The 72,089-nt window shown below is 42.1% G+C and overlaps 1 protein-coding gene and 1 long non-coding RNA gene across 3 annotated transcripts; both read left to right on the top strand.

Annotated features, from left to right (window-relative positions):
• The first annotated feature begins 31,800 nt into the window (after positions 1-31,800).
• Positions 31,801-33,627, top strand: LOC137464431 (inositol 1,4,5-trisphosphate receptor-interacting protein-like 1). 2 transcript variants are annotated; one of them, XM_068175779.1, is made up of 2 exons: positions 31,801-32,790; positions 33,012-33,627. In XM_068175779.1, exons 1-2 carry the CDS (start codon positions 32,461-32,463, stop codon positions 33,594-33,596), a joined length of 915 nt encoding a protein of 304 aa, XP_068031880.1. In that variant the 5' UTR covers positions 31,801-32,460; the 3' UTR covers positions 33,597-33,627. The 2 variants fall into 2 exon arrangements, with proteins under 2 accessions (XP_068031880.1, XP_068031879.1); XM_068175778.1 differs by having other exon boundaries at positions 33,009-33,627.
• A 2,362-nt stretch (positions 33,628-35,989) lies between these two features.
• On the top strand, positions 35,990-44,424 carry LOC137464960 (uncharacterized). Its single transcript, XR_010994504.1, has 2 exons — positions 35,990-36,115; positions 44,260-44,424. It is a non-coding gene; the product is annotated as an uncharacterized lncRNA (long non-coding RNA).
• Positions 44,425-72,089: the final 27,665 nt, after the last annotated feature.

Below are 72,089 nucleotides of genomic sequence, written 5' to 3'. Positions count from 1 at the left end.
AATGACATTGCCTGATTTCAATGACATTGTCTGATTTCAATGACATTGTTTATCTTTACGCCTTTCTCTTCCAAGGTTTTTGGCACTCATAAGCAAGGAAGCTAAGGGTTTATTGATAAAGCAAATTCAGGCAATATGATAGCCTGTATTTAACCAAGACAGTGATGAAGAGTCCACTGTGGATGAAATTTTTTTCCTTCATTCTGGTGTGAGCAGAATCTTTTTCATAGCCTCTAACTGGATGACAAAAAGAAAATAGTCACATGTCCTGTGAGGAGTAAGAAGAACAGACCAACTTACCAATAAATGTTTTAACTCACAGGAGAAAGTTAAATGCATTTTGTTTGGGCCATAAAAGATTACCTAAAATACATATACTGACAAAGAGGGAAAGCAAGTCTCAATTTGTTCTGACTATATAGTTCCAGATCCCTGAGAAGAACTGACAAATTTAACAGAGAGCAGGCACTGGAAATTCACTGGGATTTTAAATTTTGTTTGAAATAAAGAAAGTTCCCCTCTTCTGGGATGTCTCCAGAGGATTTTGTGTGCATGTTTGTCATAAATAAATATGGAACAATCCTTAACAAAGCGCAGTAGAAATTGCTGCATTTTCCATGGTCCTCTAAAGGGCATTTCTAAAGATCACTCAAACTGCAGCAGCAATTATCTCTGCTGAGATGAGACACCCATTCCTCCAGGGCTGGAACTGCCCAAGACAATGGAGCAGGTCCTTCTCTAGCTGTGATCATTTATGATATTTGTTGTAATGATGTTTAGGAGCCACAGAGAACAACTGATCTTCCTCCAGTCATGCTTGCTTCTCTGTTTATTTCCCTACGTGTTACTTGTCATGCTCCTTCTTGACTTTTTTCACAGTTTGTCAGCTGCTTAGCTGATCTAGACCTTCCTATAGCATTCTTGCTCTACAATACCTAGTTTAATGATTTGTTTTGCACAAGTGCTCCTCTCTCTTTACACTTGAGCTGACCAGGTTTTCCACGCATCAGGAAGAAGTCTTTGTCAGATGAGACTCAGAGCATGCAACTTTAGGGCATTTTAAAAAAGGCATTAAACAATGTGTCTGTGAGCTCTTCCGCACGTTATTAACAATATCCTTGTGTTGGCTCAGTCTCCAGGCAGCCCTGAGTCCAGTGGTGAGGTACTGCAGATATACATTGCAGGAATGCTGCCTGGAGAGGAGGTCTGACAGCTTGGACACACTGAACACTGATAATGGTTGGATGGGGGGCAGAGACAGAGAATTCAACCAGTTCCATCTACATCAGGAATTAGTTGCTGTGAGACCAAGATTTCATTTTCATCTCTTTCCCCTATTCACAATTTCATTTCTGCACTTGTTAGGACTACAAGGGGGAAAAAAAGTCTCTTTCCCAATTCTTCAATGGGACATTTAACACCTTGCCACTGTCACAGCTGAATAAGAACATGTATCCTGGTTTCAGAATTAAGTGAAAGGCATTTAATTCTTCAGTTTTGCAAGATATTCATCCTCTTCTGGGCCTGTTTTAGAGACAGTCTTTGGGATCATGGGGTTCTGGCTGGTGTGAACACTTGTTTTTCCCTAGGCTTAAACCTAAGATGTAAAACTGGCTGGAAATTCTGAACATAATGCTCTTCTGTTCTGTCTGTTTATTGTTTCTTATGAGACTTTTATGAAGGACGGGTAATTGAGAGGGATCCACATTTTCTTTTGAAGCTCTCTGTCAGTGGAAGCGTCCCATATATATAAAAAATGGTTCACTTTTAATTGTTCTTTTGAGTTTCACCAAGGACTTGCCTGTTGCCATGGAAACTTCTGAGCATGCAGAGATTAAGCAGCCCCTGTCCAGAAGCCATTTGTCAAAGAGTAGCCATATTTTTTTTAAACAAATGAAAAATAATTCAAAGGTGACAAACACAGCCTGCAGCTAGTGATCCATGTAAGGTTAATTGAGGACGTAGGAGAATGGAGTTTCTTCATCTTCCTGTTGTAATTCCCCAGTTTTTCTCCTTCCTTCTTCAGGCTACTCTGATTTAATGAACAGAACATGTAGATACCATAACTGACCCCCCTTCAGTGATATATACTAATTTCAGCTTTCATTCAGAAACAAGATAATTTCTGCTTAGCTCTGTCTAGTGTTTTCTGGCTACCAGGACATAAAACATCACAGAACGAGACAAAGTTTCAGGTAGCTGTGCTCTGGTAATATGTCTCTGCTTCCAAAATGTTAATTTAGGTGAAAAATCCTGCATGCTTTCCTGAAATTGGGCCTTCATCAATCATAAGCTACATCTGGGACCTTGCCAGACGGGCTAGAAGCTGCTGAGCACAGAGCAATTGGGAGAATGCAGCCATGGTGCCAGAACATGTCTTTGATTCACAAGCCAAAAAGTCTCTTCCCTGAGGAGCTCCACAGGTTCTTGGACAGTCCAGGCAGCAGGAGGGATGGAGAGGCAGGTCATTTCATCAGGAGTCAGTCCTTACTAGTTTATCCAAGATACTTAGGACATTGATGCCTCTGTTTGAAAACAAAACCCCTGTAATGCAGTACTGAAAGTCTCAGCTTTGATTTGGGCTATATGGAAAATTTTGATCTTTAAAAAGTGCTGACTTGACTAGTTGTCACATAGCTCTTAGTGGCCGTCAGACACGGATTGTTTGGTGAATTGTTTGGAAAGATACAAAGAAGACCTGCAGGTTGTCAACTCAATATTAATAATGTGTAATATACTAATAATACAAAAATATAATTATCCTTTTCTTCTTAACTAAAAGAAAGGGTTAGCACAGAGCTCATAGAGCCATAGAGAAAAGACGCTCTTTCAAAGAGCAATAAACCAGATTTTTATAAGCCCTACAATTAAGAAAATAAAAAATGGAGAACATCCAATTCCTCTTTTTAAAAACTGTTAGTAACTAGTAGTGATAATACAAAAGTAAAGAGCATGGAAAACACTAAAGAAAATTCTGAAGTACACATTGCATTTGTCTGCAGAATGGAAGTAAATCCAAGTGTGCAATGTATCAAACATAAAGGCTCAACAGGGAGAATGTAAATCCTGTCCTTAAGTTATTGAAATTTAATCAGCTCTATCCATAAAAGACAAACTGATCTAGCAGAGCAAGGGGAAAAAGTCTATTTTGTAATAAACTGAAACAGTATAGCCTTAAGAAAACAAAGTGTATGCTTGCAACGTATAATTTACTCTTATTTAAAATAAATGTTTCAGTTGAACCTGTTCAGAACACTCAGAATTGAGTGAATAAGTCCATTAAAACTGAAGTCATAAATTCAAGATTTGAAGGAGAATTAGAGTTAACCCATTTAGAAATGCTTAGCAGATTAAGGAATTCTATAAAGGTAGCTCATTTATGGGTGCAACAAAACCTTTTGGTATCATACTTTTTCCTGATGCAGTTACCCATTGGCAGTTGAGAGAAGGAAAAAACATATTCCCTTTGTAAAGGGCTCTGCTTTGCTCTGCCTCCAGAAAGGGGCAGAGCCCACACTGAAAATATGCAGATTGTACATACAGCTTCTGTCTCACGTGGAAAGGAAAGCTGAAGTGTTTTGGAAGCCAAAAAGCTACTGCCTAGGAAAACTTCAGAGCAGAGTTGAAGCAGACATAGTAGGCCCAGGGGCAGAAAGATCTTCCCCTTCTTAGCTGTATATTATCTGTCTGTCAAATACCTGAAAGAACTTAATCATATACTTTCACAAAAAATATTTTTGAAGTATTAAATTTGGCAGAATATACCCCACCTACCCCATACTCCAGCTGAGCTGCAGAGATCAGAGGTGCTAGTTGTGGCTGGGCTACATTTCTGACTAGAACCAATTCAGTGCTGTAAGTCTGGTCATGTTGAATATGGTGTTTCATGAGCAGTGTGATTTATTGATTGCTGTGACAGAATATAGGTCAGAAATTGCCATGGTACTGGTATCAGAAAGGTAAGTCACTGCTATCACCAGAGAATGAAGCTTATTCCATAGGTCTCTTTATGTCGGAGGAGATGGGCTCAGCACCTTACACAGCACCAGAATAGAAAGGTGAAGTCTCCTCTGACCTCCTTTCCTTCTTAAGTCCTATGTCTATTTTGAGAGTGAGAAAAAGGTAAAGTTCTAACTGATGTAATTTTATGACCTGGTGAAATTTGAGGGACTTTATTCACACTTGTCATGCATATGCAGGTTTTATTTTGTTGGCATATGAGGGAGTGTGAAAAGCAATATGTATTTTTTAGTTAATGAAGTAAAGTTCAACTTCTGGTCACTGTTTGGACCCTTCCTTGGCTTAGCTCCCATTGACTGCATTGTTCCAAGCAGAGCATGACCACAACACCTCTGTGCCACTCCATCCTTTGTTTCCTGCCTCCCTCAGATCAGCACACCAAGCTCCCTCAGTGCCCCTGCTCCTAGGGCTGCAGACTTCTTGTTTCTGGTGAATTACTGCCCACACAGACGCTTCTCCTTGCAGCACTTTGTCTTTCAGTATTCTCTCAACAACACTCCTGTTGTGAATTTCAGCACAAAGGACCAGAGTCCTTAGGTTTGGCACGAACCCCCTGCATTACTTGCTGAAGGATTGTTTTTCTAGAATTCCCCTGTTCGTTTCTGAGCTCATAAGATTCACTTGCCTGTTGCCTTTAGAAACCACTGGGATCTCTTTGTGTCTCCTTTTTTTTTTTTTTCCCTCAAAGGAAAGCTCTGAATAACTGAAGTAAAAAGCTTCTTTCTAGAAGTGTTCTTTCTAGAAGTGGAGGAACTGCAGAATTTTGGAAGTTTTCAAACTTAATGACAGATCATATGCCCTAGAACGTTTCGTTTTCCAGACAGTGTGAGTTTTTTGTGACAAGCATGAGAGAATTGTGAGAAAAAGCACTGCTATGCTTGTAAAGCATTTTTGGATGCAGATATGTGTCTTTTGCTACAGTGTTATACTAGTTACTTTAAAAGTGAAGTTGAAACTGGTCATGCTGCACCTGATAACACTTTTGCTTCACATTCTGTTGAGGTTTGACAAAATTCCCGTTAATCTATAATAACAGTTCTGTTGTTATGTCTGAGTAAAGTTGCATACAAATAGATTGATTAAAGACATAATGAAAAAAACCAATCACACAACAAATTTGTCTAGAATTCACAGGCTGGGAACTTTTATGCTTCGTCCAAATCTCTAATTTAAGTTTTTTAATGACCTATACCAATACTTGCAGCAGCACATTGTAGGTCAAGATGTGCTGAGCAGCAGCTGTGAGAATATAAAGATCTTTGCTTTTATCAGGGATAGAGAGAGTGGGAGAGGAAAGTGCTGAGGAAAAAGACAGCAATTTGCTAAAACTTGATTGCTGAGGTTTTTTTCCCTCCCATTATTCTTCTGAGTGAGACAATCAATGTGGATGCAGATGCCCAGGTATGGTAAACTAGAACCAAGATAGAGCAAATAATTCTTGCAAATCTTTTTTAACAGAGACAATAAGATCAAGTTCTTAATGAAATATCATCCAAATGTTTTTCCTCTCAAGATGTTCTGAAAATACCTATTGGCTTTGATTGGGAAATTTAGAATTACTAAGCAACATTCTTTCCTCACTTAATAACTGTCATCTAATAATTTCCACATAAATTCTCCTACTAGGCGATTCTAAGCAGTACCACCCTTTCCCCTCACAGTAGTTACCTCTGTGCTTGATGTCTGAAAATGCCATTTTTGCCCCAGAGCAGTTTTCTGTGTTTTAACATACATGTGCAGCAGCAGAACACTTGCACTTTTCTTTTATGATCCACTCTGCAAGACTCTCAGCTGCTGCCTGTTCCAAGGAGTAGCAGCAAGAGTGGGACAGGACTATTCTGAAATGGTCCTAATTATTCCAAAATGGCTCCGAAAGGTAAGTTAGAGCTGGCAAAGTGCCCTGTCAAAGGAATTAACTTTCTCTAATGGCTGATCAGGCAGTGAGTAGGTCTGCTCGCTGTTCACTTCTCTGAGCCTCCTTGTCAGAAACTCTGCATTATTCCAATTTTTAAAACTTACTTTTAGCAAAGAACTTCCCTTTTGTGATTGTGAGCTCTTACGAGTTATCCAGAAACAACTAGCACATTGGTACAGAGTTGACCAAGTTGGTTGGTAGCAGAAGTTATAGCACATTGATTTTTAATGTCTTTGTGCTCCTTACTCAACTCTTGGGGAGTTGCTTTTTCTTCCTCTTAAGCTACTGGTGCTTAATAGTATCTCTGGAGTTTGTCCTAAGTGTGTGCTGGACTATTTCAGATCATCTCTTCAGTGACCCTCTGCTTCCTCCTAGCTACCCAGTGCACTATGAAGTCTATTAATTTTCAAAGTAAGGAAAGAAATATAGGAAAAGAACACTAATTAGGTGTGAGCCACAGGGCATAAAAGATGACATTCTTCAAGACAGAGGCACTGTTCCTTTTATAGCTAAAATTGTTATATTTCCATAGAAGCATAATGTCCTTTAACGCACCTGAAGCTCGTAACTCTTGTAAGAAAAAAGGTAGCACAAAAGCCAAGAAATCAAAACAAATGTGATGGTGCACAGGTACCATTTAGTAAGAAACAAGGAGAGGCAGAAATGGAAGATAACAAGGAGATATCATCTCTAAGACCGCTTAACTTCTGGCTGGCTGAATTTGAACCTTTTGGAAGGCAACCATTAGCGTACCTCATCAGTGCTATTTTGCCACCTTTTCTGAAGGAATGCCCATTCTATAAAGGAAAAATCAGATGTGGATGACAAAAGGGCCAAGGAATACTGCACGTGGAGTGGATGTTGCATTCAGTGTGCTCAGATATGAGGAGTTGGTGGGGATTACCCCAACCATGAGTGTCCTCACAGACTGATTCATAAAAGGTTTAGCAGCAAAGACACTTCCTAAGTAAAGATCTAGGAGTTACTTACTAAAAGAAGAAATTTTAATTTGTTAGGTGTGAGAGTTAATTAACCAAACACAGAAAATGACACTTGGGTTAAAAAAAACTGGATTCCCTGAAGGAAGTGAAACTATTTCAGCAGAAAGGAAAAGACAGATAATTTCATTAACATGACGGAATGGCCAAGATTTGTAAAGCAAGATTTAGTCTGTCTCAGCCCTAGGTCTTTAGAAGGTCAGGTTGTACAAAATGTGCCATGAAAAACAGACTTTTTCTCATTAAAATGAGTAAGCAGAGATTCTCTAACATAGTGTTAGGAAAAGTGATGAGACAATCTGCCAGTGAGGGAGCAATACCACTTCTGATTGAATTTAGCCATAAGTAGTTTAAAAATGCTTTTTCCTTCATTCTTCATTTGAGTCTCTGTAGCTACTTCTATACAGAATGCAATGAATGATTTTATTTATATTTTACTTTGACGTGGCTTGAGCTAAGAATGATTTCACAGTAAACTCTCTAGCACAAGATTCTTCATACAGCAGCACAGTGAACTTAATCAACCAGGATGGTGGGACTCTGCCTGTCTCCCTCCATATTGCACAGAGCAGCCCAGGGTACCAAGATATGTCCCAAAAGGAGTGATTTAGCAACTACAGCAGTGACCTGAATGCTATGAGAGTAAACAACATCTTCTAATGACTGAGGGTAGCGAGGAAAGCTTACTGGTACTTAGAAAATCACCTGGTAGCATTAATTCCTGTGAAGATTTTTCCACAGTGACATCAAAATCTTACATAACAAGAACCAGAGAAGGGGGATCTTATGTTGCCTATTGTGGCTTTGGCTCTTTTTTCTTACAGGAACTCAGATGCTGTATAGTGCAGTCCTGCCTTGAGGAGATAGAGAGTTGGTGTTGTACAAAGGAGAGGCTGGTAGAATTGACACAGTCCTCTGGTAAGGTCAGGGGGCTGATGTGCTTCCAGGGCCTGCGTTTCCTTTGGAGCTTCATTTTTTCCTGTGTTGAAATATTTAGAGAGATTGGATAAATGATGCTTAGACTTATAACTTTTCTAGTAATAAACAGAGTTTATAGTCGGTGATCTACAGTCAATTGACGGCTGCCGTTACAGCAGGATATAAAAATTACCTCCACAGCAGTTCAATAGGTGTCTGCCTTGCAAACATTCTGGGTGGAGGGGAGAGCCTCAAGCATTGACATACGTGCTCTCACACAGTTGTGAGGGCAAATTTAAGGGCAGATGCCATGCTAGTGGAGAGAAATCTGATGGAAAATCCAAATGTAAATAGAACTCTGAAACCAAATTATGATTCAGCAAATATTCATATTTGGTTACAGTAGGATAAAAGTCTTTAAATTTAATCAGCAGACCTTAATTCAAAGCCTATTTCTTCTGTAACTTGGAAGGCATCAACAGCAGAGCAAGGGCAGTCCCTTTTTTGATTACAGAACTCCAGTCAAAATGATATCAAGATTTTTGTGAGAGATGAGTATAAATTACTTTGGAGCACGAATGAATGAAGTATTATGAAGTGCTAGCAATGTAGTAAAGTACTGATGAAGTATTTAAAGAAACTGCATTTTTTACCATGTCTGATGGATGCTTACACTGCAATCTTGGAGGACAGCAGTACCAGAAAGAGCTGAGTGATCAAGGAGTGGTATATGAGATAGGGAGCCTGACCAACTGACACATGTTCCTGCTCACTTCTCCCCCTACCTATAGAAACTGAGAACATCTCACTTCTGGATTACCACTAAATCATTCATTTGACTATGCGTATTAGCCTAAGAATAGCCAGCTTTCAATTCCTCTGCACAAGGAGACTTGAAATGGAATCCTTATTGTTCTTTCTTTATCATAGACATACTGTGTGTATCAGGTCGATAATCTGCAGCACAAATCTTCTAAACAGGTTAAAACATTCTAATATTTTGTTCAAGTTGTATAAGACTTTGGGTTTGTTTTCTGCAGAAAGAAAATTATCCATGTCATGTTGACATCATGCCTATCATGAAAATATTGTTACAGTTGGATTATATGTGGTTCCCCTGCAGGTATTTTTTAGGTTCACTAAAGCTTGATTTGATTAAAGGTTTGATTTTCTTAAGACTTCCACCAAAAGAGTTCTCAACTCTCTTATTACTGGTGTCTGTTTGGAGTCCAAAGTTTACCTTAACCAGAGAATGCTGTTTTCTTAAATCAAAATGAAGGCTTAGATTTAGATCCCCTGTCTCAGTGATACACTTTGTCCTTTCTTTAAGCCTCATATTCCTCCTGCATCACTGAGTTTTTAAAACACAGATGTGAATTATAAGCATCGCAGACTAACGTAACAGAACAAAATTCTATTACAATAATAGAATCTCTTTAAAGCACTGTTTTATTCAGTGAAAAGTATCTGTGACATTGTACCATCTAATGATACCTAAAGGGGAACACTTCAAAGGAGTCTTCAGTGCATTAATACTCTTTCAGTGCTAGTATGCAGTGGAGGAAGAAAAAGAAAAAGGAAAAATATTTCATCCTTTTAGGAAAAAACCCAAACAAACCTCCCCCCTAAACTCAACCAAATATTTTCCCTTCCTGACACCTTTACTGTTAACAAAAGGTGTACACTTCTTGGTGAAAGAGAATTGTTTCACCCTCAGTTATGATCACTGTTTCTCGTAGATCTGATTTATTTGCATCACAGATAAAAAATGTTTTAAATTCAAATGCTCGTGATTCATGATTTAAAAGACAGACTTTGATTTTCAGGGTTTTATATTTTCAGATTTTTGAACACCTGAGAAATACAACTTTGTAATCCTTTAACACTGTGGAAAACAATGAATTTTAGCATAAAGACTGACTTTACATTCAAACAGCCAGCATACTAATGAGAGAAAAATTTAGCCTGAAGTTGTCCTGATTTTGTACATAGAATAAGTGTTAGAGGTGTTGCTTATAAACCTACTTACTGTTTTAATGGTCATGTTTTCATTTTAAAAGGACCTATATGTTTCAAATGTATTCAAATGCTATGCTGCAGGTTTATACTGCTATTAAATAATCCCGTGAATAGAGTACAAACAAAATATTAGACTTCATTGAACAGTTCTCTTTCACCAAAGAAAAGATTGGCAGTATTCAAGCATCTGGTCCTCAGCCTTAAGGCAGCGACTGGTTTTTTTTTTTGTTTTTTTTTTCCTTTGATTGGGTTTTGGTTTGGTGGGGTTTTTTTTGGTTTTTTTTTTGCGCTGGTTTTTGGTTTTTTGGTGGTTTTTTTTTTTTGTGATAGAAGAAAGCAAAGGAATATCTCTATCTATTGTAGCAGTAACAAAAGCAGACAAGTGATGTGATTCGATCATGTGGCTCAGGGCGATTGCTGGGCAAATAGATAAACTCTGGTGTGGAGGACAGATTCCCTGTGACTTCCATGGACTCTCACTGGGCCTGTACAAACAAAACTCTCACTATCCTTCCTCCTGGTCATTCCTGGTATTTTAATTTTGAAATGCCAACAGAAACTTGCAATTAGCCACTGACTTCCTTCAGCCGCAAAAACTGAAAGACTGTGTTTCATTTCTTGTTCTGAGTTTTTAGTTGGAAGACTTTATTTGATGTGTACCATTAAGTCTTTTAGCCACACCTTAGGTAAACTTATTTAACAGGCTTTCTAATGTATTTCTCAGTCTGGTTTCTATGCCTACAATACGGGCATTAAATTAGCAAACTCTGAAAATAAGCACAACTAATTTCACGACATAATTAGTTATACCATGACTAGCCTTTGTGAAAGTATCTGCAATGCAGTTGCAGCAGAAAAGGTGGAGGGAGGCAACATGATGTCCAAGAAGAGGTGGCATGGAGAGCAGGACGTGTCTATCTTCCAGAGAAAAAAACACCTTTGTTTGGTAGTTTTATTTATTTCTCAAAAATGATTGCCTGAGGTGAAGGTGAGGCCACCCCTCCTGCAGTGGCTTTTAAAAAAGTAGGGACTGTAGGAACTGTAAGCAGTTCCAGTGATCTTGAGGTCACTGATCTGCTCTGTAACTACCTCAGAAGCACAAGGAAGGAAAAATCAAAAAAGGGAGTAGAGAAGGATGATTCTAGACAATTAATTCCATCATCTGCTCTTTATTTAATTGCTACTGCTACCTGAAGAGGCTGGACATGGAGCTTCTAGGGTCAGCAGCTCACTTGGTCAGCCTTGGATGGGTTCAAAAAAGGCAAATGGGGTAACTTACACCCAGAATTCACTAGCACATATTAATTCCCACTTTCATTTATAAAGTCCTTTATTACTCATTTTCAATTGAATGCCAACATGAAAATTAAACACTCCAAGTGGGAATTTTAAACAGGAATGAGGTAGTTGTCCTGAGTGTCTTCCTGGCAGAGAAGCACAAAACAATGGCGGGAGAGTAAACAGACAGGACACCTGGCTGGTGCTGGGACTACACAGTAGGTACTAGTTCTGTTCCCTGTTTGACTCGGGAAAACATTCCTACAGTTTCCATCTTCCTTCCATATGCCTTTCATGACCCCATGCTGAGCTAGGTCAGAGAAATCCTCAGGCATAAAAATGAACTTTATTTAAAAAAGAAAAAAAAAAATTATTAACCCTGTTCTAGCAGATCAGCTGTGCAGTGGGTGCAGTGAAGAGAAGAAGAGGAAGAGATGTGGAAAAATTATTTTCAGAAATAGTTTGAGTCTATGCTGCCTTCAATTGAGTGTTCTCAATCTAATATAGTTTATTGCACATCGTGCTCAAGCCTGAGGAGATATTTCCGTGCTCTAGTTTTGGATTTGTGGGTAGAACTGAGCCTTGGGCATCAGTGAGTGGTCATGCTGAGGACTCAGGTTTAACACCAGCAACAGGACACCTTTAGGGAGAGAAGCCTCAGGCCTCTCATTTATGAAATTTAATGCATTTTCAGCAAATATTTCTGTTTCGGTTTTGCCAGCAGTTGAGCAAGATCTCAGGCACTTTACTAAGGAAAACTTGTTTTTGAAAGCTGTTACTGTATTCTACAGAACCTGCAGTTATACACTAATAGGACAGAGCAATATTACTTGTTTGAAATCTATCATAGATCAAAAAACCGTTGAGGCTGAATCGCACCTCTTGGGCTCTACTAACCTGGTCAAAGAAGGATCAGCTCCAAAGATAGTTACACTGGTCCCTTTTCAGTTGCTTGCTACTTATCTCTTACCATTACGGCATCTTCTTACAAGTCTACCACTACTTTAAAGAATCACAGAATGTTCTGAGTTGGAAAGGACCCACAAGGATCATTGAGTCCAACCCCTAAGTGAACAGCCCATAGAAATAAAATTAAAGCTCAGCTTTCAGCCCCCATAATATCACACACTTTTGTTTCAAGGACCATACACAGCAGGACAAGCGTCCACTGTGGAAGTGTCCAGTGAGCTGAGTGACAAACATATTGCAAAAATAATGAAAGGGAGCCCCCTGATAGCTGAGTTAGGCTGTAGAGATGAAACACTTATAAAAAAAGGCTGAGAGTTCGGGGGGTCCTCTTTGAATTGTATCTTTAGCAGCCTTGCTTTCCTTTCTGCTGCGGTACTGCAGCCTGAAGTCCTGCAGGGCACTGCAATTCACCAGCCTGTTATTAAAGCTGACTCGAGGGTAAAACTGGCTGGGAGTCCTCAGAAAAACTTCTTATGAAAAATGGCCTTTTGGTTTTTTGGTTTTTTTTTTTTCCTTCACATGAAATAGCTTGTTTTACAAGCGGTTTCAATGAGATTTTATCTGGGAAAGGCTTCTTCTCAGCCTTAGGCTTATCCTAGGTGGAGATTGCTGGCAACACTCCCCTCCTCCCCTGCCACCTCCTCCCTGAAAAAACCAGCATGATGCCAGTCTCCATCTCCACACCCTGCTGAATTGACTGATTTTGGGAGAGGAAGACTGTAAACTAAATCTTTCCTGTCCTGCTGGGACACTGTGTTTGGTAAAAGAATAAAACTCAAATCTAGTCAGTTTAAATGAGCTTTGACTTTCTTTAGTATTTGGGAAATTAGAAGAAAAGGTGTAGTGATATTGTTTTTGCAGACTTACTGGCATTTTTATGCTAGAAACAGTTGCTATTGCTTTTTAAATGAAAAATTTTAAAGGTCACATACTTATTCTCATTAATACCATGTTACTTCTCAGTTCCATGGGAAAATGTTTATCTTAATCTCAGTTTGTGAGTCCAACATAAATTTTGTGTGCAGTGTTTACTCTTTTTTCCTTCAGTCCTTGCTAACATCTGTATTTCCTGCTCACTTTTGTATTTCATGGGATTTCAACAAATTCTTACTTTCAAAATCTTTTTTACATTGTGTCTGTTCATTTTACATCTATCACCTCTCTCACAATGCAGGGAATTTTCAGAGATGTCTTGATCTGTATATTAACACATCCCTCCAAAGACTATCTAATGACAAATCAATTCTTGTGTTAAGCATTTCTCTGTTGGCTTTCATAGGGGCTGCAAAAGTATATAGGATTGATTTGTAGGACAGAATTTATTCTCTTGAATCCCCTTACAAAGATATCAGTAAGTTTTTATTGACAATCTTACATTAGAGTGTATCAAAATGCCCTCAAGGGGAAGACATGTTGAAAATGTTAAATAAGAAGTATTTTACTCACAGTCTGTCTTCAACAGGGATGTCTTAATTAACTTATTTTCTGCAGAACAGCAAGTCTTGGCACTAGTGCTAGGAGTACTGTGGTGCAGCCCTGTGAATTTGCGTCAGGATCACTGGGATTGAGGAAGCTGGTTCTTGACGCAATCTTTAATGCCAGGGAGCTAGTTTGTCATATTTCTATGGGCTTTTGCTGGTTCTGCAGCACCGCTCCATGAATAACAATGCTTATGTGGAAGTTTCTGAGTTTAGAACTATTTCCAGTCTTTTCAGTTTCCCTAAATGCCTTTGCTGCCTTAGGGCACTAAGAAACCACTTACATTTCAGTGTCTGGCAGAAATGATCATGACACATGGGAAGAGAAAGGGTATGAACTGGTGCAAAAATAACATTTCAGTTGTGGCTGGTGTGCTTACAGCTGTGTGCAGTATGATACCATGGAATGACAAAATGCTCCTCACTGGTGAAAACCTGTGGTGGGTTGACCATGGCTGGATCAGAGGTGCCCACCAAAGCCACTCTATCTAAAGTTTTCTCCTCAGCTGGTCTGGGGAAAGAAAATATCACAAAAGGCTTGTGGGTCAAGATAAGGGCAAGGAGAGATCACTCACCAATTGTCTCATGGGCAAAACAGACTCATCTTGGGGAATTTGCTTCTTTATTACTAATTAAATCAGAGTAGGATAATGAGAATTAGAACCAAATCTTAAAAGGTCCTCCCAACACTTCCTGCCTTCTTCCCAGGCTTAATTTTATATCCAATTTCTCTACCTTCATCACCCTCAGCAGTCACAGGGGGATGGGGAAAGGGGGTTATGGTTAGTTCACTCTATGTTGTTTCTGTTATTTGATGCTGTGCCATTTTTTCTCCTTTCTTAGGTGCTTCCTTCCCCTTTCGGATTGGTCATCACACCAACACACCCACCCACGTGCCTCTGGGTATACTGGACCTGTACTTCTACTGTTATGTAAGTTTGATGCAAATGTCTAGTTTGTTTTTAAACAGAACATGGAAAGTTACTCTTGTAATACGTAGTAGCCCTTCATGAAAAACACACCTTTGTCATCTATTATTTATTACAATAATGATGAGTTAGTCTGAGATCTGTCAGGGGTGTGGCAATACTTCCACTAGTTTCCACTAGGCCAATGACTGTAGGAGCACAAGGTCCTTGTCCCTCTCTGGGAAATGTGTCCCACTGCTGAAAGCCAGCCACAGAAGCGTTGTACATTAAATTCAAAATCCTAATTCAGTACTGAATTCTTGATTCTAGCTGGGCAGTGCTGAATATGAATTCAAGAATACCATTGCTACGGCTTGTTCACTGCCTTGCTTAAGAGGAACATAATTATATCCTGTTTCATAAGGCTTACAGAAGTAATGTGCAAATATATCTCTGAGATACAGCACCAGGACTGAAGTTAAATTGGTATTTTCTCAGGATGTGCACGCAGAGGGTTTGGGTCTATTCTAGGTAATCTGATTACTTCAGGAAGGTAAAACAGGAGCTTTCAGGGCAGAGCTATGTACACTTGATTTAAGACTTCCAAGCACAAAACACTTAGGGCCATTTCCTAAGAGAAAACTGTTGCCCAAACAAAATTTTGGACAAGCTCTGATTTGGCAATTTGACAGTTGATTTAATACTGATGAAATGACTTCCCTGATCCCGGCAGAATCTTAACTGTGCCTCAAGCATATCCTTAAATTGTAACTCATATTACATGTTATTAGGGCTAATTAACGTACTAGAAACCATAAAATTATCAGCTTGGTCACAAAAGTAAGAAGGAAAGAACTTCCCTTGATGAGTACTTCTGCCTAGGAAGCAAAGTTGGTGTAGAATTAGCTAATTCTGGCAATTATTTACTCAAGCACAACTCTCCTTCAGTATCTAGATATAAGCTATGTAACTCCCATTTTAGGACTAGCCACTTTTGCAAATCACTGTGCACAAAATGCTACCTGTCCCTGAGGCTCTTGCCTCAAAGGCACACCTCCACAGAAAACCAGTAAAATACCATTGTTTCATGTTGCAGGCTTGTGGTTTAGCCCGAAACTTTTAAATTATTGCTGTTTCGAAGACTGGACTTACCATTAGTTCCAGTCATCTGCAAAAGCTTTCAGTAAGCTTCACTACACTGCCAAATCAAAAAACACTAATCTCAACCTCTCACCACACTAGACATATATCCCTCCTCCTGGTAAAATGTTATCCCCTCTCTTCCCCCACCCTCACGCTGGTTATTTGGAATTAAAATGGAGTGAAAAAGGACTGAAGATGAGGCTTCCTCCGGTGCTGGGTGGCTGCCACTGGAAGCTCCCAGTGCCAGTTCCGGGGCCACCACTCCTGTTTCCTCACCATGCCTGCTCGGCGCAGGCAATTGAAGGTGAGCTGTGGCCCACACAGGGTGCCCTCTGGGTGGGTGACAAGACTCAGGGAGCCAGGATGGTTTCTCCGGGGGCATGGCCATTCCTTCCTCCTCTCCCTGGGACAGCAATGACCACGGCCTTTCCCTCCCGACAGCGTGCGACGCCAGCGAGGGCGAGCAGCTCCCGTTCCTCATCTGCCCCCAGCCTGCCATCACAGCCAGCATGGCCACAGAGGCAGAGTGGAGCTGCCCCATCTGCCGCGAAGACTCGGGTAACATCGCCTACGTGGGCTCCTGCTTGCACCAGTTCTGCCGGGGCTGCATCGTGCGCTGGGCCAGAAAGAACCCGTCGTGCCCGCTGTGCAGGCAGACCGTGCACACCATCATCTACCCGGCGCCGCCCGACCAGGGCCTCGTGGAGATGCCTGTGTCGGGGCCCTCGGTGCCCGGGAGCGCCGGCCCGTGGGAGGAGCTGGGCGCCAGGGGGCCGCATCCCCGGACCCACGTGGCGGGGATCCCCCCCGAGACCTGGGCGTTTTTCTTCAGCAACAACGCCGACGTCCTGCGGCCGCTGGAGCTGTGGATGAACGAGGTGCTGTACGGGGCCTGGTGGGACGTGGCCTTCGTGCAGGGCAGGATCGTGGCCAGCCTGTGCCGCCACGGGCTGCACGAAGAGGCCCTGGTGCGGCAGCTGCAGCCCTACCTGCGGGGGCAGACAGCCGCCTTCGTGAGTCAGCTCCTCGCGGTCGCTGCCGACCGGTGCAGCGAGCTGGTGTGGCGCCGCATGGCCGCCGGCCGCCGCCAGGCCGGCCCCGGCGCTGTCGCCTTCCCTGGCACCAGCAGGGCGCAGGAGGAGCGCCGTGAGGAGCCGGGGCAGGCCGGGGCCGGGACCTGGGGCGCTGGGCAGAGCGGCGGCTGCAGCCGCAGGGCCTCCCGGTAGTCTGGGAGGCGCACAGGCGACGGCGGGCAGGACACCGCGGCCGCCAACAAGAACGCGTGCCGCCGGCAGAACCGGAGTGCTGTGGCAGCACCGGGAGAAACGGGGCCGGGCAACAGCGGGGATCTTTCTTTACTTGAAAGTAAAGAAATTTTGTAAAGAAGCCAAGCCAGAGCCCCAAGAACAGTTTAAAAACCGCGTGAAAAGCCTTAGTCTCTCATTACAAGCCTTGCATGTGGCACTGCCAGCGCTACTACGCGCATGCCTTCTTCTCCCGGTGCTGTGCACACCTTCCCCCTGATGTGCGTCCTGCAACTCCACCTACAGCTACGGTTGTCTGCTGTAGATTGAAGCCCCAGTCCGTCTGTCAGAGTGTATTTCTCACAGTTTCTTCGAGAGATTGTATTATTACCGCCTCAAGTCTTACTACTAGCGTGTGTCTCGGTTTATTAGCAAATTGATGGAATTTCAGACAAACAGAATTCTACATTATACTGCTGTTGAGTTTAACTTCAGCTATGTTTGATGATATTTTTTTTTGTGATTGCGATCAAGACATTTAAATGTGTATTAAAAATTAGGTTTGTTTCCTTTTAAATATCTTACATTAATTCTTTGTGTAGACATTCTGTGAGTGTGAAGACTTAATTCTTTCTATCAAGAGATTGACATGTTGCTAATATTCCAGTAAGAGGTCTTTAATGTTTTTCTTACTTAAAGTAGAAGCCTCTGTGACACATGCTTGAAATTGAAATTTTATTCAATAAAACAGCAATAATTCTGGAAAAAAGAAAAAAAAACTTGTGAGCCTTGATTTGCCTGTATGTGAAAAGACCAAAGCAAAGCTGTTCCTCTCTGTCTTTTTTCCCTGAAGCACTGCATCTCTGTCCTGCTCCCAGCTTTCAGCAGCTGTAACTTGTATGTGCCAGCCTCAGTCTGCTCAAATCAGAGACAAAATTCCCAGTTCCTTAGCACTGGAGGACTGCACCCACAGTTAGTGAAATCATTCTCTTGAACAAAACTAAGAAGTGTTCAATGGTTGCCAGCATTAAATTAAAAAAAAACCATATAGAATTTCAGTAGTAATTTTTGTTTCATTTCTGCTCTTCATCTTTTCCTACAAGTTCATATGCCTTCATACTTTTTTTTTTTTTGTATGTTAAAGCTGCAGCATCATTCACAGTTGTGTTGCTTGCACTACTGAGAGTTACTTAAACAATTTTCTTAATTGGGTCTTTTTTAAATAAATACATTTTGCATTAGTACACTTAAATGGTAGCAATAATACAGCGCTTGTAATAAAACTGCATTTCTGTATAAATTCCTGTTTTCCCTTCTAGATACTTTGAACATCTGTTCAGGGTTTTATTACTTTGGTTTCCATTCTCTGTTGTCCTGTTAAGGAATATAGTATTTAGCAGATTTACTTGTCTCTGAAAAGTGAAAGACTCTGTGATCTCATTGACTGAATAAGAGTGAAAGCCACTGTCTGCTCCTCTCGTACTGCTTTTCAGTGGAATTTGCCAGGCTTTGAGAACTACTGTAGAGAATAATCCAGCTGTTCCCCTTAATGATGATGATACTCAGGGTGCTTATGTGAGTGAGATTCACTTTGTACTGTTAGTGACCTCTTTAATCTTAAGGTTCTTTAAATGGTGTATTTATTATATAAATAATTTTCTGAAATTCCAAGACAGTACAGGATCATGCTTAAAGGTATTAGATCTAAATTCCCCACACCGTATTCCTTCTGCTGTCTCCCTGCCTTATTCACATCAATTAGTTACACAATTTGCAAGCAATTACATTTCTGCTGCTTCTTCTGAGTACTGGGAGTTGTGTGGAAGTCTTGATAACAAATGTGAGGCTGTTTCAAAGAGATTAATCAGAATAAAGTAAGTTTCAGAAACAGAACACTTCCAGAGAGGACATGCCTGGTACAAGGAGTGTGATGTTGGAAATGGATACAGCAAATTATAACATTTTGTGGTTCATGAGACGAAATCAGTGGTGAAATCAGTAAAATTTCCTCTATTATCCTAATTAGGAGGACACATATAAGTAAAAAATAACCTTCCAAGTCACAATAATGCAGAAATGTGAATGCCTGTGCCAGGGATGTGTGTCACCTTATGCCAAATTAGACACGTGAGCAGTAAGTAGGGCAGGGGCAGATTAACAGAAAAGGCAGAGAAAGCAGGTCTGGCTTTCCTTCTTTGACATGGTAAAAAAAAAAAAAATCAAACTGGAAGGCACATACTGCATTTGATAGCAATTGAACATTACAATACAACCACATGTACACTGCAAAAGAGAAATATACTCACAAATAATTAAGTAATTTAATTGTGTTTTAAAAACTTCATTTTGATGACACTACTTTGAAGAATTTCGACCTTGCAAGAGAGAAGAAATGGCATAGAGCTGAAGAGCAGAGTTGATGCTGATATTCTAACAAGGGGGCTTTCCAAAGACCATAGCAGCTCCCCAAGCACTTTCCAGTGATGGCAGTGGTGGGTGATACCTGCCTGTGAGTTATCTGTGGTGAACAGAAGTTTGAATGGGAATTGTTTAGGAATGTTCTAATTAAGAACAGTAATGTGCTGTGAAGGAGAAAATTTTGCAAGAAAATTGCCTGACAAAGAGAGAACTGGAACAAACATAAACCAATGGGAAATATGAGGAACAGGCTGTGTGCAGTTACATTTTGCCCTGAGGTCTGTGCTAGTATAAAAACTGCAGTGCTCTTTTTCTTATTTGCAAAGAATGTGTGGAGGAAGCAAAAGGACTTGCTTGGCAGTAGGATGGGAAATTTTCCTTTAGTGAAGGTAATTGTTATTTTACCCATTACTGGTCAAATGAGTAGAGGGAAGTCGTGTGGCAAGGCTATAGCCATAAGGCAGAGGGGCTTTTGTCCTCTCCTTAGACCTGGTCAGACAAATTGCTTCAGCATTCACCACTTCCTTTGCCTCATTCTCGAGCTGCACAAAGGGTGTGAAGGCATGGCTGCTAATAATCAGCACAAGGACAGGTTTTCTCTTTATGTGCTTCTCCCAGGGTGGTCTGAGGATGGAGCTTTCATCAAGCCAAGTTTGTTAAAGTTTAGAGAGCACGGAGAAGTTTTTTAAATGGAAGAAGTTCTAATAGTCTGACAAATTAGTGTTGTAATTCTGCACTGCTGATGGCTGAGACTTTATAATGAGCCAGAAATGGTTTTGGTCCTCCTTTGTGCAGGAAAAATAGGGTTGCACAGTGACGTGCCATTTTCAGACATTTAATGAAGAGGAGGACTACCACATCAGGTTTCTAAGAGAGGATCATAAATCCTTTAATTTTTGCTTTCCAGTGACCTTCTAATGAGAAAGGGGAGCAAGGGGCAGAGCTTCGTGATTAGCAGGTGTGGTTTTTACTAGCATGTTACCTGAAGTTCCCTGGGACAAAGCTTGTGGAAATTATTCCATTAATGAAAGCTAATGACAGCCCTTCGTTCTATGTTGGACTCTGCTACATCAATGAAGGGGTCAAGGCTGCCTGTCCACAGCTGCATTGTGGTGATTCCTCAGGGGTGATGGTGTTGATGCAGCCCGTTCTTAAAAACACAGAGGGGTGCTGTGGGCTGTGCATCTGTAGGGTGCATACAGAGATACTGTGTGAGGTTTCCATGGTCAAACGTGGCAGAAGATTTCATATGCTTTGCTCAGAAGCTTCCTGACATCCAGCTCAGCATCTGCACTGAACTCCTGACTTGATGAACTGGGTCTAATGACCTGTCATTTAATTTTACTGCAGATTAAATATTGACAACCCAGAAGTGTTGCTCTCCGTCAACACCTTGATAAATGTTTATGGCTTGATGTGTGGAATGTGAGAGCAGCTGTCTTCCTTAATGTTACTTTGGAAGCAGAAAATAAAGTCTTGCAAAGATGATTGTGGTGAACAGGATATCAGTGTGGATGTTGCCACATTGTGCTAATTAGATGGTGAAGTTGCAATGGTTTTTGTGGTACATATCCTGCCATTAATTTTTGTGCTTTTCAAAGCTTTTGTATGCTTTTCAAAGCTTTATATCCTCATCAGATAGACTGATGAGGTTAAACCATTAACACAAAATGCAGAACAAAGTATCTTGCTCTGTTTTTCATTTCACAGTATTGAAAGCTATTTAGGCACTTTGCATAGCATTGGGAAAAAAATAAATCTCAGATGCATTTTGCTGGATTAAATGGCAAATCCAACCCTTGGTGTGGACTTATGGTATCAATCAGCATCCTGGAAATTGCAGTGATGTGATGTAGATGGTTATATCAACATCAAATGCAGCCAAAGGTTCAGGGATCAAAGTCCCACAAGAGGAATGATGACAAGGAAACGAAACAATCCTGGAATAAAATAGCTTATCTTGACAGCTATTCCGCAGCCTGCAGAAGGGGGAGAAAGGTAATTTGATTTGGGTAACCAGTTTTTTGCATATTCTTGGGAGTGTTGGAAAATGTATGTGATTTCTGCTTTGAAGACAGGCTGTGAAGAAGTTACAGAAGGAGGGGAACATTCATGCTCTGCTGGAAGGCAGCTACTTTGATCTGACACCAATTGTTACCTTTAAGGCCAGACCTTGTGCTTCAGTGACAGCTGCAATAAAGATGTCATTCTGGAAAGCATGAATGTCTTAAAATAAAATCCACAGTTTAAAATTTGGTTGAGTTACATACAGATTATTTCACAATATTTTACTCTGAGTGTGTGCAAGTATGTTTTTACCAGCTGTGTGTTAGGGCTTCTCTTTGTTTTTTCCTTATCCCTGAAACTGAGCACCTTTGTTCTCTGACCTGCAGCTTTGGCTTAGTTCATGGTGCCAGAAGTGTCTTTCAAAGATCCAGAACTCTAAGCATTAGGTTATATGCAGTTCTTCAGAGATTTCTGTGTTTGCTCCATAAAATGGTATCATTTCCATGTGACATCTTTTGCTCTGACAAATCTCACTCACATGCCATGTAAATATCTCCAGGAAAGTGTGTATCTTCCCACCATTGCCCTCAGATGCTCATCAACATCCCTGCTTGTTCTTAACCATGTGTGGATCATGTAATTGATTCACACCATATGTTCAATTACGTTGCCTTTGGTGGTTTATTTATTTTTATTTTTTTGTAAGTTGTTTCACAGATATAATACTTTTCTTATTTTTTTCTTAGGCAGCAGTCACTGTACACCTAAGAGGTAGCTTTGCAAAACCTTCAGTCTGTCACCTTCAGTGAAACACCTGGAGTTCACTGAGATGTGATGGCAATCCAGACTTTGACAAGCAACTTTGCATTTCTCAAAGCTGATTTTTTTTTTTGTAATTTCTGCAACTCTGCCCAGTTTGCCATATCCATGGCTACAAACAGTTGAGACTTCTAACAAAACTTAAGCCAATTAATGACAACACTGCCAAATAAAAGTTGTCTGTTTCAACACACCTCCAATTTACAGCAGATACTTCAATGGACATGTTTGGGTACTTTGGTGTGATCCATACCATTGTTTTTTTTGGGATGAATTGGGCAGCTGCACTATCCAGGCTGCACAGCATTCAACCTCCAGGTAGCTGCTGCTGTGGAAGCTGGAGGCACAAGCTCCTGCACCAGGGCAGAGTGCATTAGAAAGTGCATTAGGAACAAGGCACCTTCACAAGGAGACTGCCTTCTTTTCCCAGCAAGCAGCAGTTTTTCATTGCAATAACTGACATTTTCCCAGGTTTGATGAAACAAATATGCATAGTCTAATCCTGATCTGCATGTGGAGACAGTTTCAGCTGATGCTTGCAACATGGTGGTGGCTAAGGGCTTTCTTTAGATCAAGGGCTGTTCTTTTTTGGGCTGTGCATGGGAAACTTCTTCCCAAGCAGAGGATGTGTAGGGTGAGAATTGGTAAAACTTTCTGCATTTTTTCCACTGGAGATGTTCTATCATCAACAGTGGCTGTTGTCACTGCTGGTATTTCTGTTAATGAATAGCAGCAGACAGTGCTTCATTTCTATCTGCCTGAACATTTGAGCCAGAGTGGGAAAGAGCAGAGGAAGGGTGGTTTGTGTGCCGTATGGCTGTGTTTGATGAAAAGGAACAAGATCTCTTTGCACCAGACCCTGAGATCCCAGAGGAGAGTCCCTTTGCTTGGCATACTGAGACAGAACAAAGGGAAAAAACACAGGAGAGTCCTGATGGGGTTTTTGCCTATGGTAAGCAGGGAGTGTCTTCAGGAAAGTGGTCTTCATCTCGTCTAATTTTCCCCAAAACTGCTAGTTTGGAGAAAGGACCATTTTTTCTTCCAAATAAGGCTGGTGCTCAGGGCTCTTCATCATTTGTACACCAAATACTTCAGTGAGGCTCCACCTCAGGAAGGAAAAGTCGCCTTTGTTGTGCCCATGAGGAGCCAAGACACAGCAGGGAGTGCTGGGGCAGGAGCTGGGGGTGCTGCACTTTTCCTTCAACTTCATTGCTTCCCAGAGCTGCTGAATCTCACTTCCACTGGTGCCTCATTCTGCCCATCTGAATACTGTGGAGAGTAATGTGTCCTTGAGGACTTTGCCATTTCCAGAAAAAAGTACAGCAAAAGAGATAGTTATTTCAGTGCTTGTGATGTTAAATGCCAACTGCTCAAGATATGCTGCTGGAAACCCCATGGTTTCAAAAAGCTGCATTTCTTAAGTGTTGCATTTTTAATGCTGTGTAAGTGTGCAGAGTGGGAAAGCCAAGGATAACAGGAAACGAAGTGAGGAATAATATAATTTTGGGCTGCAACTTCCAGGTAACAGCAGTGTTACTTGGTGCACATCATGATGGAAGATGAGCACTGACCTGCTCCTGCCTGTCTGTCTGTGCACAGTGAGCAGGAGGGGTGAAACATGGTCAGTGTAATTCACTTATGACATATTAATGGGGAGAGCAAATAGAGCTGAGATTTTCCATTTTTTGCTTTGCAAAGGAGGACACAGCGTTGCAAAGCTAGGACGGTTTTAAGAGGTAAATAGCTCGCAATAAACAATTATCTTTCTAAAGATTCAATGCCAATTGCTAGAAAAAAAGCAAGGCTGCATGTCCAGTTAGCCTGCTGTAGTCTGGCAGAAAAAGAAAAGCACAATCTATTAATTTATTTATTTATGCTTGAAGTCATTTGGTCTAATAAAAAATAAAACTTTTGCTCCTCGGTGGCATTTTTCAATAACAAAAACCCTACATACAGCCAAAATGTTTGGACCAGCTCCACTTGAATCTATCTTTTTACCATTACTGGGCTTTTGAACTTAGAGTGTAATTTCTGATGTCTTATTTCAGAGTTATCAGCTGAAAATAGATTTTGCTGAACTGATTTCCTGACATGAGATGTTATGAAGGAATTACTTCTAACTGATGCTCTAAGCTACAAAATACAGTGTTTACTGAAATGTCGTCATCTTCTTTATGTTTTGAGAACAGTAACCTTTTTTTGAGCTGCCAGTTTCATTGTATTTGTAGTTTGTGCTCGTTTCAAAACATTTGGAGAGAAAAAAAGGAGAAAGGCATATATGCACCAAGGAAAAGATATGATAAGATTGCACAGGAGATTTCTGCTTAAAAGTAATGTTTTTGCAGCGTGACAAATGTCTCGGGTATATGATGACAGGCACAAATGAACACGTTATTTGTGATTTCTGAGCTGAACAATGTGAATAACCTAGTCGAGGTCAGTGACAATGATGGATGGATCTGCTCAAGACCGTCACAGATTCATTGCAATTCTGCCATCTCTGTCTCTTAAGAGGACCTTCAATCAATAAATAAACAGCAGTAGAATGCCTTAGAATTGGGAGCAGGAGAAATTAACAGAAAGTCTTGCTCTTTCTGTTGGGCCAGAAAGTTAACTATGCAGCTAAATAGCTCTTTTTTGTTCCCTCCTATCAATATGTTGATAACACACACTCTACTTCCATTGCTTTCTGTATGATTTTTTAGGGGTGCATGATAAAGGTTGCTGTAGTTTCTGAAGAACTTTCCCTGAAGTGACTCACCCTGGACAAACGTTTCATTTATATACAGTCAGTGGTGCTGTCTCACCCAGTGTTTGTACCAGGAGAAAGAGGGTTATAAAATAAACCAAGAGTGTATCTATCAAAACAGCTACACAGCTTAGGTTGCAGGGTATTTAAATTCTTTTGTTTTCAAATGCAGCTGTAATTTAGCTCTGGACTGAACACAGTCATGGCTGTAGGATAGGATGCTGAGGTTTTTCCTTCATCAAAGATGCATTCTGTAAATGTGAGAGCATCTGAACCAGGGAAGGCCTGAGCTTTTATCAGCTTCTGTGAGACTGAGGGGAGACCTCATCATAGTCTACAACCTCCTCATGAGGGGCAGCACTGATCTCTTCTCTGTGGTGACCAGTGACAGGAATGGGAATGGCTGAAGCTGTGTTAGGAGAGGTTTAGGCTGGATATATAAGGAAAAGGTTCTTCCCCCAGAGAATGGTGGGCACTGAAGAAGCTCCCCAGGGAATGGTCACAGCCCCAAGGCTAACAGAGCTCCAGGAGCATTCAGACACCACTCCCAGGCACAGGCTGGGATTGTTGGGGTGTCCTGTGAAAGGCCAGGAGTTGGACTGGATGATCCCTGTGGATCCCTTCTAACTCAGGATATTACTGTGTGATTCTTCCAGATGCCTGTCACCATGCAAAAGAAATCCAGGCACAAAGCCCGCATTGGCATGTTGGTGGGCATACACTCTTAAACAGATTTAGAAACAGCTTGTAAATTTAGGTTTACAGGCTTACCAGACTTGTGTTTTCTTTGGGCTCTGTATTTTCTTTCCTGTTGGGCTAGTATTGAAGTAAAGCTTTAAATTTACAGACTATTTTTTCTCAGTAGAGGAATGCCATAATGACAGGGAGCTGGCCTCGCAAAGGAGAGATCTGTTTCATGTAGATCCCTAAGCTGCTCTGGAGTTTACGGGATGAGGAAGCAGCGGTGTTACTTTGTCAAGCTCTCCCAGGATGTGATGTTCTGCCCCCTTGGCCAGAATACAATGCAAGCATTTGAAATCACTCTCTTGGTCACTCACTTTATCTGTATCCCATCCCAGATTTATTTCCATCTGCGTGGAAAGAGAGAAGGACGAGGACCCAAAGGTGGGAAGCACACTCCAGTTAATGAACTTTCTTGAGGAGCAGAGTATATGATCTCCAGAAATCTCTTTTAATATCTCTAGTCATTGTTCTGAACTTTTGGGTCTTCAGTTGTGTGAAACAGATGAAGCAACAGTGGGCCCAGTGCTATAGACGGGAATGTCTACAGGCTTGTTTGTTTATTTGCTGACTCTTCTTTGGCCTGCAGTGAAGTGGTGAGGTGGGATTGAAATTTTACCTTGTTTTTTGTTAATAAGCAAAATTATCAAGTTTCTGCAGAAAAAAAACCCTGAAACAGCTGCTTATTGAGCCTTCTAGAAGGCTATGTAACTAGTTATTTTCCTGATTCTAGAGAAATAATAGCACCTTCACAAACTGCAATTGTGACAGAGAAGGCTGGAGGGTATTTCAGGACATCATAAAGTGAGGCTTCTCACTGTTCTCCAGAAACAGCAATCCCACAGACTCTCTGATTAATTACATTTTACATTTCTCCTTAATTTCTCTCCTAGACCTTCCTTACTCCACATTTAGTTCCTGATTTCTTTGCCAATGCTCTTCAAGGAAGTTTATTACTTTCTTATGAGAAACCACCTTCTGTGGATTGCAAGACTTGTATTCTCTGCACAAAACTACTGCTGCTCCTTCATCCCTCCATCAGAAGCTGCATTTTGCAGAGCAATCTGCGTTCTGTATTTCCATCAGGTGGTTCACCATCATCAGTTAAAATTGTGTCAAACGGAAATTTAACAGTACTGGGTAGAAGAGGAGCTTCAGGTATCTCTGTCCTGTGCAGTTGGGAAACATCAATGACCTCAGGATCCTGCCTTGCTGACTCTTGTCACATTTCATTATTCTGTTTACCAAGATAGGGAAAAAATATCTCATTTAACATGTAGAATGATTAAAATAATAAAGGACTGTCATAGCCAGATAGGGAAAGTATCTGATATATCTCTTGTAAGAGCTCTGCAATCCTTTTAACAGACAACACACAGACTGCAAAATGGTTGCAGTAATACTCTTACTGGCAAAATAATCTTACACTGGAATCAGGAATTCTTATCTTCCTAGTTTGTTTAAGCATGGTGGGCTCCACCTTCAAAATGAGTGTGTGAAAAAAACCCAAATTCTACATCCAGGCACAGAAGAGTAGGTCTGGATAAAAAAAAGAAATGCATTTGGATCTGCAGCATCACTCTGTTCCAGTCAGTTTGCACTGTGTTCAGTACACCAGCTAGGTAGTTGTCCCTGTAAACTTGCAGGTGCATTATTGTGGTAATTTTCCCTCGGAGTTGCCTGTATGAATGGCAGGTTTTCACTAGCACGGCCAGAGCCAAGATGCACTCTGTGCTTGTGTGTGCATGCTGCAAGGAAGGAATTGGAATAGCTGTTATCTCTGTAGTCTCTTCTTGGAGTGCAAATCCTCTTTAAATTCTCGACACTTGAAGCTCAAGACCTGAAAACGTGAAGTAAGTTTAACAGGAATGTCACAGAATCTTTCCATGATCCAGCCCTTCTGCACCTTCATTCTGCACAAGCATCAATTATACTGCCTCACACCATCTAGAGTTCATTTTTCTGCACAGAATTAAACAAGAAAAAACATCTCTGAAAAGTTCCTGAAAGGAGTCATGTGGATAAAAGTAGAAGTGTTCCAGTAATATTTGGCACATGGGTTGGGAGGCATGAAAGATGTAGCCACTTCAGCTTTGGTTGTTTTCACCTTGCTGAGAAGGCACTACAGCTTCCCCTTCCCCTTCCCCTTCCCCTTTCCCTTTCCCTTTCCCTTTCCCCTTCCCCTTCCCCTTCCCCTTCCCCTTCCCCTTCCCCTTCCCCTTCCCCTTCCCTTTCCCCTTCCCCTTCCCTTTCCCCTTCCCCTTCCCCTTCCCTGTCCTCCCCTTCCCTCTCTTTTTTTCTTTTTTCTTTCTTTCTGTTGTACTGCTACTGAATTTTTGTAAGATATCCTTTGTAAGGTGCAATTCAATTAATTCCATTGAAGTGGGAATTACTCTTACCAGGGGAATATCTCAATACCTGTTATATCTCTATATGAGTTGTATATATTTGCTATTATGAGTGTCTGTTATTTGAGTTCCTGTCTCTTAAATGTGAACTACAAAAACATCCTCCAAGGGAGACTGACAGAAGTGCTTCAAAATTTGGTCCTGAGAGTCAGTCTTCTAACACTTCCCCATGGAAAAAAGAGTAGAGTCAGTTATGATGCAGTTCAGAAATCAAAGTGACAGTGGAAAGAACTGAATATTAAACATGGTCTATTTCCTGAGAGTCAGTTTATAATTTGAACATTCAAAGTGGTTTTGGAACAGTTCTGCTGATGAGCATTGTTTGTGGTAATTCTGAGCAATTGGTGAATTCTTTTTCTCTAAAGATTAAAACAGAAGTGGTGAAATTAATAATTGGAATAGGAAATGTCATATAAGAACTTAGTGCAATCTGGAATATTTTATTGAAGAGTGATATTAAAAAAAGTAGGTAGATGTGGCTTCCTGACTATGAGATTTAGCACTTGTTTCTTTTCAGTTGATAGTTTCTGTATGTGATTAAATCTTACCTTTGGTGATACTGTGGGATGTAAGCCTGCATCTGTTATAAAAAGTAAAATCTGACACTTTTTTTCCACTTTTTTTCCATTCGGATTCTCTTTTTTCTACAGGCCAATGCAGTGGAAACAGAGGTGCCAGAAACATACTATGTATGCCCTGTCTGGCTGTCGGCCTCGGGCAAAGCTCCCACCTGAGTCTCCATGGCCACGACTGCTTGGCACAGCAGGCTGAGAACAGCGACCACCAGGAGTAGTTCTCTGGGAGCCCAGGCCTGTTACAAACGACCCAGACCCCAAGTGGGAATGAGTTATAGACGTTTTATTGAGAACAATAAAAAAATCAGCAAAGCAAAGGGGACAGCACTGGGTGCGTGGCAAAATGCCAGAGGCTCGTGCAGAAAATGGCGGCTCCACCTTCTATACACCTGATATTGCATCAGCTGTATGCATTGTGAGAAACGACACCTCGCTTCTTAAAATTTTAAAAGGTTTATTGAACCGCAGCAAGGGACTGAATAAGGAAAAAGGGACAGCAATGGGTGCTTAGCAGCCAGAGGCGCACCACCCTCACCCGTAACAATCCTTATATACATTATTGCCACGTCAACACCCTGGTAAGCCGACCCTCCCCACACTCGTGCACACTCCAACCCAGCTCCTCCTTTGTCCCGCCTTTTGGAGTCTGTGCAGTCCATCTTGCTTTGACTTTCCCAATGGTCAGAGATAAACTTTCAACATTACAAAACTCATATATAAAAACACCAGACCTCAACGGAACTTCTTTTAACCTTATAATATAAATTTAATGTTTGCGAGAGCCAACATTGCACTATCCGTTTATTACATGCATGTTTATTTTTGGTTTTAAATAGTCTTGCCATATATCACTCTTTTCATCGCTGACATAGTTTTGTCGCTGTGGTCAGCACGGTCCTCATTAGATGCAATTCTACCCCTTTTAAGGTCGTGTCTCAAAAGTTTGTTGAGGAACAGTATGTCCAATACAAACTCATAAACCCCCATTACACCACACGAAACCATATTATCCTTGTGAAAGCCAATTTTACAACTAGGCTATTGTAACAACATTAACCACTTTATAACATATAGTACGATCTTAATATTAACAATTTTATAATATTTAATATCAATTAATATAATACTTTGCGAAAGCCAATTCCCACTAGCTTGTTTCTCACAGGCTCAAGGCACTCTGAGCCCACTCTCCCCCAAATTCGAGCCCTGAGGGGTTTGGTGTCACAATGCATCCCCTGGGGACAGCAGAGTCAGCCAGTGAGGTCAGCCCATTATGACTGCACTGAGTCGGAAGTGGAAGATTGACCACACCTTTATCAGAGAGCTAAGGAAATTGCAATTGTGCCTGACAACCTGAAACTACAGCCAATTAAATTCATTCAATTGACTGCAGAAAAGAGACTTTGGCATGAATGCAGAGAAGAGTGATAGAAAAGGAGGGCAGGAAGAAAGGGAAAGGACCATGAAACCAGTCAGAGCAAGAGGAGACAATAGCAGAAGTAGGGTTCATATGGACACTGATCATACATGGGGATCTGGCAGCTGTGCTTAAAAATAATCACTAAAGAACAGAACCAAACTCAACTATTCAACCCATCAAAGAATCCCCAAACCCAGGAAAAAATACACAGATCACACACCAGGCTGACTGGTATGGTTGACACATCTGAGGGATCAGATACCATCCAGAGGGACCTGGACAAACTCAACATGGGGGGCCATGGGAATGTCACCAGGTTCTACAGTGCTGCAGTTGCAGCCCAGAAATCCAACCGTGTCCTGGGCTGGCCTTCAACATACCTTCCATCCAAAACTGACTCTAGAAATTAATGATTTCAGGTAAACTGAGAGTGTCTTCCTATTGGGGACTTGCTGTGTGTATGGCATGTTCCACCCTCCAGACAAATGGTTTGCCAAAAGACATAAAACAATGAAACTAAACAAATTTCTGGACCACAAAACACACTCTAGTTGAAACGCAGATGCCACTCATAAAACTCAGTACCAGTGCATTTAGTTGGAAGCTTAGATATCAAGACTGTATCTTTAACTGAATTTCACATGAATCGAATATCTTCTATTGTGTTTAAGAAGCAGTTGTTGTCACTCATATTTCTTGTGTGTGTTATAAATGGCAAGAAAATGCAATCTTTGCTCTTCTGACACAGCTCTCTCTGTTCATGATGTGGGACAGTGTGAGTGCTGATGTGCAGGAGTTCCTGCTGATGGAAGGGACAGGGATGAGGATGCAGCAGGCACAGTGCCAAGCTGACAGAGGGAGGAGCTCTGACAGTGGCACTGAAGGAGGAGAGTTTCCAGGCGGGACAGAAAACAGCTCTTTGTTTGACCTCTTCTTTCAGTGCTGCTAAGAATGTAGTCTGGAGCAAGCTGGGAACACCCAGAGCACAGAGCCCTTTCCAGGCAGGGCTGTGTTGGCTGAAGGGGCAGAGGGAGCCCATCAGGGATGAGACACAAACCAGCAGGGGAATGAGGAACCCCTGTGGTGGCAGTGAGCAGCTCTGGGCTCTGGTCTCTCTGGTGACATTTTCTATTGAACCATCTCCAAGGACTTCTGTTGTGTTCTGTATTTCTAAGTGTCTGCCTTCTTGGTGTTGGTTGTCTCCTACACCTTTATTTCTCCAAATTACTGGAAGTTTTAAGTTGCATTGGATAGGAAATGTTGTGAAAAAAAGTAATTTTATATGAATGCAGTTCCCTTAAAATAATTCTAAATTTTAAGAAACTTTTAACTCTAAATGAGCCTGAAATGAGGGGATTTTTATGGGAAAGCGGGAGTGTTCTTCCCAGGAATGTACCATTCCTATGCTTTAACTCAGGTTAGGTGTGGACTGTCCAAAGACTGGAGCTATTTGAATGTTAAGCCCAGAATCATGTGTGCTGCCAAGAATGAACTTCAGCAGTCTCATATCTAAGTGTGCAGAGTTGGGACAGATAAACAAACAAGAAAGGCTTTGAGCAAAACGTCCCCGTTCTTCCAGAAGCATGGCAGCGACATTGCACCAGAGAGCAGCGGGGCACTGCCAAGAAATCCCCAACACTCAGGTGTTGATTTGCCCTTTGTTTGCTGCTGAGTGCTCCACCCAAATTCTACAACTCTCAGACATGAGGCTGTAGCTGGGTGAGGATGGATTTCTTCTCCCAAGAAACAAGGGACAGGAGGAGAGGAAATGTGCTCAAATTGCAACAGGTGAGGTTTAGGTTCACCTGGAGGGCAGTCAGGGGTAGTGAGCACTGGGGAATCCAGCTCCAGTCCCCATCCATGTCCCTTTCAGGGATGGCTTTAGGGTGTCTGCAGCCTGGATCCAGAGCGCCCTGGGGGGCTCCTGTGGCTGGCTTTGCACCCAGGGTGAGGATGCCCAGGAGCCGCTGAGGCCGGCAGTGGGGACCAAGGCTGGGGCTTGTGGGCTGGGAGTTGTGGCTCTGGGGCTGTGACATGCCAGGGCACGGGTGACAGTGGGAGCTGTGAGCAGGGGCACGGCCAGCTTGGCAGCTGAGTGACATGGTTCTGCTGGCTGTGACATCACAGAGGACAGGTCATGCTGGTACCTGTGTCCAGGGGCAGCAGCGGGCAGCTGGATTCTGGCAGCCAGTGAGTGCACACGCAGGGGGAATGCTGGGTTGGATGGGGGCTGGGGAAGGTGCCCTGGGGGTTTAAAGCCAGAGTGAGAGCTGGGACCCTCAGGGCAGGGCACTGTCCTCAGGGCTGGGGGAAGAGGGGCTTGGGCTGTCAGCGTGGCAGGTGCCCAGAGAGGCTCTGGGGACATTCCAGGTGCCACCAGCCCCCTGCTCCATCCCAGCCAGACATGCTGAGCCCCCTTTCTCCCACCAGGCCATGTCTCCAACGGTGGCCTTCATCCTGGCCCTGTTAGCCACCCACGCTGGGCAGAAGGTGAATCTCCAAATTGAAAAGGATGATGCCAAATGGATGCTGAAGTGTGAGGAATATTTGCACCAGGAGATGATTTGGCTCCTGCAGGATATTGAGGGGAACAGTGGCATCATGGAAGCCCTACTCTGTTCTGCACTGGAAAAGCAGTGGCTTCTTTGGGTCGGTGCAGCAGCCCTGGTTCTGGTTCTTGCCATGGGCTGCTGTCTGGTCAGGAGCAGAAAGCGTGGCTCTGCCAGCAGGAGGAGGCAGGCGGGATCCAGCAGCAAAGAGGAGGTCAGTGAACATGAGAAGGTCAAGGGTGCAGGCAGGGTGGCAGCACTTTGGCTGTGCCCAGCCCATCTCCAAAGGGCACATCCAGGATAAGGCTGGAGTGGGCTGTGAGCAACCTGATCTAGGTGAGAGTGTCCCTGCTCATTGCTGTGGGGTCACACTGGATGGTCCTTAAAGGTCACTCCCAAGCTCAGCTGTTCTGTGATTCTGTGATTCTGCAGCAGGGCCTGCCCAGCACAAAGGTGCTGCAGGAGCTGGTGGACGAGCTCCTCGCTGTCTGCCGAGTGCTCTCCCAGAGGAACTTTACGCCGGAGCTGCACCCAGCTGCTGTGATGGACACCAGCCCCACAGCCTGCAGCGTCCAGGAGAACAGCAGCACCTACCGCACGCTGGTCATCCTGCGGCCACCGCCAGGCCACTACTTCAGCCTGGAGAGCACGAAGCGGCCGCCAGCCAGGCACATCCGTGTGGCGCTGGAGTGCCTGTGCTCCGGGGAGCAGCTGCTGGGGCACCGGTGCTTTCTCCACGCCTCTGGTGGCCAGCTGCCCAGGGATCAGGAGTGGTACCTGATGGACACCCTCTGCACGGGCTCATACTCGGACCCAGAGAAAGTCACCCGCTGGGTGCAAACGTTGTTGGCGTCAACCTGGCTGCTCTTGCCGCACTCGCACCACTGCCAGCTCACGGCGCTGCCCTCCGGCAAATCCTGCAGCTTCTGGCTGAGCGGCGCCTTTGGCCTGCACTGCAGCATCGAGATGGCTCTGGCCGTGCAGCGAGGTAGCTCAGGTGCCTACCTGAGCCCTGAGTAGGCAGCAGCCGGCTCTGCCAGCAGCACCGTGTGGGCCACCTCTCTTTCCTAAAATCCACCTATGCTTTATGGATGAGTGTAACGAGCGCGGGTCTCCAGGACGGTTTGGATGGATGAGAGATTTCTGAAGTCAGGTCTTAGAAGATATGGTTTATTAAAAGGGGGAAAGGCCCTGCTTGGAGTTGCCAGGTGCAACTCGTGGCAGGCCCAGGGGGAGAGGGAGAGAGAGAGAGGGCGAGGGTTCCAGGTGAGGGTCCCAGGGGAAGGTCCAAGAGAGGAAGGTCCAAGAGAGCGTCCGGTCCCTCGGGCACACCTTATCAGGGGGCTTCAAGGTGGGCTGGAACAGGACTTGGGCCAATGGGGTCACAGATACCTGATACTTCAGGGGAGGGTTACAGGTGTGGGATGAACCATACATTGGGGGTGAGACAGAGCATTCCATTTGACCCTTGGACCTATCTGCAGGTAAAGGGCATTGTTTAATCAGAAAGGGGGGTTGCTTTCAGCCTGGCTATACTATTGTTTTCTAGTTATTCAGTAGTCAAGGTTTGCTATTTCAAATCTAGTTCTCATCTCAATGTCTGTATTTTCCAAATCTTTTGCCAGGCAATCATATTTATAAGGTTTTCTTATTTCATCTTCCCCAACAGATGAGATTTCTGTCTTTCCATAATGAACTGCTTTTTTTTGTTTTGTTTTGTTTTAATAAACTGGAGAATTTGTGGCAACTTTTGCAAACAGGTGGAAAAATTTGTAATTTTTTTTTTAGAGTAGACTCTATCACTGTCTTTTAACTCTTTCAACTCTCATGGCTGAGGGAGCTTTTATTGCAGCCCTGGAAAGGGCTCTGGGACCCATTGCTTGAGGATGGATATCAGGACTTGGGGAAAAGAACCAAAAGGCTCAAGGAGAAGGCAGAGCAATCAGAGCTGGCACCGCATGGCCCAGAAAGAGCCCCATCTTCTCCTCCTCAATCTTCGCCATCTGCACTGCCGTTTGAAGCACCGGTAGCTAATCTAGCTGATGGGCTTCAGGGTGTCTTGTGGGCCGGGCCCCTCCTCTTTGGGAAGTTCTGGAGCATCAGAGGTGAGTGGCTCCTGCTGCAGCTGGGCACGGAGTGCTGTGGCCCTGGGCACGGTGAGATGCTGCTATGGCTGACCTTTGCCTCTGCTCCTGCCCTGTGGGTGCAGACACGGCTGAGGGCTGCCCGGGAGACGCAGCAGGGCCAGCTGCTCCCTGCCCGTCCACAGCGGACCCGGCTGTGCCGCTGCTCTCTGCGGCCTCTACCTGCTGCTGCCAGCCCTGCCGCGCTCCTGCCTGCCTCTGGCGCAGCCGGGCCCACACTGTAGAGAATACATTGTTAAAGAAGTTAATATAAAGTTCCAATGGTAGTTATAAATTGTTTGTTAGATATTCCATAGTTATGTCAGCCCCCCTTACTTATTTGTTGAATGTTTTGTAATTATGTAAATCCGCCTTACGGTTGGGTATTGCCCCCGCTGCTCCCACTCTCATCTAAAACGGTGAACCACCTAAGATCATAAAGAAGAGGATTACGTCACCTAATAAGCAAATATGAAACTCCCATAAAATTTAGCAAAAAAGAATTACCTAATGAAAACCCTTAGAACAACAAGCCACCATGCAAATGAAGAATTAAAATAACACCTCTGACCAGAGAAAACATAAGACAACATCAAAACCCCAGTGAGAACTTTTTGGCTTTGTCACCCTAACAGCAGCCCAAGAACAGTATAGTGACCATGAACCTGAAGCCAATAAGTGTCTACTTAGAGACATCCTCTTCCTCCCCCATGCCATCTCGGGAGCAGCAGTGGTGTGTGCACATTCCGACGAGTCCTCTACCTAGACTGTTTCCAATAAAGCTAAAATCACTTAAGAGCTTGCCCACCATTTATGACAACATGGAATACAGCACATTCCGGCCGGCTTGGCTTGGTAATCATTATTTGTGTGCATTTGGTACATGTTTTACAAAGAGCAATTTTAATCTCTTCCAGTGATACCCGCAGCTGCTGCATTTCTTCCCCCTCTCTTCTCAGGAATCCTGCAGAACAGTCCATCAGCCCCACTCTACACCCACTGACTGAGATCCCACCAGCAGCATCAGCCTCATTAATATTCATGAGCAGTCCTTATACATCATTCCGTGCCTTTCATCGGTGGAGCTCTTATCGCCTCCTTGTTGGTGGTGCAGTGCTAGCCTGCCAGGCCTCCCAGCAGCGCGTGTCCCCTGCTTCCCTCAGGGGCAGCACGCATCCTCCCGCACATGGCCCCGCAGTCCTGCCACCCAGGGCGGCCAAGCAGCCATTGCACCGGGGAGGATTGAAGGGAGAGCACAAAAGGGTCCAAAACCACAGCGGAACAACAAAAGTATGTGTCAAAAGAACCACCAACCCCAAGAGAACCTCTTGCCACCACACTCAACAACTCCTCCTCATTTGCATGAGCTAACATCCACACCTTACTCATAACATGCACATGAAAGCAATTCCCAAGGTAGTGCTTGGAAGGTGTGCAGCCCTTTGTTTCTCTGTTTTCTGATTTTGTTTCTTTTCCTACACCTCTATAACTTAGCTAGAGGTTTTCCAAGGGGTTCCCTGGGTACTGTTTATGTGTGGCATAGTCACACCATCAGTGGGGGTTTTGTAGGATGCAGTTTTCAAAAGAATTTGCTGCTGGCCTGATCTTGTCCTCACTGATACCTCTGAGAATTTTACCACTGACTTTCAAGTAGGAAGGAGTCTGCTGCCTGTTGTCCTCTCCTTGGAAATCATCACTGTCCCTATGGGTATGTAGATTTGCTCACGGAAACTGTTTTAGCACCTTTCAGAAGATTCTCATTGGAGCAACATTCTGTGTTTTGCATTAAACTGAGTAATTTTCTTCTTCCATCTCTTTGCTAATAGCATTGAGGGAAAAAACTCCAAGTTGCCCTTCAGCTTTAGCATTGCTAATTGCTCAGGTGTCTTTTTTGCACGTGTCCTCAAGCAGAGGTTTCATAGCACTGACACTGTGGCAAAAGGATGCCCTTTACTAGCAAAAATACTACTTTCATGAAAAGAGATTTCCTGTATTTATTTTAAAGCTTCTCTAAGATTTAAGAGTTGAAGGAGTTGATTTTTTGTTTTGTTTTGTTTAAAGAAAATCCAAAACTCCTGTTCAAAAGACAAGTGTTTTGATCCTTGGGAATGGTATGGATTCTGGCTTCTCATACTGTTAATCTTGCTTAAGTCTGGAAGTATGAGTAACATTTATGAGAACTCTGTAAGTGTCTGTGATGTCCAAACCTGCCTGTTACATTTAGAACAGAAATTTATTTCTGTGAGTCTTGATTATTGTAAAGATTTAAGATTCCAGAAGAAAGTTATATTCTCCTGAATTAGCAGTCAAATTAGACCAAGAAGATTATCCAAATTATTTCAGCGTCCTAATTTCTAGATACCTTTCTAGTGAATAAACATGGAGTTTCAGAGCCTCTGGAATTACATGGTCTACAAATACTGAATTATAACTATTCAATGCAAAATATCTGTGGTCTGGATCTGTCTAATCTGACATGTTTCTTTCCATAATCTATTCCATGGGTTTCCTAAACTCCTTTAATCTGGGGTTGTATACAAGATTGATGAGGGAATCCACAAGTCTTATTACTACCTTCTATGATTACTTAGTCAAATATATGTTTGAACGATGAATACTTCTGAGAATTAAATTAATAGTGATTTAAATACAGGAAGGGATCATTAATTAGCAGTCTTCCAGGAATTCTCAGATCATCTCTTCATTTCTTTTTTGATTAAACATAGTTGGGCATTTTATACATTTAAATATTTGCAGAACTGGAATGCATTTACCTAGTCCTCTTGTACAATTAACCTTTGATATGCCTGTAATAATCACCCATTTAATATCTTTGCCGTATGCAGAATTGGGTAACTCCTATTCTTTTTCAAGCGAGGGAACCAGGAACACCAGAGAGATATTAATTAGAGTTAAAGTAGATATAAAATTTCAGAAGCCATCGGGAAAAAAAAAATCTCTTTTTTTATGCTTATGGGCTTTGGTGACATGTTTTTCTGTTGTAAGTTCAACATGGTTTGTTTCGGTTGACCCCCATGCATGTTTGGTTTAACCCAGAGTTGTACCCTCCCATTTCCCTGTCCATCTCCCCAAAGACCAGCCTTTTATTCTGCATCCTTCCCTCTCAGTCAGTGAAACCCTGCCCTCCTCTCTTGTCTGTCACTGTAGTCTTACCTTTATTCCTAAAATCTTCTGTGTCTCTCCTGTATCTCTTGAAACCCCATTGGTATGTTTAAACTATTCTCCTTCCCTGTTGCCCCCCATTGGCTGTCATAATGTGTTCCCCACTCTGTGCTCCTCCCCAGGTGTCCTGCAGTTGGTTGAAGTTTGTATCCTCCCCTTGTAACCTCCCCCATATTTAAGTTGGTACAAGCCTGTATTCTTTGTCGCTTTTCCTTGGCTCCTCTCAAGAGTTAAGTCTTTTGGGAACCCATACAAGTGTCCCCTCTTATTCCTTCGCCTCGGATTCTCGACGCAGATTAAAAACAGCAGCCACAGAGAGCAGCCTTGCTGTTTCAGGGTACCAAGCAGCACTGCTCACACCGCTACCCAGACCGACCCTAGGGGCAGAGAGGGAGCGACCACTCTTGGCATGGGCCAGGAGATAGGGCTAGCCAGAGGTATCTCCAAGCATCCACCATGTCATGGGCTATTACTGTTTTATGCCAATTTGTTTAGAAAATGCATAAATAATAAACAGAAAACTGACAAATCATGACTAGTCACGCAACTTTTTCATTTCAGTTGGGTGACTAATATTCTAATAACTTAATGGTTTACGTTTGGATTAAGGAAAATGCATAACAATGATATGTTAATTGAAGACACACAAAACCATTAAGAATCCTTGCTTTGAGTAGGCTATTTTCCTAGAATGGAACTTTAATTTATAACAAACATTAGGAAAAAAATTAACTGTTGTATTCATTTATTTTCTGTCACCTTTTGGATCTCGGCAGAAGGATAGAGTTTTAAAGATTTCATAAAGTAACAAGATGGTTTGGGTTGGAAGGGAATTTAAAAGATCATCTAGTTACAAACGCTGTACTCTGGTTCAGGACACCTTCCACTATCCCATGTTTCTCCAAGCCCCATCCAGCCTGGCCTTGGACACTTCAGGGATCCAGGGCAGTCACAACTTCTTTGGACAACTTATGCCAGGGCCTCACCACCCTGAGAGTCAAGGGTTTCACTGTCAAATGCTTTGCACCAGTCCAGGTAGATGATGTCAGCAGCTCTTCCCTCATCCACCACTGCTGTAACCCATCATAGAAAGCCACTGTATTTATCAGGCATGGTTTGCTCTCAGTGAAGCCATGTTGGCTGTCTCAGGGTCTTAGCACAGTTCCCAGGATCTTGCTGGGCACACGGGAGACTGACTGGTCTGTAGCTCCCTGTGTCTTCCATATCTCTCTTATTACCAGTGGAGGTTATGTTTTCCCTTTTCCAATCAGTGAGAAGACCACTGGGCTGCCACAACTTTTGAAAAGTGATGGAGAGTGGCTCAGCCACTTAATCTGCCAGTACTCTCAGGATCTCATCAGATCCCACTGGTTTGTGCACCTTCAGGTTCCATAGATGTTCTGGAACCTGATCTTTTCCTGCAGTGGACAGTTCATTCCCCCAGTCCCTGCCTGTGCCTCGTGTGACTTGGGTGGTGTGGCTGGAGACCTCGCTGGTGAACACTGAGACAAAAAAGGCATGGAGTACCTCAATCTTCTCTATGTCCCAAGTAACCAGGTCTCCTGTTTCCTTCCAGAGAAGACTCACATTTTTCCCAGTCATCCTTTTATCATCAATACATCTATAGGTTTTCTTGTTGCCCTCAACATCCCTGGTCAGGTTGATTTCTTTCAGGGTTCCTAAGCTGATTCTTGTCTGCTTAGACAGTCTTTCTGTATTCCTCCAAGACATTCTGTCTCTGCTTCCACCCTCTGTAGTCTTTCTTTCTGTGTCTTGAGTTTGTCCAGGAGCATCTTGTTCATCCACACAGGCCTTCTGGTGTTTATGCCTGCCTTCCTTTCTGTTGAGATGCTTTGCTCCTGAGCTCAGAGGAGGTGATCCTGGAATATCAATCAGTTTTACTGGGCTGCACTTTTCCCCTGATGGGACTCTACCAAGCAGGTCCCTGAAGAGGCCAAAGTCTGCTCTTCTAAGCCCAAGGTACTGAGCTTTCCATGCCCTCTCTTCTTTGCCCTAAGGATCTCAAACTGCAACATTTCATGGTCCCTTCAGGCCAGGCTGCCCTTGAGCTTCACATTCTCCACCAGCCCCTCCTTGTTGGTTAGAACAAGATCGAGCACTGCTACTCTCATTCTTTCTCCTTTATTCTTTGGAGAAGGAAGGCATCATTATTGCATTCCAGGAACCTCCTGGCTTGCTTATTCCTGCTGTGTTGCCCCTCCAACAGATTTCAGGATGGTTGAAATCCCCTATAACAAACAGGGCTTGGAAATGAGAGGCTGCTTTTATTTGCATGTAGAGGGAATCATACCCTCAGTCTTCCTTGTGGGATGGCCTGGAGCAGAACGCAATAAAGTCACCTTTCATCTGCTCACCTTCCTTAAATCTTGATCATCCTTAAATTTCAGACAGCTCCTCATCCATCCCCAGGAGAGCTCCCTTCACTCCAGCTGTCATTGACATAGAAGGTGAGCCCTCCTCACCTTTTCTGCCTGTCCTAAAGAGCCTGTGTCCTTCCTTGCTACATTAAAATGTGCTATTTTCTTTTTTTTTTTTTTTTTTTTTTTTTTTTTTTTTTTTTGTTCACTCTGCTATGAAGGCAATCTCAGGTTGTGAAGACAATTATTTCTCAGAAGAAGAGTTATATGAGGACAAAACTGGATTAATTTATACTGTATTGTCTTCCTCATTGAGTCATGAAGAAAATGAAAAGGGAATTGAAAGGAGACTGATAAAAATCCTTAAGAAATGAGTCAGAGAGAGCTAAGTGGGAAATATAACTTTGTAGTGTGGGTGATGTGGGATCATCCCAGCATGTTTCTCTTAAAATGGGATGGCTCTAAGTTGCCTGACTCTTCCCTTTACAGCAAAATAATCTCATCAATAATGTGATATTCCTCATCGTGTTCATGCTATTGCTATTTTCAAGTACAATGCGCATTTTTCAAACACAATCAGCTCTTCAAAGATATAATTGGGCAATTTTGTTGTGAATGGCATTTGATTTCAGAACCTTTGTGGCACTCACTGGATGTGCTATGTCCACAATTCAGTAAATGAAGCTGTGCCCTAGCAATTGCTAACAATGCAAAGATATGAAATGACTAGAGCAAACATGTACCTCTGTAAATCAATTTTTTTTTGGGTAGCTGATAGTACTATGATTTTAAACTCTATTTCTAGTGGAGTCAAGATACAGTAAAGTAATTGTAAGGCCTGTGCCACGAAGAAGGTACTTCAATTTCCTCCCATTTTACTTAATATATGACATCTCCTTCAATATCCTTTGATTATGGGATGACTGTTTCAGAAGAGCAGCCTTGCAAAAAGGTACCCTTCAGTCATATCAATAGAAGCACAGCTGGCTGAATAGTTTTAAAATTACTTTTTCAGAGGAAAATACTTGAGTCATTAAAACACAAACTGGTTGAGCATAAAGATCCCTTTCAACGAGACTACCAGTACCAGAAAAAAAAAGTGTAAAAGTAAACATTTCAATTTAAAGAACAGCTTTGAGAATTTGCCTATGTGGACACTAAACATGATCTATAGCATGTACTATGGATGAAATGTAACAACTCTTCAGAATTATTGAAACAAATAATTTGATTGACTCCCTGTTGTTTGATTTGAATGAGATTTTTGCTTTTCAAGCCTTTTTAAGGTTGAAACTTAGACTTGATTCAAGCCAGTGAAAATGTCAAGAACTCTTGCAGAGTGGTGAAAATGTTTTCAGTCCCTTTATTTAACAATCTGTACTAAATGCAATGAAGAAAAGCTTCTCCATTCCTACTTTAACATCCTTCTGCTTGTTTATACCACAGGCACTGCACATCCTCTAACCTTGAGGCACAGGGTGCTAATGTAACTTATTGCAAGTTTGGCTTCTGATGAATCACTGCTTGATTGCCTGGGCTAATGAAGAGCCCCTATTAACTATTACTAGTTATACAGACAATTTGACAAGTTAGATACAAATATTGAAGTTGGTCTAATTGGGTCTGCCAAAATGCAGTGGTGCATGCACCCACTACTCTATTCATTGTGAATAACGTCAGTATGGCATATGTTGGAAGATTTTGAGAATAACCTTGTTCTAGAATAACCATAAGGCTGCTTATGCTGCCTTTTCTTCCATTTTCTGTTAATACCCAGTGGGTTTTTTTTTAATCAATGTCTTGTGCAATTGTAGAAAGTTGGATGTAATAGAAGAGGTCACTATGAAATACAAGAGAAAGGACACCCTTTAGTGTATGGTTAATCAGCTTGCTTTGGAGACTGGATGATAAACTGTAAGAAAATTTGAAAGAAGGAGCTGGAATTTGGAGGTGCTTTCCAGGTCTGGCCTGAAGTCCATCACAAGTATTATTGCAGCTGAGGGGTTGTGAGTGCAGCCCTACAGCTGAGCCCCAGTGGGCCATGAGAAGAACACTGCCTTCTCTGAACATGGAAGCTTCTGTGCTCTGAGGCTGCATGGCTTCCTGTGGCCTTGTCTTCTGGAACAGATTGAGCTCTTTTGCACAAATACCTTCTATGTCAGTAATTAATTACACCAGTGAGGGAGTTACTGTGATAAAAGGTTTTTTAAGAATCTGCACCTGCAGCCCAACTGTAAATTGTAAATGGGCCCAGTTAAGGTCACTCACTAATGATGAATTGAGCATGGAGGTGCCAAATTCTCCAGAGGTATCCAAAACAGAGGAACTCCATCTAGTAATGCTTATTCTTTTTTTGGCAGATCTTGATTCATAGAATCATAGAATGGTTTGGATTAGAAGGGAACTTGAAGATCCATTTTATTACAAACCCTGCCATGGACAGGGACACCTTCCACTGTCCCAAGCTGATCCAAGCCCTGTCCAGCCTGATACTTCCAGGGATGGAGCAGCTACAGCTTCTCTTGGCAACCTGTGCCAGGGCCTGACCGCCCTCACATGGAAGAGTTTCTTCCTAATATTGGTCTAAACACTGCCCTTTTTCAGTACAAAAAAATTGTCTCTTGTCCTGACACTCCAGGCCCTTGTCAGAAGTTCATCTCCACCTCACCTGGACCTGCTTTAGGTCCTGGAAGAAGCTCCCAGAGCATTGCCTTCTCCAGGCTGAACAGCCTTTACTTTATCATGTGTCTCCATAAAAGAAATGTGTTCCTGCCCTCTAATTATCTTTGTGGCAGTTCTCTGAAAGGGGATTCTCTTTCTCTCCCTGAAATAGTTAGGACTAAGTCCAAGAGTCTGGAATTCTCCTTAGAACTAAAATAACCTTAATATCAGTGTAGCATCTTTTTGCAAGTGAGTCTGTGAGATGCTTGTGTGCTTGTTTCCCATGGCATTTTCAGCAGCAGCATTTTCCTAGCTTCTCACTGTAGATACTTTAAATTTTTTGCAGTGTTTGAATGAAGACACTTGAATCAGAGTAGTTCTCCAATGGTGAAATAAAGAGAGTGGAATAAAGGTGGTCTTCCATAAATGCTTGCAGGATATTCAGAGTATATCCCTGCTGGGGATACACTTTGAATACTGTACCTGTGGGGACTGATTGCAAAGGGGACAGGAATGAGAAAATTTGCAGGTGAAATGTTAATAAACACAATAATATTAGATTGAAATAATTCTGAGCTATGTCGAGCAGTAAGATATCCAAAGGACCCTTACTTCCACTTCCACAGGATGCTGGGAGTGACCCAGCATCTTGTACCTTGATAGCTAAAAGGGGAAGCTGTCTGCTTTGCTGAATGTTTCTCACAGCTACAGATTCCCTTGTAACTGAAACAAAGGTAAATAGTGAATATGAGGGTATAGGGGAGATTCAGGAGTGAAAGTGCCCTGTCTACCTCTCCCCACCTTCCTTAGTGATGATGTAATTGGTGGAAAAGACAGTTTTGAGCTGCCACTGGGAGGAAATCCAAAGAATTAAAAAGAAAAAGAGATTCAGAACTACTAAATCTACAAGCTGTGCTCCTCAAGATATGTAGCACGTGCTATGGCTGGTTTGGACACAAACCCCCCAGCGCTCTCACACTGATGAATGCCTAAGTACTTTAATTTTTGCATGCACTGTGTAATGCATTCTGCACAAAGCAGTCTCTTGGAAATAAAAAGGACCACCCTGTGAGAACAGATGCAGTTTTCAGTCTCATTTATGATTCCCTTGCACTGAAAACCACAGTGATATTGCCAGACAGGCAATCTCATCCCAGAAGAGATGGATTCTCATTATGGTTTAATTCATAGAACAGTTATTATGTCATGTGTGATACACAGCAGAAGCTCTACAAAGTTAACTTCTAAAATGTGGGCAATGTTCAAGAAGCAGGATGAAAAACTGCTTTGCCTCAAAGCCAATATGTTCCATTTCCTTTCCTACCTTCGGTATCTCAGGTACACCATGATAATGGAAAGAGGAAGAATATTCAGCAGACCTATAATTCTGGGAAGATGAAAATAAGCCAGCAAAAGAGAGTACCCTATTCTGTATTCAGGACAGGTTTAAAAACTCCCATAAATTTCTCAAGCTCAATCACATTTCCTTTGAAATTTTTCCACCAGGGGCAGGTACAAAACTCCTACCAGGTTCAAGAGTCAGTTTTGGCTCCATAGTTGCCCGTTCAGCTGGTGTGTGCAGAGAGGGAAGAGTAAGGTGGAGCATAAGAAAGGGGGTCGAAGAGAAGGGCAGGAAATAATAAATGAAAGACACAAAGTATTTTCATGAGTTGTGGTTTTGAGCAGCATAATTTTGTTAGTCCAACACAGAGGCATCTGCCTTTGTGGATATATAGGAAAACATTTCAAAAGTGTTGTCTCTGTTATTTGTAATGAGTATGGAAAACACTTGCCTAATCAAAATGGGTTTGAGAGTATGACTTGAAATATTGACAGGAAGAAAAGTTTCTTTAAATAAGTATCTCTGAGAATGCTTATAAAAATGCTTTCGTGTGGCCATAAACACAAGCATTCCTGCATTTCTAATACAAACCACTAATGTAATCAACTTTGTATTTAAACCATTTAAATATTGGTAATCAGGAGTGTTTGAGAACATGTGAAGAAGAATTAGTGGGAAACCACATCCTTTATCTTTAGAACAACCCCATTCTTATTTTCTTGATTCCTCTCTTTAGTTTTTTATTTATTGTGATACCATGGCATTCATGATGATATCACCTAAGTTTTACTCAAGGTGTTGTGTGCCTGTGATACCTTTCCAAAAAATATCACTGTATAAGCCAGCCAGAGCTTTGAAAGTGTTGTGAAAACTGACTTGAAGTCTTGAAAATAGCAGGGTGTTTAACTATGCATCTTTTAACACTTCTCAGCTATTAGATGTACTTGAAAAATTCAAGTAACACTTACTCAAAATAAGTATTTTGGAGTAATTATTTCCATTTATGAATCACAAGGTCCTGTAAAGTTGAAATATTTTTGACAAACTGTCAAAGGAGCTTTGACTCAGAGCTCAGACTTAATTTGTATGCAACACTGTAAAGCTCAGATCCATGTATTTAGGCTAGCTAGAGTGCTAAAGGCACCAAATCCAATTAAAATAAGATATTTTGTGGGACAGAAGCAGGCATAGTAATTTTTGAAATAAGGTCACATACCTAAATTGCTGGAGCTTCTCATGAAAAGTTGCATTGGAACAATAGCACATTTTATAGAATAAAATAAACAAAGCACCAATATCACAAAAGCTGTGGTTTTAAATGAATATAATGGGTTCTGAGATGGCACATTATGGCTAGGACAATTCAGAGTATGCCTGATCCTGACTGCAGTCTTCCAGTCTGTAGGCAGTATTTTATTGTTCCAGGTGGAACATGTTTTCATCTGTAGCAGGTATTTTTTCATGCCATTCTAATGGAGTAATTAGCTGAAAGAAAGCCTGAGTAATTACAAAGTTACATACTCCTGCTACTACTTTTTTATTTATTACTCCATGATATTGCTGCTCCCCCCTGTTCTTTGATATGGAAGGTTCAAATCAGTTCTTTGGAAATAAGCCCTGACCCCTTACGAAAGCATAAAAAGTTTCAAGATGGGTGTCATACTAGAGTACAATTTTCAGTCTCTCCAATTCTTGCTTGTGCTGAAAGAATTAGTACAGAAAAAAAAATTCCAGTGTTCATTTACCTGTCATGATTTCAGCAAAATAATCTGTTCTATTTCATAAGAATGGTAAAACTTTCAATTCACTGTAGAGATCTTGTAATGAAAATAATTTTTAAAAAATTCAGACTGTCATATTGAAAAATTTCAGAAGATTTTGCTTAAAATAGCAAATTACTGGGATTTCATTTGAAAAAGAATGTAATTTGTAATTCAGTATCATCTACACAGCCCCAATTACTGTTCTGGTGTAGTAGAAATTTCTCCTAAAACATCCCAGCCTATCCTAGAACCCAACTTCCTTTATGTGTAATGCATTTTGCATTTTCTCTGGATCATTCTTATTAACTTTAAAAATAACTCTATGTCCATTTTTCAGAGAGCCACTCCTTTTTTGTATGGATTTCAGGTGTCTATTTTCTCGTTCAGCTCATCAGAACTGACCCCCTGTGCCAGAAGATAGGAAATATGTGTAGATATTTGCAGTTACTTTTATTCTTAACTGATCTGTGCAGAACAAATTAAATTTGAGGAACACCAGTGCTCAGTGCTAATTCTGTTTTGGCACTGTCAGTGATGTTCATTGTCATGTCTCCTTTGCATTTGCCTCATCTGCATGAGAAGAGTATTCTGCATTAATGTCACAGGGATAATTCGAGCTGGAAAGGATCTCAGGAGGTGTTAAGTATGACCTCATGTACAAAGAAATGTCAGAACTGAGATCATACCAAGATGCTGAGGGCTTTTTCCAACTGATTTTTGAAAATCTCCAAACAAGGGGGCGATTCAACATCTCTGAGCAACTTGCTCCATTGCCTGTCTATTTTCATGAGTAAAAACCATTATTTACCTCCAGATTATGGTGTTTAAAAGGCATTTGCATGATTGGCTGTTGCTGTCTTGTCTGGGTCTGCTTTCCCAGGTCAAAGCTGCCCATTGCTCTTCCCTGAATTTTATGGAGACCATGTTGGCCCAGTTTCCCCTGCCCTGTCCTGCCCATCTGGATGAGAGTCCTCAAGTGTCATTCAAATTTGCTGTCACCTTCAAAGCTGATGAATGTGCCCTCCAGTGTGTCCTGCAGGTCACTGAGAGATGTTAAATGACTTGTCCTGCAAGAAAACCACAGCAGCCCACTTCTTGCTAGGCTGTACTGTCCAAACTTGGACACAATCAGATTGTGGCATAAGGTGTTGACGAGCCTTGGCCAAATCTAGTTTAGTCCATTGCTCCCCTGCCCCACTAATCCAGTTTTTTTTTTTTTTTTTTTTTTGGTTAGAAAAGGTAAGCTGGGTCAGGCATGCTCCACCTGCTGACTGTACTCAGTCCCCTTCTACTTTTTCATATGCCCAGAAATGTGTTACAAGAGGACTGTATTCGGGATTTTACCAAGAGTCAAGATGAGGCTGACTGATTTATAGATCATCCGTGTGTCCTTTTTTGAAGGTGTGTGTGATTAGTGACCCTTCTCCTGTCCTTGGGCTGAGTTCTGGCTTGAATGACACCAGCTCTACATGCCCAGGCAGCTTTACTAAATTCCTCCTCTGTGCTCTGTCCTTGCTCCCAGCTCTGTTTGATGAATTTTTATGCTGGAGTTCTGCCATCATGTCCTTTTTAGCCAAATCCAGACAAAGTGGCTTGTCTGCCTTTACACCAGAGTGGGCTGTTCTTACGGACGATGCTCTTTTTAAAGGTCTGCTAGCTTTCCTGAGCTCCTTCGCCTTTCAGTGTCCTTTCAGGTCCCCACTCCACACGTTCAGCCCAGCCCACCTGAAGTCCAGGCATTTCACTTTGCTAAAATATTTTCATTTTCTCTTTTCATTAGTTCAACTTTGATGTGCATATTCCTCTAGGAGTCACTCTGCAAGTTCTTACCTCTTAACTCCTAATGACTCCCCCCCACCCCATGTACACTCTCCTAAACTAGCAGCTCTTTCTGAACTTTGATCTTTCTTGCATTTCAGTGTCACATAGCACTCTTTGCTAGATTTAACTGTATTTGCACTTTCTCCCTGACAGCTTCTCTGATGTCAAGATTCACTCGTGTGTTTTATTATGAAAAGGTGATATCCATTCTTTTGTATTATGTTTTTATCTCAAATATACTTGTCTTTCTATTCTTAAAAGAAGCATCTTCCTTGAAGTGATAACTCAGGTGAAGAACTTTCACGACAATAATATCTTACTTAGTATTTATCCTCTTTATTTTTTCTATTTCAAGATTTGGAATGAAACTGACTTTTTTGACTGGCAGTTATGAAGAAATGTACTTTCCCTCAAAAAGAGGAAACTGGAAACTGAACATTTGTAAGGATTATGAAACTGGATAGTATTTTCACATTTTCTTCAAACCTGGCTATTTGAGAAAGGTTTTTTTTTTAGTCTCACCCAGTGTTTGCAATCAAAAGTGAAATAACCTGTCAATTTATAGTTTGCAGGCAAGTTGATTAGTAGTTTATTAGTAGTTAATATTTACTACAGCAAATTGAATTTATTTAGGTATGTGTGCTGGTTTGGGCTGGGGTAAAGTTCATGTCCTTTCCAGGGCTGGTGTAGGGCTGTTTTGGATTTGTGCTGAACTCAGGGCTGATGCTACAGAAATGTTTCTGTTACTGCTGAGCAGGGATTGAACAGAGCCAAGGCCTTTGCTGCTCCTCGTGCTGAGGAGACCCATCCAGGACAGGTGACCCCAGCTGACCCAAGGGACGTTCCAGACCATGTGACATCATCATCAGTGTGTCAAGGAGGGGGGAAGGGAGGGGGGATATTTGGGGTGATGGCATTTGTCCTCCCAAGTCACTGTGATGTGCGATGGGACCCTGGGAACAGCTGAACACCTGCCCAGCCATGGGAAGCAGGGAATTCATTCCTTGTTCTGCTTTGCTGTGCAAGCAGCTTTTGCTTCCCCTTTTAACCTGTCTTTATCCCAACCCACAAGTTTTCCAGCTTTTACCCTTCTGATTCTCTCCCTGACCCCACTGGTGGGGGAGTGAGTGAGCGGCTGTGAGGGGCCAGGCTGCTGGCTGGGGTTAAACCACAACATGTGTGATATCTGGCAAATGTTAGAAATTAACAAATACATACTTTAACACAATGTTCTTAGGTATCATGGTGAAATATATTTGTTTACAGCTTTCTAGAATCACATATTTGAAAAACAATTCTGAATTTTGAAGATGCACTACATGAAAAAGTATCAAAGACTTTATCATACACCTGATGAAATAACTACTGCATGATTTCTTGGAATTCTGCCTGATTCATTTAGAGAGCAAAAGATGAGTTTTTCCCCTGTGTCCTGAATAATGCTTTTATTTCCCCTGTTTAATAGAAGGGAGAAATGATACTGCAGTAATCCAGGCATCCAGCAAGGAGGAACTAGAGAAATGACCTGACTACATATGTGTTTCTTGTGTAGTTGTAGGTGAGGACATCTTGCTCACTTGCTCGTGGTCTGTGCAGACCAGAGCTTAAAGGATCTTTGTAATTCTACCTGATAATGCAGAGGAAAAAAATGCTTTCCCCCCCTCTCCTTTTTTTCCCTTTTTTGTTCCTTTTTTTTTCCCCCAGCTGAAGCTATCAAGAACATTTGAATGGAATTCGGGAGATCTTCAGGACAGGCTGAAACTTAAAACATCTCTCTGAATAAAACTTTCTCTGAAATAATTTACCGACTCCTCATCTCATTAAAAATTTGCCATTTAAACCATGTAGACTTGTGTGTTTTCCAGCAGGAATTCCCTTGCATCTCATTACTGCAATCAGAACACAGAGGGTGAAGGTAAGCAAGCTGGCACTTTTATTAGCAGTTTCCAAAGCTCCTGTCAGAGTTTGCCACAGAAGGCTGTTTAACAAGATATATAGATGAGATGTAAAGTGCTTTTATAGATTCAAAGCTAAGAGACATGAAACAAAACAAGAAGATAAATGGCTGGGTTTTAGCTTGGTTAAAGCTGAGCAGCAGCCACTGCTGAAGGCTGTGTCAGGTCTGGCTTTTCATCCTGAATACATTAACACTTCCCCTACCCCAAAACCCCCAGGAATCAATAAGATGGGGACTTCTCCACATTCTTTATCTTGTCCAAGACAAAACAAAGCCAAGACTGAGTTTGTAGAATGGTCACTGGAAAACTCTGTCACCAGAGTGATTCAGTACTGGTAAATTCAGTGCAACATAATATGCACTAAAATGAGACATCCAGTGGTGAATGGTAGAAGGAGACGTAAGCTGTGGATAGTGCTCAAGGCCAGGTGGTCTGTGCTGAGAATAAATGCTAAATCTTCTGCCAGTACTACTGACAAACATCCCTGCTCTTCACCTGTGCTTCTCCTCAGTGCAAGTGCGGCTCCTGGGTGGTGCCTATGCTAGGGTGAGGCACAGTTCACTGGTACTGATGTTCTGCATGCTCAGTTCCTACACAAAACAAGCTGGTAATTGCCTTCTGGTGAATGAAAATTGTCAAATGTTCCCTTCACATCATCCCCTGCCCAGCTTTGCCAGGCTCAGCAGCTTTTTCTTCTCAAGAAGCCGCTCAAGGATGCAGCAGTTAGATTTCAAATGGCTTGGAACTGCCTGCACATCATAAAAACAAACCCTTTAAATGTGGTACCAGTGGCATTTTCTTTTGGCTGTTTTCACACAGGTTTATTTCAATCCAAATGTGTGAATATTTTGTTCCTTTGGATGTAAGGCAATGGATACTCACATCTACCATAGAGAACCACTCTCACACTCAGCTGAAAACTGGGAGCATTTACTGGACACCAAAGTGGTACAGAACTTTGGACAAAGTTGTATCAAAGTACAGCAGAAGTTACTCAGAAAGATTTTATTGCAGTTAGTCATTAAATGTATGTTTATTATATACAGACATAGTTATATTGGTAAGGAATAATAACAGGTAATTATATGTCTAAGTTGTCCAAGTATAGAAATATCTAGGTGTGAATAATAATTTAAATGTGCATTTATGTCCCTACATATGTCTAAATACAGAGATTTGTGTTAATTACTTCATTACTAAATATGTTTACGTGCATATAGAATTATATGTATTTATATACACAAATGTATATAGCTAGTCAATTATCTAGATATCCATTTATTTGACATAAATATCTTTATATAACATGTATACATATGGTTGGTCTTTTGCCATGGAAATGACATTATTTTTTATACTCTCAGGATAAAAGGGAGTATTGTTCCTGTGGTACTTTGGGACTTTTTTGGTCTGTTTCTTTTTTTCTTTTAATCCCCAACAGATATTTTGAGAATACTTGAGCATGAGTCTACTGTAAAATAGTTTCCAGATCCAAGATGGTGTTTTGTTTATCACCAGACCTGGGAAGATACATTTTTTTGTATCAATGTCTAGATAATGTGTGTTTAGATGGGAGGAATGAAGAAATTTCTGTTAGGGGGTATGTTGTATTATTCAGTGATATTGACTCTCAGGTTTGATAATCAGCTTGAAGCTCAGAAATGTTGCTTCCTTCAGCAGGACTGCAACAGCAAAAACTTCTGCAGACATTGTGCCACACCCCTACCTGTGCCATCAGAACCTGAACAACTGCCTAACAGGAATTCTTTTTCAACATAAATTTAAATCATTGTGGAAAATGTATAGCAAAGGTTGACTTGAAATTCAAATCCCACTAGGATTTTATATGGCTCATTTACAGAAGTCCACTGGACACTGAAAACCAGACATGCAATTGCTTTTTCAAAGTGTTTTTTAAGTATTTAATTGAAGAATTTTTTAACATAAATAAAATATAGGAATAAATTTTAAATGCCCAGAATCTGTGGTAAAACCTGTCTTTTTGAAAATTTTTAGAGTGCAGGTTTCTAACAGATTCAGACAGTACTAATGTCTCTGTAGTTATCAACTTTAGCTTTTTTCATTGATTTCATCATAATTTTTCTCTGCAATATCTGCCTTTCTCTTTGCTTTAACTCTTAAAAAAATAATGAAGGATCATATTTAATAAGGAAGTTCAATAAATTAAAATATTTCCATGCTAAACCCCCCTCTCCACCAACAGAACCCCTGGAAACCAAAAAGCCTGATGTTTCAAGAGGTTTCCACTTACAGAAATGAGCATTCTCAATTATACCTTGCATCAAAGTCACACAGAGAACACCGGCACTTAACTCGTGCCTGTTGAAAATCTACTTTCACCAAACGTCTTTGATTAACTGTTCTGATATCTTTCATTATAAGTATAGCATTGCTTTTCCTTAAAATTTTGTAATCCAAGTTAAGGTTGCTCAGATTTCTTTCTTCATTTGCAGGTTTTCGTTTTGGGGGAGTGTTCTTTTTGGTGGTTTTTGTTTGTCTGTTTGTTTGTTTTTGTTTACTTTTTGTTTTGTTTTGTTTTTTAAGATGGAAATATCATAAAACCTTAAAAACCATGAATAATCTTGCCCTACACAGGGCTTATTAAAAAAATCAGATATCTACCCTGAAAATATTTTTTCACTTTCATGTCTTAAGAAATTTTGAATATAAAATATACTGCAATTCCTGTGTAAATCCTATACACCTGCATTCATTATGACTTTTTGTCCACAAAAAATAAGAAAAAATGAGTTTTGCAGCAGAAATTAGTCTTGTTTAGCAGTACTTTTGATAGTACTGATATATGCACTCTGGAATGCAATCACTTCAGTAGCATAATTTCCTGTATTTCTTTTCTCACTGATTTTGTAATAAAGTGATGTCTTCTGACCATAATATCTTTTAGGACTTTAGGAAGATTTTAAAAATGCTTTTCACTGTCTTATTTTTGAATATCTGCTGATCCCAGCATTGCTTTCTTATTATTGTAGGCAGTGGTGAAACATCAGTTTGGTGGTGGCCAATTTCAGGTTTGGGAGCCTTTGCAACATTTCTGGTTCCAATCCAATGGATAATCATCACTGCCCTTAGCCTTTCTCTCATGCACTTAATTGTTGTTTCTCTTTATTACTCTTTCCCCTGGATCATCTCAGTTCCTCAAACTGGATTTATGGACATTGGCAGCCACAAAACATGAAGTAAGATTAAATTAGTTTGGAGTATTGTGCATCCTCCTGTGTTCCCTGGCTGTGATGAAATTGATAGCCTGAGAAAGAGACATATCAAGGCAAATTCTATCTGCTGTACTTATGCAAGAGTTTGCCCTGTAACTTTGCCTCACAGCAGCAAGAGGTGCCCTGAGCTGCAGCCCACAAGCGCCTTGGGGCAGTGTCAGGGCAGCCCCTAAGGCGTGGAGGGCTTAGAGATTATGTCACCATACCCTTAATATGCCTTTTCACATCCAACTGGCTCTATTGATCTGTGCAACAAAGACAGACTCCTCAGGAAATGAGACAGTTCTGCCATGTCCCTTGTGCTCCCTTGCGTGGTTACTTGCTTTGACAGTTCATTGTATAGTTTCTTTTCTGGGTGCATTGCGTTTCTGAGCCATGGAACAAAGACTTGTGTGATCTCTCACGATCCTGTGTTCTTCTCTTGAGGTTCAGCTTGCCAGAAGGGCATGATACCCTCCCAGCTCAGGTGAGACTTCCAGAGATGGAGATTCCAGACACCACAAGTGGTGCAATTTGCAAACATGAAGGATGGAGATACCCAGAGAGATCTGGGCAAGCTCCAGAAGTGGATCGTGGGAATGTCAAGAGATTTAGGAGGACCAAGTGCTGGATCAGGGCATCTCCTGGTATCAACCCAGGCTGGCGATGAACAGATGGAGAGAAACCCTGCCAAGAAGGACTCGGGGGTGCTGGTGGATGAGTGGCTGGACATGATCCAGCAACATGTGCTGCCAGCCAGAAAGCCAAACATATCTTGGGAAGCATCAAAAGGCTCTGGGAGCAGAGGACAGGGGGATTCTGCCCCTCTGCCCAGCTCAGGTGAAACCCTGTCTGCAGTAGTGCCTGCAGCTTGGGGACCCGGCACAGGAAGGACCTGGAGCTGCTGGAGTGAGCCTAAAAGAGGGCCATGAAGATTATCAGAGAAATGGAACCACTTTGCTGTGAGGAAAGGCTGAGAGAGTTGGGATTTGTTCAGCCTGGAGAAGAGAAGCTTCAGGGTTAACTTATAGAGGCCTTTCAGTGCCTGAAGGGGCTACATGAGAGCTGCAAAGGGACTTTTGACAAGAGCGTGGTGCGACAGAACAGGGGCCGTGGCTTTACACTGAAAGAGATTAGGTTTAGATGGGATATTAGGAAGAAATTCTTCCGTGTGAGGGTGGTCAGGCTCTGGCACAGGGTTCCAAGAGAAGCTGTGGCTGCCCCATCCCTGGAAGTGTCCAAGACCAGGCTGGACAGGCTTGGAGCAACCTGGGATAGTGAAGGTGTCCCTGCCCATGGAGGAATAGGTTGGAATTGGATGACCTTTGGGATTCCTTCCAACCCAAACCATTCTGTAATTCTATGGTTTAAAACTACCCAGCATAAATATGGAGACTAGGAAGGAAAATACCTTCCAGAGTAAAGCAGGGTGTGCCCTAAGGAGGAGCTGGTCTGTTTTAGAGCACTGAACTGGACCCAGCAGTGCTGAGAGAGGGGTTTGCTTTTGTGTGACAGATGACCCTAAAGAAGGCAATGTTTGAGCATGGGCTAAATTGATGTCATGGGGACATGGGAAACCACAGAAGGATAATTCTCTCCTCTTTCTGCAGGATATTTCACATTACTCCTTCCTTAACCATTTTTCCCTGGAGAGGATGGGGAAATGCACTCTGGTCCAAGCAAAGTTGGGACTACTTGAATTCAATCTGGCTTTGTACAGCAGAAAAGCCAGTCCCTGAAACTGCTGGACTGAACAAATGTTCTCAGTCTGCACTGGCTTTAATGGGTACCACAAGATCTGCTGCTGCTGAGCTCAGTGTTGCCTTCAGGTACGTGGCTACCTGGGATCCTTCTGTTGGAAGGAGAACATTTCTTGGTGCTGCTGGTGTGGTGTCAGCAGGAAATCACAAGCAATAAAAGCTCCCACGCTGCATGCAAGACTAAGAATTTACAGTGGGAAACTCAAAGGATAGGGGTGTGGAAGGAAGGTTTTCTGAGTATCATCATTCTGTCAGTCATTAGACTAGAAAGATTTAATTGACCCTTCCTTAGTAAAAAGTATTTTCTGATCAGAAATATGTCCCTTTGATATTAAAGGGGATTTTGAGCAGGAATTCTAGGGTAGTAAAATTTTACTCTTTATTTTACTTGCAAGTTTAATCCCTTCTTTAATCCAGAGGAAATAAGTATCTGTGCTTTTTGCCTGTGCCCTTTGCAGGAATGTGTTGTGCTTGTGTGTCTTCTTCAGCATTATTTCTCTGCACTAATTCACTTGTAATATTTAGCCCTTTTGCATTTTATATAGGTATATTAGGAAGAAGAAAAAAATGAAAAAACCCTTCTTTCATCCTAAAGAAAATTATTTTTCATGAATTTCCTCTACAGCTAATGGAGAAAAATAAGTCTCTCCAAGCAGTCATTCCGTAGTGGGCAATGGACAATGTTTTGTTTCCAGGGAGGAATTTTAGGTTTAGAAAAAAAATAGCACTTCTTCTTTAAAGATGAGTTGTTTGAAACCAGCTGCTCTGTTAAAAAGCCCTGTCTCACGACACAGAATCAAGGCAGTTTATTGAGACTTGTCATGATTCACCAGCCTGTCTCAACATTTACACCTAGTGACATAAATGGTTCAATTTCTCTCCCTGCCTAGTGTATTTCTTTAAAAATAATCTGCAAGAGACAGCAGGTCATTTGTTTATTCCGATTCAGATATGTATTTTCAGAAGCAGGCAGAAGGGTTTGTGAGAATGTGAACAGAAAGAACATATTGGATACAGCCAGTGCTGATAGACAGCACTGTTGCTTTCTACATTTTAAAAGAAAATAAAAAATTAAAACAAATACAATGAGGTGCCTCAGAAGGTGTGGTTTTAGTGATAAACCAAGTAAGTTCCTTTGAGGCCAGTTAGTATTTAGTTAAAGAATTTATGAATAATGCATTATTCAACAATGTGTTGAAATATTTAGTTTTGTTAATATGGATATAATTACCCAGTTTCACACTGGAGAAGTGAGCTTTTGAAGACTAACCATTTGAAATATTTAGAAAATGATTATCAGAGTCTGATGGAAAGCTTGGGGAGGGAGAGATAGAGGACAGTGTAACTTCATAGTTTCTTATACACATCCCTGTCACCTTTACTTTGAAGCAAAAACTGGAATGAGATAGGAGGATGGAAAAAGTCTGAGGAATGACTGTAACAGCACTGAGTGTGCCAGGTTCTTCCAGCAGCACCGCATTAAGGAGCCAGATTGCTCTGAACAGGTAAGCCAAAAACTGGAGTTCAGACCATTCAAAACTTGGGCTCATTTTTCAAAGTCATGCAGCAGTATGATCTGTTGCAGTCATCTTAAAAAAAAAGGTGTCTGTGTGTGTGTTTGTGGTGGTTGGTTAATATTTCCCAGTGGTATTTTAATCACGAGCTATGTTGTGTTTCACTGCAAATGAAAATGTTGCGGACACCAAGACATGGCTGTTCATGATTCCCTTTAATCCATGGGTGAAATAACAGTCCAAGTCAAGGAGCTGCAATGCCCATACTCTCCCTGTTTGTTGAATGTTATTTGTTTCTAATAAAAGCAGCAGAACCTATTCAGAAATACACCGGTACATATACACGCAAATACATGCAAACACAAAACCAGTATAGAAATAATGAAATAAACCACTTGTGCATAAAATGGACATTATTCTTCTGCAACTTGCCTAACAGAGAAAAACAGTATAAGGAACACAATGCAAATTACTTGCTAAAAGTGTTTCCTGTGCTGATTTCTGCCAGGTTCTGGCAATAAATGTCAGAGTCTGGACTTGATACTGAATGCTTGAGACTTTCTTGCTGTGTTTCTCTGTCATTTCCCTGAAGCTCTTTTCCTTCACTGCTTGAGTGGAGGTGATAGGGGACAGAGGGACTGAATCAGGAATTGCAATTGCCATTAGCCAATGTGGAGGAGAGGGAAAGAGCAGGAGGTGAAGCAGTGCAGCCGCACTGAAGAAGAAAGTTTTTTGCCTGCTGCAAAAAAATTAATTCTTGTGATGTGTGACTGGCCAGGATTTCTTTTTCCCCGATCCATCCTGTATATATTGTTAGCCAACCACCCCCAGAAATACTCCATCCCATACAACCTTGGGCATTCCATGGCATGGAGACATGTTACAGATGACCTGATGAGTTTAATACAGCATTCAGCTGCTGCTCCTGATTTTGGATTATTTATAGGGAGCACAAAGCAAATCCTCCAGTCCAGACTGCTAGCTTGGAGGGACTGGTAAGAGCCACGGAAACAAAAACATGCAAATCCCAGATATTTTGATAGGTTTTATTTCCACTCCCCTGAAGGCAAAATTTCAACAACTTCAAGTAAAATGAAAAATGGTTTCACTGGACAATTTTCTTATCCTTTGGACATGTCATATCTTACCATCAAATTTGATCTATTCATGAAAATATAAACCCCACAATTTAGATATTGTAATTTTGAACTACAAAGGAATATCATTTAGAAGGCATTGGTATAGACTGTTCAACTTTGTTGAAATAGGAAATCTACTCATTTAAATGCTTTCCTATGAAAAGTTTTAAGTTCCCTGATTCCATATTTTCTAATGGAAAAAAATCTTTGGGACATGAACCCAGAAGGTCAGCTTGCTAAGTAGTATTAATTCACAGATAGTTGCAAGACAGACTGGCCCCACTATTCTCCCATATCAGTCAATGAGAACAGGGGCAATGAGTGCAGCTACAGTTACAGCTACATTTGCTTATTAATATTTTTAGGATGCCAGTTTAGTCTCTGCATTTTCTAACAGCATTTGTGATGTCAGATTTCAAGGTTGTGAGAGACATAAATTATAATAACCCATCCCTTTCTTTTTTTAATGCATAAATTTCTTCTGATGTATTTTCTGTATCCTTGCTGGTAAAGATGTAGGAGGACTTTTTGGTTGTCAAGCTTTCACCTATGTGATTTGCATGCTTCAAACAGAGAATTTGTGCATTATTGCAATATGATGATTCTTGCATTTCACTGCTGCAAAAATGCTGTTTATTTTGGTGAGAAATGGACCATAAAATAGGGATAATCAAGATTCAGTGCTTAAATGCAGCCAATTTAAGGTTGCCATGGAGGACTTTTGACTAATTCCCTCTGTAGTTTGTGCACAACCTGGTGAGTAATGCAAAATGAAAGTGGATAGAGGATGACTGTATCCTAATAAAAACTGTGTTTGCATGCCCTGCCAGTTCTCTGCCTGCCATGTCACAGTAGAGAATTGCTCCTGTGTTAATGAATTGGTTGCATCCCATCACACACCTCAGCAGCGTTTTGAGTGCTCACGCTTCTGCTGATGTGTAACCTGTCCAAGTTGGAGATAAAGGGCTGGCACCAGCAGAATTATAATCACCTGCAAGAAATCAAAACAATGGGTAGCTTTGCTGAACACTTAAACTTGACTACGTTGTGATTTTATTGTTGTTAAAATTTATTTGTTTCCTGTGCCACCACACCAGCATAGTGCCTAGAAAAAGATTTTTGTAAACTAATCACTGATTTCTAATATCAGATTTCTTGTTTACAGTACAGAAGCTTCAGCACAGACTGTTCAGAGATATTTTGATGCAGATTTCTGGGAAGATGTTCTATCTTTCAATACCAGAAAATCCAGAGATTTAAAATCCACTATTCACCTAATTTCCTCTAGAAATCAGAGGAGTTTGGATCTGGGGCTAAACCTTTCATTATAAATGCAAAAAACATGTTTTGATCTTCTGGGGTAATAGTGTCTTCTAAGACTACATCTGCACTGGCAGTTTTTCATGTATTAATTGTGGCAAAATATTATCTAGGAGTTAAAACATTCCAGATGATTAATGGCTTTATGGATTTTGGTTATACTAATATTTATATTCCATATATTTTATGCCTTTGCAGCAGGAACAATTTGTGAGCATGGGAAACTCAAAGTGAAACTCAAAATTCTGGGCTGTGTTAATCCCTGGCACAGCTTGGCTCTTGGTAATAGCTGTGTTACAGCAATTTAAAAATGATCCATATTACACAAAAACGATTGCCAGAACCATGTCTACATCACAAGAAGCAATGGAGATGTGAAGAAAAAACTATGTGAAGTCCCCATTCCAAAGGGCTCACCATTCCAAAGGCCAGCAGGATAAGAGGGAACTTGGTAGAGAGGGAGTATGTGTGTGAGGTGTCAGGGATATTTCATCACAGCCAGTCAGCAAAATATTGTTAATTATACTGAGTAATACTTCATTTACATTTGGCAATGTTGTATTCCTTTTGCATATTTAAATGAGTAAAATAATCTGGACAATGATGCACAGGTGATTTTTGAAAAATTGGTTTGATTGCAGTAACAGTTCAGTGCAAGCCAGGGCACTGAATATTCACTGGCTGTGTTTGATGCTGGCAGCAGTCAGCAGTACCACCTTCAGGATGAGTGCCAAGGTGGTCTCTCCCTTCTGCACTCTGGCAGTATAAAAAATGCCTTGCTGAAAGGAAACACTTTAAATGGTGGGAGTGAGCTCTCTAAAAGAGCCTGAAGAGAAACCTAGGAGGACTGACATACAAAAGACATGTGGGACTGTGTCACACGGAAAAGGGAGATGCTGTTGACCCTTGTTGTTGGATTTGTCTGTCAGCATCCCTGGAAAGCTGAGACCCTTGTGTCCCACCAGTCTGTCAATGTCTCATTACAGGGACCCTTCACTGGACAGCCCTGCTGGATTGGAGGGGTTTTGATTGACTTTTTCAGGGACACAACCCAACAGCACCAGGGAGTCCCCTCAGTGGGTCTCCCCCTTTGTTTGAGTTTGCTCCCCACGGCCGGCGCTGCCGGCGCCCAAAGTATCCCACGCGCAGTTTATGGAATAAGAGTCTCTATTAACACAAAACTGTGACGGCCCAAGGTTTGAGGAGCATCACTGACAGTATCTGACTGCAAAAACATGATCAAAGCACAGATGAGCTCTAAACCCCAAAAAGGTATTGAGCACACACAGAGTTCTCACCCAACAGGTGTCTCCCACAGTGGAGAAGGCAGGTTCAGCCTATTGACTGATCCCAGCAGTTACAATGCAATCTTCCCTAAATGTCCTTATTCTTGACTTATTTTTGTACTATATATTGGTATTTAGGTGGAGTTGGAGTGGCTCAGGTCATACCTACCCTTGTTACTGATGGTGTAAATTTCTCTCACCTGGCTCAGACACAGTGGATAAACCACAGAGCAGGTGCCCAGTGAGGGGTGGTCAGACCCTGGGGCAGGGAACGCTGGGATGGAGGGGTGTGTTAATATCACAATTAGCTTATCAGGAACCCATTTCATCCAAGGAGAGTGACTCCACTCCAGCTGCTGGCTCAGCAGCAGGACATCTCCTCCTGTGTGCCCTGGCTGACAGGTGCTGTGGGGTTCATCAGCTGCAGAGAACCATCGAATTCCCCTCCCTGTGAGGATTCCAGCAGAGCCCGGCCACCGGCCCTCTGTTCCATCCCCCTTAGCTGTGGGTGCAGATTTTGGGTGTGGTAATCACTGTGGGACGAGTCTCAAGCATTCCAGCCACATTCCATCCAGGGACAGCAGCTGCATTTCACCCTATAATTTCTGTACCGTTATAGCTTCTGTTAGGATATAACTTCTCTGTTTCCTCTGATTTTACCCTCAGCCATTATTCCACTGTCAAAGCTCTCACCACTGGCCCAAATCTTTATGCATATAAATTGATAATAAAAACTCCTTCTAGCTTGGAGAAGGATCTGCAGGCTGAGGCAGAGGAGTGTATTTATGCAGGGCTTTCTCTGCAGCCCTGGCAGAGAACTGGAAGTGCCAGGAAGGGGAACTATCCGGTTTCACTGTGGTTATCAATCTGCCTTCCGTCTGGTGGGACCTGTCCTCATGGTGCCAGCAGAGGGGGACATCCAGGTGAGCATCCTGACTCTGAGCAGGGAAAGAGAGCTCCAGCCCCAGTTCACTGGAAGGAATGGGATCTGGGTAACTGTGGGGCAGAGTAGAGGCTGATGTAGCTGAAAAAGTCCACCAGAGACAGGGGGCTTAGGAGAGAGGGAGGGAGAGAAGGAGGGGCTGAATGTCCTTCCCACTGGTTTTCATTGCTGTTTCAGTCTTGCCATTCCTCTTAACACTGTTTTGCCTTCTTATACCTGTACCTTTATTTTGTTTTATTTTTCCCCCATACTGGTTGTGGGAATAAAAACAGTTAATATAAATTATAACAGTTTTTATTTTCTAGCAGCCGAAGCACTGGGGAGCAACATTCAGGGACCAGTTGGGCTGTAAAGTAGCACAGCACAAGCACAGTCTCTGCTGATGACAATTTACAGCATAAACAAGCAGACCTGGTGCTTCATGATAGGGCTGGGAGAACCACAGAGACCTAAATAATCCTTCCCCAAATTAGAAAAACTCCCACATTGCAAAACTGGAATCATTAGCATCACCTAGTACAACTAGTTGGATAATGGGCAGTACACAGTGCAGCACTTCCAAGTGAAGAAAAACCCCTGCTTTTCTGTGGATAACACATTTAAACACTTAATAGCTTTCTTGCATAGAGTCAGAGCTTTTCTTCAATTCTAAATGTTTTCCATTTCAGTTTTCAGCTCCTGAGTGCTGATGAGTATTTTTCTGTTAGCATAAGAAGCCAGTGGCTGCAGATGGGACTTTGCCATGGGACACAGCGATCCATTTATCATTCAGCTTTCCTGGAGGTGAATAGAGGTTATATCTACAGTGCAATCTAGAGAGCAGTGGCAAGTTAGTTGAGCATTAGTTTTGCCCTGTTGCAGGTCTGACCCTGACACTTACCTTAGGAACACCAAAAGCCAGACAAAAGGCTCACAAGTCAAACAATTCCGTGCCATATTCTTAAAACCACAATTACCTATGGTGACATCAGTGTAGGGTTACACCAGTCCTGAGATTATGAGCACCTGTCCTCCACCATGGGACACCACTGAGAACTTTGTGCTCTTGATTTGAAAAGTGGCCTCCAGACACCTTGTGACTGCTTTGTTTCTATTGTTCCTTTTGGTTCAGATGAGGACTTTAAAAACTGGTGCACTTAAAATGTTAGTTTCATAATTAGACCTTGCCTTTACTCATAATACAGCACAGGGCAGGTTACTATCTTCTTGGCATAGACTGGTCAGGTAGAAAAGGCCTTGTAGCTAAGACTTGCCTCACTTGCCTCACATATTTCTTCTTCAGTGAAGTCCAAATCATACTGTAACTGTAAAATGGCAACTTCCAGCCACACCAAAGGCCACCCTTTAAGGGCTGAACACCCATTTTGGTAAAATTAATGATTCCTGAATTATGTGGTAATTACAATCTTCCCCCTGTTTGTAGATGGACAGGTAGAAGATAGATATCCCACCCAAGACAGCAATTTAAAATGCCTTTATGGTAATCAAGGAAAACCATGCCTCTCCAAAAGCAATCTCACACTAATAGAGTGCAGGAAGAACTGGTCCCTGGAAGAACCTCTTTGTCCTCTGATTCAGGGAGCTTACAGAAAACCATGGAGAAGATTATATGGAGCACTATTGAAAGGCAGGACAACCAGCATGGCTGTACAGAGGGAAAGTCCTTTTTAACTGACGTGATCTCACTGTAAGACAGAGTCAACCTCCCAGTGGATGGAGGGAATGTGGTGGATATGATTTTCTGTATTTAATGAGGTTTTTGATACTGTGTCTCATGGCAGCCTTCTGGACAAGTAGCCCAGCTGTGGGATGAGTGGGTTCATGGTGCTCTGGGTGAAGAACCAGCTGGACTTAGACTTGTAGGGAATGGGGCTACGTCTGGCTGGTGACAGGTCACCAGTGATGTGACTGCATGGCTCAGTCCTAGGTCTGGCTCTGATATTTTCTCCGGCAATCAGGATGCCAGAGTTGAATGCCCCATTCCAAGGCTGCTGTCCATCCAAAACTGCGAGTCACTGCTGTGACTCTCCTGAGGGACAAGAGGCCTTGCAGAGGTATCACTGGGAAGCACTGGGGACAAAATGGGTGTGGAGGGCAGTGCAGCTGGGGACAGGGAATGCCTGTCCTCGGAGGGGCAGCTGAGCTCTCTGGCTTGTCTGGTTGGGAGACAAAGAGCCTGAGGGGCCACTGCTCTCTTCATCTTCCTGAGGAGGGGCCTTGGAGAGGAAGGTGCTGATCTCATCTCCTAGAATCATAGAGAAGTCTGGGCTGGGAGGGACCTTCAAAGGTTTCCTTGGGATCCAGTGACAGGGCAGGAGTGAGTGATTCAAAGCTCACCAGGACCAGGAGAGGTCCAGACTTCACACAAGGAAGCATTTCTTTAGGGAGAGTGTGGCCAAACACTGCAGCAGGTTTCCTCAAGGGGTGGTCAATACCCCAAACCTATCATTTTTTCAGAGGCATTTGGACATTGTCTTTAATAACGAGTTTTCACTTCTGTTCAGCCCTGATGGAGTCAGGCAGTTGCATCAGATGGTCTTTGTAGGTCCATTGTAAATGAAAAAGTCTTAATCTATTCTATTGTACTGAGTGAAGTGCTTTCAGTGTTAGAAAACTCATCCTAATGACACCTAATGCCAGTGATGGTGCTGTCTGTCCAATGCAGATTCAATTTAGGGGATGACAGCCATGCTCTGGATTTTTGACTGGCAAAGAATTAGTGGATTTATACATTAGAATTAGTGGGATTAGGAGAAGGAATAGAGGAAGAACTAGAAAAGTTAAGTAGGAGCTGTTGTAGATTAACAATAAAAATTCAGGTATCATCAGTCACTTTGGACAAATCACACCTGGAACCAATGGAAAATCTCCATGAAAATCTCTCTGAGAACTTTGTCATTATAATGGTTAGCAAATGCTTCCTCATGGTATACCTAAAACTCCTCTGCTGAAGTTTATGTCCTGCCCTTTTCACCACAGCAGTGGCAAAGAAATCCCTTTCTTCCTTTTAAATTCCTTTTACATATTTGAAAGTAATTTTCTTGACTGTGTTCCGGCTTCTAGGGTCCCTAAACTGTTTGAATAAACCAGGCCCTTTCAATGTAAAGGGTCTGGGGAGAAAAAAAAATCTTCTCAGCTTAAGTAAAACTGATTACTGTCATTGTTTCAAGTGGATCTATTTCCTGTGCCACTTTGACTTTGTTGAGGATGCTGTCCTTGGGTAAGGCAGGTAGAGATGAAACATGGAAGATGTCTTGAATTTTCTGAGATCCTACTGATTGAGGGCATAGATCCTAGAGTCAATCACTCAAATCAACAAGGAAATATCTATGTTTAGCTGAATAAGGCAATGAGAAACATGAGCTGACCTTTTAGATTTTTGTTTTAGAGAGCTTCCAGAGGCCTTGCTGAGAAAATCTTTCTGCTCATTTTGCATCTTTCCTGTGTTTTCCCTTTAGAGATAGAATTTAGGACCAAAAATTCCTTGCCTTGATATCTGTGCCAGATGAGGGTCGAACATTTAATTCTTTGTCTGCGTCACCTTCATTCTTGTACATTTTAAGAATCTTCCTTTGCCCAGTCTCAGCTGCAGACCACTGCACAGACACACACACCCTGCCTTGCTCTGGACAGTTTGACATATAAAGCATTTAATCCAATTTATGATTCTTTCTCTTGTCTCTGATGGACTGAAAATGGTACATATTCTGACTTTAATTACGTTGTTTAATATTTCATATTCTGTGCTCAGAGAAATCTACTCTTACATGTGATTTTTAGGCTTTTCTAGCTCATCCCCTGTGCACAGGTCACTTTAATGCTAGGATCAGCACTCATAAACACATACACACAAAGAAAGGAAACGTTTTATCAACCATTTTTATAAATGCAAATATATAGCATAATTTTACAGAATTCTTGCCAGAAACACAGGAAATTAAGAGAAACTGGTACCTTTAGTCTGGATTTGCATCTGTGTAAAGGAAAAAAATTACCTCTAGATGTCAAAAGGAGAACAAGGAAACACTTTTTGTGTAGCATTCTGAAGGACAAATTGAGGTAAAGCAATTGAGGCAAAGCTGTAGCAGGAAAATAGCAGTTGATGTGGCAGCATTTTTATAAATACTTCCCTTAGCTGGAGTCTGCTGAACCTTGCAAATGTGGGATCTTGTTCTGTCAGCCTTAAGTGGACCACCATCACAGACGGTAGCACTTCACAGCAATGTGAGACTTAGCTCTAGCACTGCTTCGGTATGAAATCCTAACAGTAATAAAATCCTTTCAGAAAAATGATAAAGCAAACAGAGACAGAGAACATTCCCCTTTAATGCAACTAACCTTTGGAAGATTGCAGGAAGTGGAGAACAACTTGGCTTTTCTGAGAAATGCAGCATGTGTATCCACAGCAGAATATCTGACTGGACAAAGTGGGATTTTGTCCCAGTGTCAAAATTATGTACTCAGCTTGCCACTTTGACTTCCATGGAGATGAAGGCTTTTCCATGTGAGTGTCTCCTGGAGTTATTTGTCACAGTGAACATCAAACATGTGTTGAATATACATCTTGAGATGACCTGGAACATCTAAACTTTCTGCACTGTCTCCCTCTCTGCAGTGACTTCAGGGGTTTTGTTGACCCACCTTCTATTGGTCAGATTCAGGGATGTCAGCAATGTTATTATGCTGTAAAATCTGATGTTTTCACAGTTATTTCAGCCTTTTGGGGACCATCATCTGAGCAGGAGCTGACTGTGCTTTACACCTCTATCCCTGAAATGCCTCATCATTCTCCCTAGGGTGGTAAAGCTTGAAAAAGATGCAATTTTTAAACAGATGGGATGTATGGACAGCATAGACTTCATCCATCACCACTCCCAGAGTCCCCCCTACTCTTTAGAATGCTTTACTTGTTTTTTGGAGCAGCCTGTTTTCTGAGGGAATGTCAGCGGGGTGGGAGGAGTGTTAGAAAAAGCTGTCAAGTTGTCCTTCACTAAAGAGAGGCTTGGCTTGAGCAAGGCTGAGGACAGCTGGTTTTTCCAGCTCTGCCAGGAGTTATGGGAGCATCTCTACACAACCTGAGACTGAATGCCTCTGTTTTATCCCTAATTTCTCCATGGATCAAGCTCAAATATCAAGTTTCTTGAGCATGGCAAATAAAAATAAGAAGGATTGTTACATGATACTACACCAAAAGAATAATAATGAGCTTCAGTTTTATAAATTATCATTTATTAGCTGGAAAGGTTGCACACCATTCCAAAACTCAGGTCTGACACGCCTTTCATCAGCTTCTACCTGCCACAATCATTTAGATATAATGGCCCAGCAGGACAGAACATTTTTATAGAATCATCTCTCTTCTCTCTTCTCTCTCTTCTTCTCTTCTCTCTTCTTCTCTTCTCTCTTCTTCTCTTCTCTTCTCTTCTCTTCTCTTCTCTTCTCTTCTCTTCTCTTCTCTTCTCTTCTCTTCTCTTCTCTTCTCTTCTCTTCTCTTCTCTTCTCTTCTCTTCTCTTCTCTTCTCCCCTCCCCTCCCCTCCCCTCCCCTCCCCTCCCCTCCCCTCCCCTCCCCCTTCCCGGAACTTCCCTTCCCTTCCCTTCCCTTCCCTTCCCTTCCCTTCCCTTCCCTTCCCTTCCCTTCCCTTCCCTTCCCTTCCCTTCCCTTCCCTTCCCTTCCCTTCCCTTCCCTTCCCTTCCCTTCCCTTCCCTTCCCTTCCCTTCCCTTCCCTTCCCTTCCCTTCCCTTCCCTTCCCTTCCCTTCCCTTCCCTTCCCTTCCCTTCCCTTCCCTTCCCTTCCCTTCCCTTCCCTTCCCTTCCCTTCCCTTCCCTTCCCTTCCCTTCCCTTCCCTTCCCTTCCCTTCCCTTCCCTTCCCTTCCCTTCCCTTCCCTTCCCTTCCCTTCCCTTCCCTTCCCTTCCCTTCCCTTCCCTTCCCTTCCCTTCCCTTCCCTTCCCTTCCCTTCCCTTCCCTTCCCTTCCCTTCCCTTCCCTTCCCTTCCCTTCCCTTCCCTTCCCTTCCCTTCCCTTCCCTTCCCTTCCCTTCCCTTCCCGAAAAAAAATCCTTACTTTCTTTATTTCTAATGTAAGTTCTGGCATATGAGGTACAATGCAACCAGACATCCACGAATCATACAAGAGGAGAAGCAAATCCTTAGCAAATGAGCCAGACAAATTTTTGTTCTTTCTTCCTAAGCACCCAAAGTGTTGCCAGAGAGAGAGGGGATCTTTGGTGAATCAAAAGCTGCTTACGTCTTTCACAGGAATCAGCCTAAAAGTCATATTTTACTTTGGCTTTACTCTGTGGCAGAAAGGGAATGACAAAACCAGACAGGACGAGTGATTTCAGGGGCCCAGTTCAGCCTGGTACCACAGGTTTGCAGATTCAAGTGTGTTGGCACTTTTGTCAGCTTCAGTGGATTTATTCACGTGCTGTGCACTGAATTAATGTATTCAGTGGATTTATTCACTGTGCATGACCCTAAACGATTGCCCTGAGGAGATGGAACCATGATCTGCAGGTTACCAGGCTGAGATTTACAGAACTACTAAGCAACACACAAATCTGAGTTCAACTCTGGATTGCCAGACTGCTAAATGAGTATGTCTCAGAAATCCAAGTTTAAGCACAGAATGAAGGGCAGGTTGCACAGAGATAAACCCCATCTTGTAGCAAAGGCTACATATTTTAAACCTTTTCTGATCTCTGGAATCCATTACAATTTAGAAATTAATAACAGAATTTGAATCTGGCCTCTCTGTTTGATGTTTTTATCAGAGTGAGAAACTTAGAGTTGTCTATTCTCTCTTCTTACCCTGCAGTTGGGATAAAAGGGAAGAATATTCACATTATTTGCATTTGAAAAGATGCAAGAAGTTGGCAAAAAATTTTAGTTACTCTATCTCACAAAAGATAGGATAAAGGTTATCATCAAACCCACACAGAGCAAATCTGTGTTCACTGAAATATTTTCCAAAACAGTTATTAGTTCTTTTTCAGTGTTCTTGGTTCTTCTTTTAAAGAAAGCAGGTTGTTGAAAGGTTTAGAATGAATATTTGAACATTAGGCATTTAAACATTAGAACTATACAGGATTCCCAGAAACCCAGTGGTGAGAGTGATAACTTTGCATTAATGCTGATTAGCAGCTGAATTTTTCACAAAGGCATATTGAGAAAACTCTGAGATGGAATTAATTAAAATGGAAATTGCAGACACAGCTAGATTAGAAAAGACAATGAGCTAGAAACTCAGCTGGTACAATTCACTACAGAATCATTGAATTCAAAACCTATCTCAGTGCTTGCTGGAGGACATCCATGTCCTGATTCCAAAGTGTCTCACAGAATGTGAGCTGTGCCATTTTAATGGTGCCAGTGAAAATTATGGTCTTCCTGTAATCAACTTAATAATGACTACACAACGTAATTACTGGATTGTGTGCAAACCATAGGGTTGGGGTTTTTTCCCTTTTCACTACATTGTTTCTGTTTAGCTCAGATATCATCAAACATTTTTAAAAGAATATATTGTTTGTAGAAGGTACATTTTAATTGCTGGGTTTTGAATAATATGAGCTTTATCTCCCTGCTCAGAACAAGAATATCTATTCCAAAACAGTGACATGGGCTCTTGTGGCCAACACAGTGAAAGCTGAAATGACATTTTCAAGAGGTGAGTCAAAGTTGAGGGCATGCAAATGTGTGAAATGTTAAGGTAATGCTCTTTTCCTTCAAGCAAACTTCTCTTTTCCCAACAAAGTTGGTCCCTCAAATTATGACATATTAATACTCTAATTTCATTTCTCAAAAATATGTGAAGAGAAATGTAAATATGTTTTAGTTGTCAAAGAGAGAAAATATCTACATTCTTTGTGCAGAGAGATACAAAGGGGACAGAGCATCTCTGCTCACAAAGAGCCACGTGGAGAAGACAAGGAGCAACAGTACAGGTAACAATGAAGGAGTTTTGTGTCAACAGAAAAGAGCAATTCTTACAGTTGCAATTCTTACAGGAGCAAGCCTTTTGCTGGAACAACATCCCCAGGGATGTGGCAGAGTCCCCCTTGCTGGGGGTTTCCAAGCTGCAGCTGGACAGGGCTGCAGGGAATCTCACCAAGGCTCCCTCCCTTCCCACAAGAAGTTGTACCTTCTCAGGTCCCTCCCACCCTGGGCTGTTCTGTGGCTGTGTCCTTGCAGCAGAGGGCCATGCTCGCTGTTCTGTTTTCCAGGCTGATTTTCAGTTCCCTCAGTGCCCAGCTGTGCTCACAGCGATGCAGATCCAGTGCAGGGGAGAGAAGGCAGCGCGCACTTGCATGCAGGAGAAGCACACAGAGCCTCCCCTTGTGTCTCACATGTTGGTCACTGTTGGCTGCTGGCACATCTCAGCAGTGCCCACCTTGCAGTTTTGACTGCTTTGACCTATGGGGAGTCATTCTGAGATTGCAGGAAAATCCCTCCTGGCTCCAGGTGCTGCTTCATGACTTAGATGCTCTGCCACAGGTTTTTGGTGCCTGTTATGGTTGTGCTGCACTGGCTTCTGAGAATTGACATGGCTGCAGTTAGAATTACAGTCAATTCCCCCAAAAAGAGCATTGGGGAATTCCCAGTATTTAATAGTTGGATGAAGTTCTGCTGATATCTGTTGGACATTGAGATATTTGGTTGACAAGTAAGGAAACTTCCCTTGGACAGTCAAACTTCCACCAGATAAGTTGTGAGGAGACATGAAGCAGAATATTGGTCACCAGTACCACCTTTCTAATAAGGAATCGAAGCCTTAATGTTTGCCAGCAATCAATGTACTGTTCTCAGACACCAGTTTTTGTTTGTAACAGAGCATTTTCCTTCAGCTCAGAATGCACTGAACTCAGAGTGCACTGAAAGCAAGATGGAGCTCAAAATCAGCTGTAATCTTGTGTAGATGCTATGGTCACAAAACCGTCTGAGGCTTAAACTGACGTTCTGTTTACCATAGGAGCAAATTACAGAAATATAACTCGGTCACTGTGATTATTTCCTTTTACAGCAGTCAGGGCTTGCTTATGCAAGGCATTTACCATAAATACTGGTATCCTTGACAACACCAGAATACAATAAAGGGCTTTGTAATGAGCTACTTTTCAAAAATGTATTTCTTAACTTGGATGATTGTGTGATAATAAGATTGCACTGGGCCATTTTTGGAAAATATTTTAAGTGCTATGAGCTTAAAATATAATGTGGCAAGATATATTAAAATGTCTCAACTTGCTACCAGGCATACAGCATGAAATATCAGGCTGAACTGGTGTGAAACCTCCTCTGGTTTTTGCTGTGTTTGTTTATGTTTCCTGCGATATGGCCAAAACGGTGCCTTAACAGTCACAGAATCATAGGATCACTAAGGTTGGAAAAGGCCCCCAAGATCATTAAGTCCATCTTTCCAGGCCTTATCCTTTCCTTACCATTAGAGCAGTTGACATGCACGTGGCGCGGATCCACACTTGCCCACTTTTCCAGGTGTGTTCCTGGCACACAGACACATCTCCGTTGAGGTGAGGGGAGCACAGAGTCATTGGCCATCACTGACACATGAGGGTGTGTAAATGCAGCCCCTGAGATACCATGGAACTGGTATCTCATTGGTTAAATCACCATTTACCATGTTTGGGGTCAGCCCTCCAGGCCAACAGGTCCTGCCAACAACACAGCGTGAGAGAAGCTGATTCTGGCTTTTGCTGGGGAATCCCTGTGGAAGGGGAGTTGGGGTAAACGCTCCAGTTCAGGACACTGGTGACAGACGTGGTTTGAGGTGCAGCCACCCGTTCCTGTGCCTGCATTTCTCTGGAAGGTGGAACAAAGCGCCAGCCCTCATCCCCTTTCAGTTTCAGGACACCGTGTGGGTTGTCTTCCAAGCGTTTTGTCCGATGAAAAGCCGATGGTCGTGTGGCACCCTTGGATTTGCTCCATGGAAGAAGCACGTGGCAGATGGCTGCGGTTCCTTTGGAGAACCTTCCCAGTGCTGCACTCAGCTCTTCACAGAAAATGCCAGGAGAAACACGTGCTGCTTGCAAGTCACAAATAGCCAAGCTGGGCCTCAAACTCAGCCAGAGCCAGGTTCCAGAGGTGAGGAGCTCCAAGTCCATGGATATGTGCCGGCAGATGGGTGATAGAGAAACGAGCCCAGCCACTGAGCGGGGAGAGAAAATGCCTGGCTTCTTAGAAAAGGACAAAAATATTGAGATTAAAGAGATAAAGTAAAATCTGGCCAATTTGTTCTTGAGATTCATGAACTGTTCAGATATTCCCTTGACAGTCATGTTCTTTCATAGTATGAAAGGGCTGCACACTCAGCTGTGCTGTAAATATGAGCAAAGTGCTTCTTCTCCATAAATTTGAAGTAACATAGACATACATAAGACTGAAACCAGCACTTTTTGCCTATTTCTAGTGCCTCTGCCATCTGAACATCCAATGTTCTCCATTGCACAGCCTACACATTTCTAGTTCCTGTAGGACATGATTTTCTCTTCATAATCACCAGAACAATGATGAGTGTGCCTATTTGTTAATTAGACATTTTATGTTGGTTTAAACAATTTCTCGTTTTGTGGCAGCTGAATTAATGTTACTGCTCAACTGCTGGGACAAGGAAATGTTAAACTTGAGTTTGCAATTGCCATGAGCAGTTGACAATGATGTATATGCATGTTTTGCACTCCCCCCACCAGTCTGCGAGTCCATCCATAATGGTGCACTAAATGATGTTTACATTATACCTTTGAATAGGTCAGGTTCCTGGAGGTGAGGGTGCAGTCAGAAAAAGATAAATGAAGCTCAGATGTATTGTACCTGGAATTTAGATGTGATGTGATCTAAAATGCAGAAATTTTTTTTTTCTTTTTGGTTCAGAAGGGTTATATATTTTGGTCTCAAAGAGCAGATTAGGTTAAAAATGAAAAGATTGGTAAACATTGTTGATAAATGTTAAGAAGGCTTGGAAAATGTCTCTTATTTTGCAATAAACGGAGTGCAAGTCAAATTTCAGTGCAAACAATGACAGTAGAAAATAACAGATATTAATTGACTTTGTTTGGGAACACATTCTATAATTAT

Source organism: Anomalospiza imberbis, chromosome Z, assembly GCF_031753505.1.
Source record: "Anomalospiza imberbis isolate Cuckoo-Finch-1a 21T00152 chromosome Z, ASM3175350v1, whole genome shotgun sequence".
Classification (NCBI taxonomy): Eukaryota; Metazoa; Chordata; class Aves; order Passeriformes; family Viduidae; genus Anomalospiza; species Anomalospiza imberbis.
This window is presented reverse-complemented; position numbering and strand designations above follow the sequence as displayed.

Bases quoted from the DNA above. Each gene is read 5' to 3' on its own strand.
- LOC137464431 (XM_068175778.1), top strand. From the start codon at position 32,461: ATGTCTCCAACGGTGGCCTTCATCCTGGCCCTGTTAGCCACCCACGCT. The intron at 32,791-33,008 runs GTCAGTGAACAT...GTGATTCTGCAG, and splicing joins GATCCAGCAGCAAAGAGGAG to CAGGGCCTGCCCAGCACAAA.